Source organism: Pezoporus wallicus, unplaced genomic scaffold (genome assembly GCF_028554395.1).
Source record: "Pezoporus wallicus isolate ANWC-B61680 ecotype Strahan unplaced genomic scaffold, APGP_CSIRO_Pwel_v1 contig_6966, whole genome shotgun sequence".
Lineage (NCBI taxonomy): Eukaryota > Metazoa > Chordata > Aves > Psittaciformes > Psittacidae > Pezoporus > Pezoporus wallicus.
In genome coordinates this window covers 2115777-2173404 of record NW_026639746.1, presented here as the reverse complement: position 1 = coordinate 2173404, position 57628 = coordinate 2115777, and the positions used below count along the sequence as shown (strand labels likewise).

At 43.9% G+C, this 57628-nt stretch overlaps 2 protein-coding genes across 6 annotated transcripts in view; both read right to left on the bottom strand.

Moving 5' to 3' along the window:
* SELENOO (selenoprotein O) overlaps window positions 1–10167 on the bottom strand; it is a 12369-nt gene extending 2202 nt beyond the window's left edge. The window contains exons 1-7 of the mRNA XM_057415770.1: window positions 9615–10167; window positions 7924–8127; window positions 6812–6992; window positions 3942–4072; window positions 3258–3538; window positions 2856–3009; window positions 542–727 (exon numbers count right to left, since the gene is read on the bottom strand). Coding sequence (XP_057271753.1) covers window positions 542–727; window positions 2856–3009; window positions 3258–3538; window positions 3942–4072; window positions 6812–6992; window positions 7924–8127; window positions 9615–10159 — 1682 coding nt within the window. The 5' untranslated portion in view covers window positions 10160–10167. The remainder of the gene's footprint in view (window positions 1–541; window positions 728–2855; window positions 3010–3257; window positions 3539–3941; window positions 4073–6811; window positions 6993–7923; window positions 8128–9614) is intronic.
* An 8077-nt stretch (window positions 10168–18244) lies between these two features.
* On the bottom strand, window positions 18245–53038 carry TRABD (TraB domain containing). 5 transcript variants are annotated; one of them, XM_057415759.1, is made up of 10 exons: window positions 53019–53038; window positions 41275–41337; window positions 39263–39341; window positions 36520–36686; window positions 35392–35532; window positions 30168–30278; window positions 28677–28816; window positions 26313–26485; window positions 23579–23690; window positions 18245–20116 (listed from the first exon to the last, which is right to left on the bottom strand). In XM_057415759.1, the coding sequence occupies exons 3-10, from the start codon at window positions 39324–39326 to the stop codon at window positions 19939–19941; spliced, it is 1086 nt and encodes a 361-aa protein (XP_057271742.1). In that variant the 5' UTR covers window positions 39327–39341; window positions 41275–41337; window positions 53019–53038; the 3' UTR covers window positions 18245–19938. The 5 variants fall into 5 exon arrangements, with proteins under 5 accessions (XP_057271742.1, XP_057271741.1, XP_057271744.1 ...); XM_057415758.1 differs by lacking the exon at window positions 53019–53038 and adding an exon at window positions 52126–52260; XM_057415761.1 differs by lacking the exons at window positions 39263–39341; window positions 53019–53038 and adding an exon at window positions 52126–52260.
* Window positions 53039–57628: the final 4590 nt, after the last annotated feature.

The window sequence follows — 57628 nt, the reverse complement described above, 5'->3', positions numbered from 1 at the left end:
AACAAACCAACCAAAACCAAACACATTCCCCCCCCCAAGCTGACACTGAGTTTTTAGGCTTTCAAGTTAGGTCTATTACAACAGTCTGGCCATTCTTTTCCTTCTAATGATTTCTTTTAGAGTTACTCCTAGATTAAGAATACTTCTACTTGATTTCTGTATTAATAAATAGACCTTTCTTTCTTTCAGAAAAGAACTATAAGGATAAAAAGCAGACAGGTCAGTCAGTTGTAGTTAGTGAGAATTTAACAGCTCACAACTGGAATTACTCTGCTAGAATGTAATGTAAATGTTCTTGAAACATGTTAATACTAGATTTGACACCAGGTGATTCCTATACCCCCAATCCTCCCCAAAATCTAGCAGACATAATACAAACATTCACAGCAACACAGATGTAGTTAATATCCAGAGCTGCATGGTCCCACATCTCTCCCAGACTATATACTTTGAGACACTGCATTTTTTGTGAGACAGGCATGTCATTCTCAAATAAAATGAGGAAATGAAATACACTGCTCTGAATAGTGGGAAACCTCACCTGTATTTCTCCAGCCATTCTTTCCAGTGTCTTTTATTTCTGCTGAGTAAATCATCTTCTGTTAACTGCTGCAGTTTGGAGAACTGTTCAATTCGTTCTAGCTCTTTGTTTATATTGGCTTTTGTTCCAATTAGTGCAAACAGCTGAGGATTAGACTGAGCCAGCATCAGCATCATTGACAGTTGTCTGGGAACAAAAGGAACAAACACATTACATACTAACCTTGGGCTGCCCATCAAGAACCATCTTTTTGCAACCATAAAGTAGATATTAAGACATTCACAATAATCAATGATTTCACTGGGGATCTTAAATAACAGCACTTCATTAACAGAACAATTTTAAAATGATAAATTATGCTAATTTTACTGTTTCTCCCCTATTCTTCAGTGTGTGTGTTTGCATTCCTGTCATACTTAAAGTGCAGATTTCCAGAATTCCCAGTGGGTTTTAGATGTGCAATTCTCATCAGAATACCCTTGGAACCTTGAAAGGACTTTGGAATAAGGAATTTGAACTTACTTAGGTATCAAGATAATACAGAGTCCATAGATTCTGTGTGTTTTCTATTTCTTTTCCTGACATTAACACTGTATGAGCATGCAGAACAAGGATCCGGTGCCTACGATTTTACCAGATGACATGGGGGAAGGTACCCCATGTAAGCCATATGAGATAACAGTTTGTTTATCTAATTTCTTTTTAGTTAGCCAGTCTAAACCACAGAATGAGAAGTGCTCTGTGGTAATAAATTCCTAACATATCCAGGCTATTTTGCTGTGAGTTTGACTAGGCTCGATTCTTTTCCAGTCTGACTGTGTTAGCTGGTGCTGTACAGCAGCTTTCAATAGTATGCTATGCTTTCATTTTTCCTGGATTCATAACTGCACTACAGGATAAAGTAAACTGAATAAAAACCCCAAAGAGTATAAGTTGGAGCATATCAAACTACACTGAATTTTTTTGTTTCCTTCTATAATGTATTTATAAACAAAGGAGAAGAATGCTATTCCCTGGCCCCAAAACAGACAACTCATTATATCAGATACTTCCCTGCTTTTAGTAAGCAAAGATAAGATAGGTGCTTTGATTTCTGAATTTATGTAATAGTATCCAAATCTGATTTACACATCTGACACACCCAGCTCTACAATATCCAAGTGCTTTGATGAAAGTAATTCTGCACGCAATTTAACACAGTGCTATTCCCCTCCAAAGCTTTATGTCCATATCATGATGATTTATAGCTACTTTTCACGTTCCTCCAAGCCTGAATGCAGTGTTTAATGAAATACTGTCTTGTCTCTGTCACAGGAGCTACCTTCATATTGCATGGTATCTTCTTACAATACCAAAGTGGCTGAAAACTGGAACTTAAATAAATTAAGGTGGTGGATACCGCTTATTTAATTATCTTTCATTTTAGTGTATCACCTCAAAACTTAAATAACCCATAATACCTCCAAAATAATAAATGGCTACAGCCAACCATAACCCCAAATTTATTCATACAAGTTTCACCCCAATCCATGTTCTCAGCTCCCTGCTTTATGCAAATTATTAACAACACACCAAATTCTTCAGCTATTTCTGCAGATTCATTACTTCATGGAGCACATATTGACCAGAGAGAGGGGAAAAAACATGAACAAAATACTCCCCACTTGAATTTTTTTCCCCATCTGGGAAGATACTAGGAAAAATACGATAAACAAATGGGTCACACTCACTCCTTGGTTTCCACTGCTCCATAAAGCCAAAAACTGCCACAGTCACTGTTATAAAGCAGTTGAACAAAACTGACTCTTTCCACACTCAAAGTAGCTGGACTGCAGAATATGGCCCATCAAATGGGACATGGATGGTACCACACAGTTTTCAGAGCCTGAAGTGTGCATTTAGGTTATACTCAGCTCAGTATACTGGTGGCTGAAAGTGATTTGCTGTCAGTACATCGGCAGAACATGGTACCATTGTTGTTCAAATCTATTTCTTCTATAAAATATTTCTGCATCACTTCACTATCTGGCACTCTCATGGCCTTAGCAGAGACAGATGAGAAAAAGAAAATAAAGGACCAAGCAAAATCTCAGACAATTTTAGCCCTAGAGCCAACTGCTGCAAGTCACTGCTGAGCATCCGCCAGTCACAAAACACACAAGAATTCGCACTGCTGTAGATCATGATGCATCCAGTTAACAGTGAAATAGCAAAATCTAAAATCAGTCAAATATTACACAGCATGCAGGGTTCATTATGGTTATAATGAAACTAAAAGCACAGGCCAAAGTGTTTAAGTAAAGAAGAGTATTACCTTGGATCCATCTGTGGTCTGAAAGCAACTTTCAGTTCATCCACAGAAGCACACTGACTTGTAACCTCTTTTAAGAAGTCTTCCAGTTTTGAAGGATCAGAATCCACCACTGAGAATGAACTCAGCAAGTAGAAAACATTTGTGAAGTCTCCACCTGAAAAGGTGAATTCTGTGAATAATACAACTAATGAATCAGCAGGAAAACAGGTCCCACACCTCCTTCCTGACTCCCCCCACAGCAGTACCACTCTGGTCACCACTGTGAAGAGGTTATTTGCCTCTTTCATACACACACACATATATATATATACACACACTATAAATGTAGTATAAACTATATTTTGGTTTGACTACAGATACTGATGGGCAACTAAACAATAACCTTCTGTGCTCTTCACCAACCTGTGAGATGCATGGTTTCGAGGAGTTCTGATACTAGTTTACTATCTTCTTCCAGTTCCAGCTGGATCAGCCCTAGCTTCTTCCTCATCTTCTGTAAATAATGTTTCTCAAATTCTGCATCATATTCCTCTTCCAAGATGAGTTCACTTATTTCCAGGGGCAGCTCTGGAACTAGAGCTTCAGCAAGCTTCCCCAGGTTCCACTTGCAAATCTCTGGCTGCTTGTTGTAAGCATAGCGCCCTGTGTTATCAGAACCATTGCAAATGTGCTCAGGGTCGTATCTACAAATGAAGAAATAGTTAGCATTCTTCTAGTTATCTGGACACCAGCAGAGTGAGAAATATTATTTTTATTACTTTAAGTCTCCCCTAGGAAATTGAAAGATTTTGAAAGAGACTACTCCTTGGTTCTTTTCTCCCAGTTACCTCATTAGATAATTTCCTGCCCTCTCAAACACTGAGAAACCCCACAGGCTACAAGAACAGTCTAACACTTCGATATGTGAATATGGTTAAAAAGAAGTTGAAAAGAAGAATTACAAGGCAACTAGAACTAACTTAATCTATCTTGCCATACAGAAGGTTCATAAATCTGCTTTAGAGTTAACATATTAATCGTGAACATCAAGATAGCTCTACACAGCAAATACATAACACACATTTCAAATAATTATGCCACACTGACCTGTCCATAAATCCAAAAGGGCCATAGTCAATGGTTAGTCCAACTATGCTCATGTTATCTGTATTCAGCACGCCATGGCAAAACCCAACACACTGCCATTCAGCTACCAGCCTCGCTGTCCGTTTCGTTATCTAAAAGAAAGTATATTTTTTTCCCCAGTTATCAACACAATGTATTTCCAATACATTCTTGTATTTCCCATCATTTCCTAGTCTGAACTGATGTTTCTACAGCTCCAGCAGAAGCAGATTCTGGCAGTATGCCACGCACAATTATCTTAAGAACAGCTTGCTTCTCTCCTTCTGTTTCTCAGTCCCCCTTTTCTGTTTGTCTCGTCTTCTTCTCCCCCTACTTGACTGCAAGTCAACTGACAGCTTTAAAATGCACTAGACAGAACACTGAAATAGGGTAAATTGTTTGACAACAGACTTGCCCACTACTGTAGTCATTATACAAATATATTGGTTTGTTCACCACAAATTAAAGACTCTTTAACTACAGGTAGAAGAAAACATAAGCAAAAAGTCTAAGAAATAAAATTAACTTTACGCAACAAAGCCCAGCATAAGGTCAGCCTTTTGATTTACCTGGTATGTAGGAGTGATCTACAGGAAGGCAAGTGGTTTGCACGAAAAAAAAGATGCCCTGCTATCAAGTTTTAGCACTGATAAGTACTTCCCTCAATTTGCTGAGAGTGGAAAAAAGCTACAAGGTTAAGAAAACCTATTCAAAGAACAACAATTTGATTTAAATGCCACTCTTCACTGAATGCATGTTTCATCAGAGTTCTTCCATTGCCTGACTGAGACTTACTGCTGTGGAATCCTTGACTGCAGTCACAGTGCCCCATTCTTCACAGAAATAGCATAATATTTTAAAGCACTTCTAGTTATTGAATTATATCAGCCCAACTGTCAACTACAACTAGATATGCCCTACAGAATCTAAAATTCAGGAAGCTAACCTGGTTTTCAGGTAAACCTAGCTATTTACTGAATTGCTGCAAATACAAATTTTATGCTGCCATTAGCTAAAACTTTCAAATCAAACTATTTATACAGCTAAAATCACTCACCTTCCCAAACAGTTATCAATGTACAGAAATTTAAAGCTCTCCAGACTGCAGTATATTTTATTAAGGTTTAGAAATTATTTAGTTAACAGAGGAAACATCAGTTCTATGCCTCTGTATTCAAACCCAGAATTTTCCCTTTTTTAAGAGTGTGCAGTTAGGTAAGGAAGAATAAATGGAAAAATCTTGTCCTGGGATAATGTGACAAGGAGTAAAACCCACAAATGACGCCTGGAACAGAAATTTTTGATTCACCTTGAGATCTCATGCTTCCACTTTTTACAACATTCTGATGTTACAAACTTCACCCATTTTTGCTGAACCGGGCAGTCAGCTCCATGTGTCCATAACTGATTACTGGCACACCATGAGCCAGTAATGGGGACACACCCTGCACAAGTGCTCTGTGCCAGGGAGGTGGGGTAAAACTTAAAACCAAAAGAAGTCTTGGCAATCAGCACTGGAATGCAAGCATTCCAGCAGTAAGGCAATATGCTGATGTCTTTGTATGAATCCACCACACTCTGCCAGAGCAAAAGAGAAATCCCACTAATGATAACACCTAAAAGTAATTAAAGCTTGGGTGCTACTCACAGATGGATATATTGGTTAGAAAGACAGCTTTGTACTCACTTTGACCTTTACTCTTCTTGATCATGTTTTCCTACTACTAGCCATACTAGTAAACAAGTACTGTGTATAGATAAGTAACAGCACTATCTCAAGGGCACAATCATTTAAATTTAAACACACCTCCTACAAATTATTTGAGAAGTACAGATAATGGTGTTTGCATTTGACAGCACTGTCTAGAAAGCAAACACTTGTACTGTTTTCTCCATTTCTTCCACAGTGCATAAAGAAAGATAAAACACATTACAGCTGAGCTGACAGCACATCACCATTACTAAAAAGAGAGATGTGCTGTTCAAATTAGGTAAGGAACTGGGATGCTTTTCAGTATGGAAAATCTCCACTCGAGAGAAAGTGTGAAGATGCAGTGCCAGCACAGGTACCAAGCACGACAGCCACAGGCAGGAGCACAACAAATAAACAAAGAAATGGAAACAGGGGCAATAAAAAAGGATGCCAGGATGGGGGGCAGTAAAGCATTTGCTTCTGAAGAACTATTGCAAGTAGGCTCAGGCTGTGTTAAAGGAAAATAAACCAAACATAACAATGCCCCCCCCAATAACAAAAATCAAAACAAGAAAACCCCAAGAAAAGCAAACCAAAACACCCCCCAAACCTAACCAAACCACAAAACAAACACCACCTCCACACCCCCAAAATCAAACCCCACAAAATCCAGAGAATGTCAGATTTTAAGCGTGCCTTTTGACCTCTTACTGGGCTGTTCTGAACATGCATTTCAAACATTTCAATACTAAAACCTGGAGTTAGTGATTTGCAGTCAACATTCCTGTTTGTAATCTGGAACATAAGAGACAGAAAGGGACTCAATGTTCTCAGTATTTCATAAAATGATGCCTTGCAAGTGGTGTCTTGGTACCATCAACTCGCCATCTGTCAGGGCCAGAATTCCCCCTTGCAGTCTAGAACACTCTCAGCAAATGGAGACAAGCCGTGGGAAGCACTCGCAGAGCAGAGAAACCACTTTCACAGGTGTGATCAATATCAACATTGCTTTCATCAATACACAGTCCTATTAAGAGTGTTTTCTTCAAAGGCAATCAGAGGATACAAGGTATTAACCAACTCCAGTCATCTGTGCTTGCAGATGAAGTTCATAAAGATGACTGCTACGGATTTAGGAAGAGACTCTGATCTTTCTTACCTCTTTGAAGAAAGCAGCATTTCTCTGAATACTGTTGTCTGAATAAGCCTCCTGGATTTCTGGATAGAAAGTGCTGATCACATAATCAAGCATCTGTATTCGAATATCATTGCGGTTAACACTGGGGCCTTTGCGTCCTGTGTATTCGTCAGGAGGTTTGAAAATTTCAAATGAACCAAATCTGGTTTTAAAATAATAAAAACATGTTTAAGTATTATCTGGTACTATTAACCTCATATTACATGCAATAAAACCATCTACTGTTGTAACCCTAACACCACATCATCTCCAGCTTAATGTCAATCCTTCAAATGACCTAGAGAAAAGACCCAAAAGAAGAAAAGATTCCTGCACTGAACCTACCAAGGCTCAGTGAGTCAACACAAGGAAGCATATACATACAACTAAACTGACAGATCAGGATGTACAGTACTGAAAACCAGCTAGTTAAAGTCTCTTACAACCACTTCTACAGAAAAATTCTTTCCCTGAGTAAAGATACAGGAATGGGACTTACTAAAATACCAGACTGTACAGCAAGCAAGTAAAATAAGTTTTTCCACAGATATATGTATATAAATACACACACACATATGGATATATTCCTTATGTCTCACCTTCCTCTGATTCTAAGGTTCTATTACCTTATAAGAAGCAATGCAACTTCCTGAAACTCCTAATGTTGTGTGTCAGAGCAGGGACGTTGAACACTTCTCAGGCAGGGAAAGAACACCCAAACTGTGACAGCACAGTATTAGAATAGCTTTGAATTAAGGGTACAGTTAAACCCAACTACCAGCATCAAAACCTCCCATGTATTCTGTGGAGGCACAAATGTGAAAAAACTCCTCTGAGGTCTGCAGAACTCAGTTATTCTTCCTACTGGGCTAGCATCTTTAGTGTTTATCTGTCTCTGCGCTATGAAGCCAGCTCATCCCATTCACTGGACAAGAGCAGTAGCTTCCTACATCCCACCAAAAGAGTTCCAAGCCCCCGTTGAGGAGGTTTGCAAGAAACAGGCAAGTGTTTTGGAAACATTTAAAATGGTGTTTTAAAAGACTGATGTGCTTGGCTTTAAAGGAATACAAAACCTCAACAAAAAATGCTTCTACCTTATAAATGTAGAAGCTATCCGCAGAACAACTGTACACCTTTCATTTTTTGGATTCCCATCGTAAAATATGTCACGGACGACTTTCGAGTCTGATGTCACACATGTTCCAGCCCTCGTTGTTGGTATTCCGAGGTGAAACATCGCCTCGCTGCACAGAAACTCCCGTATGCTCGACCGCAGGACCTTCCGGCCATCAGCTTGTCTGCAACAAGAGGACATGGACAGTTTTCAGGCTATAAAGGCAGGAACTCCTGTCTACCCCTTAGCAATGGAGAAACGAAAGCCTAGAAGTGACACACAGTGTCCATGGGCATATGACAAAGTAGCGGCAGATCCGAAGATAAAAGCTGGACCTTCCAACTTCTGTTAAAGTTCAATTTAGATGGACGCAACACACCTGCAATGAAGACCACAAGTAACAGAAGAAAATAAACCTTTCTGTTACACATATCTCTTCTAATCATTAACTCTGTTGTTTCTATTGACCCAATAGAACCTTTAAAAAAATAATTGGGCAAGTAGAGCTACTTTATTATATAAAAAGAGACTGGCTACTGTTATGGCACTTAAAAAGTAGTATTAGCTGGATCTCTCTGGATAAATAATGTAGAAATGGGGTGTTAAATAGGGGTATGCATGGCAGTTGCATTTAAAAAGCACGCAGTCAGCAAACAGCAAACTAGTTTATTCAATAGAGAACAAGTAAACAGAACAGGTGCCAGTGGTTCTGAGCCCACACTCCCAGCACTTCAGGAGCTGCAGGCAAGCAGGAGAGCTGCCCACGGCAGACCTCCAACGCTACGACCATATCTGAGGTTTTCAGTGTGAGTTCCTTAACTTCACTGGAGAAGACCTTCAGAGCACCGCATGTATGAAACTGAGGTGTTACTGAGCCTGTGCACAGCCGGAACATAAAATATAGCAAATGCAAGCAGAAAAAAATGACCTGAAAGATTAAAAGGAGTGCAGGGTAAACTGACTAAAGCAGACACAATCCCCTGCAGGGATTTGGACAGCATGCCATTTCTGGGGCTTTTCCACCACTCCCTCCCACAGGAAGGACAGAAGAAAGGAAGGATGGAGAAAAAGCACTGCTAGCAGAAGGACCAGCAGCCACAAGACAGGGCTTTAAGCAATCTAGTCTAGTGGAAGGTGTTCCTGCCCATGGAAAGTGGGTTGGGTTTGTATGATCTTTAAGGTCCCTTCCAACACAAACCGTCCTATGATTTTAAATACCATTCTTGGGGGGCATAGGATAACACAGCAGCAAGCACTTTGGCAGCTATTACACACTGCTGGCCCGACTTCCACCACGGTCTGCGTCCTCCTCAAAGGGGAGACTCAGAGGAGGATAACCCAGGACAGAAGTAATGCACCATCTGAGGGAGAAGCTGTTACAGTCTTATTTTCCAGAGGAAATTTTGCCACCTTCTGCTTTGGCATCTAAGCATTACACTTGCTGCAGCGAAGATTACGGGAAACACGACGGCTTAGGAGCCGACCTCTGCCCCGGGAAGCGATCCTCAGTACGGAACCACCTGCACCAGCACCTGCCGGCGCAGACAGCGGCAGGTTTCCGGGCCGGCCTTCCCTCACGGCGGGCTGCGGGGTGCCGCTCCCCCAAAACCCAGCTCCACCGGGATCCTCCGGCACCGCCCCTCCCCGCCGGCCCGGGCCGCGGGGCCTTACCGGGAGAAAGGTGTGAGGCCGGCGCCCTTGAGCTGGATCTCCCAGCGCTCGCCCCGCGGGCCCAACACCTCGCCCAGGTACATGGCTGCGCCGTCGCCCAGCTGCCCCGCGAAGCTGCCGAACTGGTGCCCGCAGTAGCAGTGCGCTGCGGGCTCCGAGCCCGCCAGCAGCCGGTTCCCGCTGAAGTACAACGCCGCCTCGGCCTCCGCCGCCTCACGGTCGCCCGCGGGCTCCTCGAGCCCCAGCAGCGCCAGCGCCGGCAGCGACATGGCCACCAGCCGTGGGTTCTGCAGCGGGCTGGGCCGCACGCGGGAGAAGCAAGCGCCGGGCACTGCCCGCGGCCCGCCGGCCTCCGAGGCGTCCACCGGCAGCGAGCGCAGCGCAAGGTTGTCGAAGCGCAGGGCCCCCAGCCAGCCCGCGCCACCCTCGGGAGCGGCACCCTGCTGCATGGCGGCACCCGCGGGGCCGCGGCGGCACGGGCCTGCCGCCGGCCGCAGCTGCAGCAGCGCGGGGAAGCGGCGGCCGCCGAGCAGCGCCACCGCCATCCGCCTGCCCGCGGGGAGGGCGGGGACAGGGGCGGGCACAGCGGGTCCCAAGGTCTGGGCGGGAGGCGGGAAACGGTGCACTAGCACCGCGGCGGACGGCGGTAACAGCCGGCCCCGTGAGGGGTGACCCCCACTCGTCTGGAGGCATCGCTGAGGGGCTGCTGGCTGCAGCCCACAGGAGCTCGCGGGAGGTGGCTGCTCGCTGCCCCTTTGCTAGTGCCTTGCTACCCGTTATTCAGGGCGCGGAGCGTTCGCCTCTGGTGCGCCTCGGCTGTGAGGCGGGAGCGCCCCTGCGCGGCACGCGTCCCGGCTCGGCGCTGGCCTGGCTGGCGTTAAGATGTCCTGGCTGACGAGGGGAGGGAAGTCAAAGGAGAAGGAGAATTTGGAGAGCTCCCCGAGCCGCGAGGAGAGGGGTGCGCTGGTGCAGGCCATGCTGGAGCACGGCGGGGACCCGTGGGATTATAAAGTCATCGGGCAGGACCCGACCCTGAAAGGTGCGGAGCGGCAGTGGCTGAACTACGTGTCGGTGTACCACCCCAAGGGCGAGAAGAAGTGCTCGGCCCTGCAGTGGCTGTTGTTCGACCTGGCGCGGGCCTTGCAGGCGGCGGTGGAGGAGAAGGAGCAGCGCATCCGGAACCTGCAGAGCAACCTGCAGGTGGCTCGGAACGAAGTGCTGGCGCTGCGGGGCGACAGCTCGCTGCTGAGCGAGCAGGCTGAGCAGCTGCGCCGGTTGCGGGACGAGCTGCGGGATGAGGCGGCGGAGAACGCGCGCCTGAGGAGGAGGGTGCACTGCTTGGGCACCCTGCTGACGCTGGGGAACGGCTGGGACCAGAAGAAGGTGGCGGCTCTCAGTAAGGCAGACTGGGACCCAGAAGTGTGGGATGGGGATGGCTGGAGTGTGGAAGCGCAGGAAGAGTTATCGGTGCAAGGAGTGGGTGCTGCGGGAGCTAGGAAAGTAAAGCCGGCGGAGGGAGATGGAGGCCAGGGAGAGGGGGATATGTCCGGGAAAGAGAAGGTTTGGAGGAAACAGAAGGAGGGGTGGCCCGTGTGGGTGAACCGAATGTGGGCCCTGGAGCGGTGCTCTGCCTTCACGCAGGAGGTGGCGAAGCGGTTGGTGACCGCCATCGGGCTGCCGTGGCCCAAGGTGGGGGCCATCGTTAGAGCCCTGCCTGCTGAGGAGGTGTCAGGGGGAGAGATCTTGCGGCTGGTGGTCAGGAACCTGGGAGAGTACGAGCCCCTCAGGGATAACATGGACGGGGCACCCTGGAAGGATGCCCAGGAGGCGTCAGCCTACGTGTGTGGGAATGTCTTACTGCGGGTGCTAAAGCAGAGGGAGAAGCCAGTGCCCCCTGACTTTGATGTGTTTGGGGTGACCGTGGAGCAGGGGGATGTGGCGGTGCTGGCCTGCCGTGCCCCCGAGCTGCACAAGGGGATTTTCATCAGCCTGGGGGCTAGGTTAATCGGCCGCCCCCTCGGTGAGTGCATGGCTGCCTTGGAGAACATGGAGACCCTGATAGAAGCCGAGGGGCAAGGGGTGGCAAAGAAGGACAGGATGGGGGTGAAAGGGAGGAAGTACATTCCTAGAGGGACAATTTGGAGATATTTAATAAGCCAGGGGATGAATGAAGGAGAGCTAGATAGCCAGCCCACAAGAGTTTTACTTGCCAAAATGAAGAAAATCTTTCAGGAAAAGGGAGTGAAGCAAGAGGAGATTTGGGAAAAACTGAAGCAGATGAATGCATCGGCTCCTCCCCCTATCCCAAACAGAAAGCTATACCCAACCTTAGGGGACTTTAAAGATTAAGAGCTGTGTCCCCTGGTGTTAGTGGGATTAGCCTCCACCACACTGACCTGGTGTGCAGGGGGTACATGGGGGTATGATGTCTGTTGAAGGGTAGGGAAATTACTTTCTTAATTGCTATGGGATCAGAAACAATATTGTTAGATTATCAGGGTCCTGCCTAAATCTGTTTGGGTATTGGTAGTGGGAAAGGGCAAAGTAGAAGCCCATTTGTGGATGGGTGGATAAAGAGGGGAGGGAGGTTGGGCAGGAAACGTTTTAGGAATTAATTTCCTGTATGAGTTTAAGGTAGATCTGTACAGAGGGAAACTGTATTGCTTTGCTACCTAGAAGTGAAGTGATTGCAGGAGCTCCCAATTCAGCAAAGTGCCAGTCTAAAAGTAAAACAGAATCAGGGGTAGTAAATGTAGTATGGAGAGTATGAGGTGCTTCCAGCCAGAGACACCCCCTCTTCCTGTTCCAGTACCCATAGAGTACTGAAGCACAAAGGGTTAAGAGGAGGCTCGGGGGTGCACTGAAGGGTGACTGGACTGGGATCTAAAATATCTATTTTCACAGTTAGTGTGAAATTCACATACCCCGGGACTGTGGGCTGTGTGAATGGTGGAAGCCCCTTGCAACCCCGGGGGTTACACTAGGTGATCTGTAAAGGTCCCTTCCAACTCAGACCATTCTGTGAACTGTAAATCCACAACGGGTTATGCTTCTGACCCCTGGGAGTGGGCACCACTTGAACAGTGGCAAATCAATTGTGTGGGTCCCTTTAAGGGGGGTTGTGTCTGCTTGTATTTGCTGTTACTGGTAGAATAGCAAGATGGACAGAGGCAGCGGCAGCATCCGAGGCTACTGCTAATGTCACTGTTTGATGACTATGTGAAGTATTGAACAGATGCAGTCCTTCAGTCTTAACTGATTCAGATACAGGAAACCACTTTGCAGGTGCTTCAGTCCCCAAGTCCTCTAAGGAGTGAATCAGTTAACTGATTTCTGCCATCCACAGCCCTCCAGGGTACTGGAGGGAGCTCATAGGCGCATCAAGGTGAGGCGGAAGCTAATTGCTGAAGAAAGAAGACTAACCTGGAGCATTCCTGTTTCTGTGCTGGGCCATGGGAACAAAGAGTTCACCAGGCACCACTGTGGTCCTGCCCCACAGACATGGGAAACGTGGTCCTATCCACACCCTGGGTATGAAGGGGAGGGCCCAGAGAAAATTTAGGGGTGGCTGTGTTTTGTGGGTTGGGAAACACAAAACTAAATGGAAACAAAAAGGGGGTGGGGTGAGTGTTGTATGTTTTGTTTGTAGATGGGGCCCACTGCCCTGAAACCAAAGGGAATGTTTCCAACATGTTGGTAAGACTGGTCTTCAGGATCACACGTGACTGTGGGATTGATCATGGGGGTGGAGCACAGTGTCACCAAGAACCATCTTCAAGGTGCTCATTGTTGTGCTTAAACATCAACAAGAATATTGTAAAAGCATTGCAGGCCCCGTTCATGTGTTCCTGTGGCTTCTGGGGGTGTAACTCGTGTTGTTTGGTAACTGTGCAGACTGTATATGCATTGCTTCACCTGTGAGGAGAGCGGGAGGATAAGGTGATCTCTGTGGCTCCAGGAGATGTGATGTTACACCTGGTGGCATTACATTCATTTGCCTGTTCTCAAAAGTGGAGTTTTGTTCCAGACTGAGGGACTAACGAAGTCTATGGGCTGAGCAGCCTCGCTGGGATGGGGTGGTCAGACAACATGACAGCATACAGAAGGGAGCTGAGAAGCTGGAGAACAGGTTGCAAGCCTGAGACCACCTTGGCGAGTAAGGAACTGTCAGAACTGGAGACTGAAACTGTGAGCTGCATGTTGTTGCTATGTCGTATCATGAGTTGGTTTCCACAACTGCAGTTATATAGCACTTAATCCTGTACAACTGCTATGCAGCACTTAATGCACTTAATCCTGTACTTGTTGTCGGTTATGATAGAAGTCATGTTGTTCTTTATTCTTCTGTATCTGCTCTGTTTGTTTCAAAAGGGAAGAATGTGCTCATGTGCCCAATTGAACACCTTGCGTGCATTGCCAGCCTTAACAGTTATGGTGGCCTCCAGCTGGAAGGGACTGTGTTTATCAGCATCTGGAGTGGTCTGTCTGTCCTTGGAGGAGGTCAGCAGACCAGGGGGTGGCTTGTGAGCAAGGTGTCCTGCTGGAGCATGCAGCTCCACAGAGCCAAGGCCCTGGCAGCGCTGGCAGAAGGGTGACAAACAGGTGCCCCTGCTGCTGCCTCCAGTATGTAAACTGACAGATAAGGTCCTGCTAGTGCTTGGGCAGCTTGCACGGGAATCAAGGCTAACGTGGAATAGTTGTGTCTGATAACTGCAGGAGGTAAACTAAGCCTAATGGGACAACCATGGGGGAGTTGTGGGGAGCCAGGCTGCCTGCAGTCGGTATTTCCGCCAGTAACACTGTGTAAGGCTGCAACTGCCTGAGTTGATGGCACTTGAAGTGCCACAGTTACGTGTGGCTGTAACAAAACCAGGACCAGTGGGGAGGAAGTAATTGGAAGCAGGTTGTTTATCTGGGAGGGATTTAGGTGGAGTAGAAGAGGTGTCAGAAAGGCGGCTTCTGATGCTGAGGGATTAAGTCAACTGAAGAAGACCAGAGGGCTCCTGCTGATAGAGGGAGTGTGGGTGCCTACACCTGACAGTGACAGTCACCTGCAGACTCAAGCCCTGGGGGGCATTGCCTGGGATAAGCTGCTGAACTGGCTCCATCAGGTCTCTGGCTTCGTGGTGTAGTGTGGGCATGAACCTGCACCTTGGGACTTGCAAAACTGCCATGGAGGGATGGCTGTGCGTGAGGTGCATTAGATCTGAGATGAAGAGCTCATAGCTTCATAGATGTGCCTTATGATTTGCATAAGCATGTAACTTGGTCACTATTATGGTACTGGTTATTTTTGTTTCTCTACTTTTCTCATGTGTATTCAGCAGTCAATAAACAGTGTGCCTCAGTTATGTCTTGGGATAACTGGTCTGAGGAGCGGCGTCACACTTCATCACAGGAGTGGTCCCTACTGTGGGAGTGTTACTTCCTACAAGTTTTCCTCTAACAGACCTGGGCATCCTGGAGAGGGATGACCTTACGGGTCCAGCCCAGGAATGCTGCTGTTGGCTGGCTGCCTGTACACAGTCAGACAGGTAGCAATCCATGTATGTAGTGGCCAGGCAGAAACTGACGATGACCATGATGAACCATCGGGGCTGCTGTGGGCTTCCCAAGTCCTTCCACTTTGCCACATGCTAAAGAGCAGCACCAAAAGCCTGACAGGGTGGTCACGGGGGGTTTGGGTGAGAAGCCTGCTGAATCTCCAGCTACCTGAGAAGAGCAGCAGTCCCTCAATGTGACAAACAAAATACGTTAACCTTTTAGAAGAATGAGAGTAAAGGTCTGCTGGGACTGGGCCTTCCATGATGGGCAAATTAAGTCTATCCTTGAGATGCTACAAATGAAGCAATCTGTGCTAATTTCAAGTGTTTTAAAACCCATGATTCTTACAACAGTAAAATTAAGGCGTACTAAGGTTGTTCTTCTCTAGCAATGCAATTCTCTATTTACCGTGGAAGCAATGTCATGTTGTTTGGCAGATTTTTAAATTTTTAAAGTGGTGATTAATATATTATTGCTGATTCATCAAGAACCTGCCCCTCAAGCTTCAATACAATCACAGCAACAAGAAATGGGTATACTGCGAGTCGGTAACTATGCAGGCTGCTCCTCTTTGGTGTTTAGTTAGTGAATGCCAGGTACCACATCTGTGAGTCAAACCCCAACATCTCCAAGGTTAACACCTGCCTCCTTTCAAGAACAGTTTAGGGGCTGTTAAACACAGATGCACCACGTAAAACCACCTGCAGTCAGTAGATGGCACTAAATTATTACTATTGCTCATGTTTTCCAGCTACTGCAGAAGGCAAAATAAAAATGCAACAGGGTCCCAGCTGGCAAGAGAACACAGGGATGGAAGCAGGGAGACAGCTGCAGGGATGTGGAGAGAAGATGCTCACGGGCAGGTGGTGCACACTGAGAAGTCTTCTGGACTGCTTGAGGGTAAAGGACCAAGTGGTCTTAACCAGTCTGGTCTGCACACAGCTCCAGGGGCTGTACAAACACTCCTGCTGGCCATGGAGGCAGGCAGAGATGCAGTTCATTGATAACCACCAAAATCAAAACATCACTCCTAATTTTTTTTTACCTGGTTTATGAATTTTACCACTGAAAGCACCTCACTTAGCCAGGAGGAGATACAACCTATTGAAACAGGTAAGTATGTAACAGCTTTTTATTCTGACTCTTTCCACTTTCCCGCATCTTGATGCATCAGCACTGAGTATCATGGTAGTGTACATCTTCTCACACACACCCTCTTTCCCCCCCAGACTAACACCACTAGAGTTTCCACATACAATATCAAATGAACCAACATTAAACAAGCAAAGTGAGCATTTTCTCATGTTGCACCACAGCTCCTCCAGCATGGAGCTACTGGAGGAGCCAGGGCCCAAGGGCAAGGTCTTGTGCTGGTGCAAGAGCACATGTTCTCAGTTGCCACCTTTTTCCCTACTGGAAGTGAGGATAAGGCTATCCTCATCTTTGCTGCTGTCACCTCCCTGGAGTACAGAAAGCTTCATTTGCTCCAGGTCAGTAAGACAGCAGCATATGGAAGGCAGGGACTAGGAGGGGGATACTTCAGCAGGTCCCAACTGAACAGGACAGCTGCTCTACCTATTCCCCATCCCCTTCCTCGACAGACACAGAAGTGGGAATAAGCTGTGGAATAAGCACGCTAGTTGTATCTTTTTCACCTGAATGGTCAATAGATCCATTTCAGCTTTGGATCTTTGGAGCTACTTGTGTCCTGTGTTTCACACATATCCGACCCAAGAGCTCAGCACCATGCTGGTCTGTACATCAGTTGGAGCTGAAAGTGATCCTTCTCCTCCAAATTCTTAAGACACACCCCCCCCCCCCCCCCCCCGCCCAAATCATGCAATAAAATCAGTCTCAACACATTAAAATCTAAAATTAAAGTTTATTTCAGTTTTAGAAAGAAACAGGAAAATACATACAGGAGTAGCTTAGAGCTACACAAGTGACAGTGTGTTGTTTCTTTTCCACATGTGGTTCCCACTATTGCCCGGCACTTTGAGATAACTTGATATATTTCTCAGCACCTTTTAGATATTTGACAATACACACACAGAAAAACAGCTTCCAGTGGAAATCCAGGCAGTGTTAGTCACCTTCAGACACAGACTTTTAAATTTGGTTCAGTATTCGGTATAGGAAAGAGACATCATGAACACAACCCTGGCCAGCAGCATGCTGGTGGACAGTTCACTCAGAGCAGGCAGCTGTCCTCTGGGTATGCAAGCTGAGGCTGCCTGACTGAACAGTGCTTGACAGCTCACGTGCTGTGCAGGTCATCTGCTGGTCCCATGGACAGTATGTGACTAGAGCAACAGTTTACTTTGCAGATGCAGCTCCAAGTGCTGAAGGGAACTTTGCCTGATCAAGGAAAACAGGACTGCACTCTGCTGCACACACAATCAAAAAGTATGGACCACGGGTTGACAAAGTGTAAAAAGAGCAGAGTATGCAGCTGGTACATTACCTGTATGGAATGCAGCTTATCTATCCAGTATGAATACTTCATTAATAGTGTTTTTTTTAAGTAATATTAATTTACGTGGCTCAGTTTGAAAGATTAAATGCTTTTTGCCATTAGTTCAACACCCTTTCCACTTAACGATTCTGTTATTCCCATGCAGAAGGCAGCACTTTTAACACAAGTGATTGCGCCTGATGTTCAGCCAGGGTTTGAGCACTTTGCTGGGCTGGGACTAAGGCCGTCAGCTCCTTGCATGACTGAGCACTGGAGAGATGTTAAAAGCAGCAACAACAGTCAACTCACCATGCCTAACTCTGGACTCTGAATTTAGGTACTCACATTGAGAGGTCACTCTCCCTGCATGTTCAGTACCGCAGGGAAACTCATCATTTCCTCTCTTAACCAGTAACATATGGCAACATACCAGTAACATATGGAAACCAGTTTCCCTACTTCAGCATTACACTCAGATGCCCTTCAGTGGGAGGTATTTACTCCACCTGACGTTCTTGTTCAGCCAAATGTGTCAGATGGTGAAATTAAAATGTCCTAGACCTAGCTAACCAGTGTTTGTTCTCAATGCAAATACTGATGAATAAGGAAAATAAATGCCTTCAACAGAAAGGGTGGTTAAAATATTTTATTCTTTATATCATAGAACATACCGCTGTTTACTTTAAATCACTTTGGAGTAAAGGCACACATTGTTAAAAATACTTCAAATTTACATCACATGTACAAATGCATAAAACAAATGTACATGTCACCAAACGAATACAATATGGCTTCATAGGGTTGAGATGGGGCTGGGACAATTCAACATGTATTTAAATTTTACAGAATGCTGTTAAGACTGAAAGGACTGACTAGAACAGAAAAGAATGGACCTGAACCACTGATTATGTTACATAAAGAGTACAGCACATTGAATATACAACACTGAGCATTCATGTATGGATTCATAGGATTGTTAGCTCTGCAAATTCATCAGGCTTTCCAGTGCCATTGAGTGAAACCTGCATGCACATGATCTGCCAGTTTGCAACAGCAGGAAGGTAAACTGCAAATTCTCCATCCACTAACAGGTTCCTTGAAGAATCTGCTGATATGCTTTGTAAAAAGAAAAGTAAAACAATTGACTTAAGGTATTAACTGAAGAAAATGACTGAGTAATGAACGGACGACTTACAGGGTGATTACTTCTGGCTAAAAAGCATAGTCTGCAAGAATGCTCTGCAACAATCATTCAGCATTAGTCCCACCCAAGTTTAAGGCTCATACCTAAAATTTACCTTAATTTGTTTTCGTTTGTGTAAAATTACCTGAGCACAGAAATCCAAGATCTACAGAGCTTTTAAAATATCTGCAGATACCTTAAAAAGCTGTAGATAACTTAAAGCAAAACATCAATATATTGATTTTTACCAGCTAGAAAGTCTCGAAAAGCAACCAACAAAACAGTATTTTGGTATGTCTAGTCTCTTCAATTTACAATACTGAATCCAGCAGGATTTGGCTAAATAATACAGTTTAAATAAGCTAATCTAAAGGAACAGAGTGTCCTGTAAACATCTGACACAAACCACATTGCATTATGATAGTGTGGCTATACCTTCTCTATGCAGGAGAAAAACAATCCAAGTGGTGGTGGTAATGAGGGGTGCAATCTAAAGGCAACGCTCCTGTTCTTCAGTAAGGCTTGTAAAAAATTGGAGCAGTGTACGTATGACAGCCTGTACAGTTCTGAAATTGTTTGAAAGCTCTCAAGTTTAAAAAAGCCTAAATGTTTGAAGTATAAAACACACATTGAGAAGACGTCCTTGTAAGTTATGTGTAAAAGTGTCTGGCACCAGAAACGATCACTAGGTATTATTATACCCAAGGGAAAAAAAGCAAAGAATCACTCAAGACAAGTGTCCCTGAACTTCGAAGCAGATGCAGCCGATTAGGTTACTTCGTGTTGTTCTGTTCCTCTGGAAAAGAAGCCATGAACAAACACTCCTTAAGCTGTACTACATCATCAGTAATATATATTATATATACAATATGCATATATATAATATATATATTTGCGTATGTATTTCTTCAATCTGGAATCATGTGGTTTCATGCAACACACTTACCAGGAATCAAACCTACTCATTAGATCATAGCTGGTGTAATTTTAGCATCAAATCTTTTATTATACAGTGATTCAGCGTTGCCCAATGTGAGTCATCCATGACTAGGATCCTCATATTGCTCTTCTTTCAGTCCAGCTCACATCTGTTGCCTGTCACCCTTTTTCAGCCACCTTCTTACAGTTCCTCCACTTGATGTTCAATGATGAGACCTTATTTCTGTCAGCTTCTGAAGATAGTTCTGTGCTGCTGGCATCGAGAGAATAAACTGCACTGTCCTTTGACCTATTCGATAGCAGCCATATCCCATCAATCCAAAAACTGTTGCTTTTATGACAAATTTGAAAATCTTATTTGAAGCTGATGGAGGAGGTACACTGAAGCAAAAGATATGAAATAGTGTTAACATCTCTGTAGCTGGAAACAACAGGCATTTTCCAACCAAAACAAGGATCTTTTCTCCCTTTCCCCCTTACAGTGCACAAAGCTTTCAAGTAACAGATGTGTCATGAACGAACAACATTCCTTCACATTCAAGGGACACGCCCTAATTGAATAACAACAAAAATAACAATAAAGCCTTTTCCACTTACATACAATGCCACTCTTAATGGCTATGGACTTTAACTTGCCCATCACCCTATCAAAGTAACTAAGAAACATCAAGACTTCTTGAATAGTAGAAGTTAATATTGTTTGTCAAACTACGTATTATTATACATACTGTAGGCATATACTACTATGCTTGTCTCTGCACAGAGATAAAAGTCAGAAGAAATGCAGGACACAGCCCAAGTCTAACAGTCAATTCACTGTCATTCAGGATAGTGGAGAAAACCAGCTTGGATATTCTGGATAATTTGTGTCAGGACCTGGTCAGACTTGTGCAGCCAGAGGGGTAGGACTGGAGCCAAGCTGGCCTCTTCAGACTTGGAGGCTGTTTCAGCAAGGTGCACTCTGGATGCCAGGTCAGGCTTCCCAGCCTAGCTGCGGGCTCCTAACAAGAGCACTCTAGCGCTTTGCAGGAGATCGTATGGAAAAACCAGAGAGGCTTCGCATGAAGTTGTCTCCAGCCTGGCAGGTTTTGCTGGCTTTGAGATCTTCACAGAGCCACCTCTTCTCTGCAATGGCCACACAGAACCAGGAGGGCAGAGGACAACAGACACACCAGGTCTATCCCACCCTCAAACAGTCTTACTAACTTGTGTACTAAGTGAACAGCTAATACTACTTTCAAAATAAAGCCGTCTTTGAAAGCACAGCCACATACACAAGTAGCCCTGCACCTTCACTAACAAGCTCTGCAGTAGCTCAGCTGACCCTACACCCACAGCATGCCTACAGTGCAACTCAGGTAATCCTCTTGCAGGTGACAGAGGTCTCTGTGTGTCACTTCAAAACAGCCACAAGTTCTCACTTATCTAGAAAACGTTTCTAATGTACTCAGAAGCAATCAGTTACAGCAGTGCAAAAGCACGGGCACACTCAAACCTGGTTAGACGCACCGATATTAGGATAGAACTAGATGCAGTTTAGATCCATATGCTTGAAGTAGGGCAAAGGTGTTCCCTTATGAGATTTTCAGATTAAAGGAAATGCACAGGAAGAGTTTCAAAAAGGTGCACACCCTGAACAGAAGATGGGGTAAAGAGATGCCTTCACATCTTCTTTCCTGCTTTTCTATCCCGCCTCAATTAGAGCTCCTCAGTGCAACTAAAAATCAATTTGTAACAATCTGAAACAAACAGCAACGTCTGCTCAGGGTCTGGTTTAATGCATGAACCTTAAAAAGTGGAACTCTGAGAAACATGTGTGTTTCTATACAGACAATTTCCAAGATCACTGCAACTCATACAACCTAACTAAATAACCTGTGGAAGTCTGAAAAACTTTTCACTTTAGAGAGGTAAGAACCACTAACACACATAAAGCCCTGCAACTCTGCTCTGCAACTGCAGTGCAACAGCACAAGGGGTAAAAATGTTTAATGAGAAATGAGCCTCAAGTATAATAATCTTTAGAATATAATTTGCTTCATATTATTTTAGAAAGTCAAACTAATGCAATATTATTGTCTTATGAAAGATAACTGGTAACCCTTCCACTTAGTTATAGCACTGGCACAGTACAGACAATTACATCAAAGAGCTTAAAACTTTGATGGAAAAGACCCCCTCTGCAACCTTGAAGACATGTAATCAGGCTTTGGGCTATTCAGAATCATAGAATACTTAGGGTTGGAAAGGACCTTAAGATCATTTAGTTCCAACACCCCTGCTATGGACAGGGACACCTCACACTAAACCATCTCACCCAAGGCTCTGTCCAACCTGGCCTTGAACACCGCCAGGGATGGAGCATTTACCACTTCCCTGGGCAACCCATTCCAGTGCCTCACCACCCTCACAGTAAAGAACTTCCTCCTTATATCCGATCTAAATTTCCCCTGTTTAAGTTTTAACCCGTTACCCCTTGTCTTGTCACTACAGACCCTAATGAAGAGTCCCTCTCCAGCATCCTTGTAGGCCCCCTTCAGATACTGGAAGGCTGCTATGAGGTCTCCACACAGCCTTCTCTTCTTCAGGCTGAGCAGCCCCAACTTCCTCAGCCTGTCTTCATACAGGAGGTCCTCCAGTCCCCTGATCACCCTCATGGCCCCCTTCTGGACTTGTTCCAACAGTTCCTTGTCCTTTTTATGTTGAGGACACCAGAACTGCACACAATACTCCAAGTGAGGTCTCTGTAATGTCAGTTCTGTAATGTCAGTGATGCAACCAACATTAGCCATACAATTACATGGATTTGGGCAACCTCATTTTACAGGTTATTTGCAAGGGAATATGGACATCTAGTTCATGACTCCAGGCAAGGCTTAGCCTTAAAAGAGACTTATAAATGGTTAGGCAGGGCTTCTGTACATTGCATTATCAGATCCAGACACTGAAAATCTGTCTAAATTGTATTTTAATGCCTAACTGCACCAGTTAGGTGCGGCATAGCCATTTCTGTTTTTCAGAGATCCTGAAGAGATGAGTGAGGCACATGCATAAACACAGTAAACTGATGTGGTAAGACAGAGTGCCAGTATTTGAAAGGCTCTATCATCCTGAACCACTGCAACCAGTACTACCAGGTTGTATTATAATCCTGCCTACATTTCTAAAGTCTTGACCTTAGTGGCTTTATAGGATACACAGTCTGAACATTTTGGTTCTCCAATTCCTTCTTTTTAAAAGTACATACTCTTTTAATAGGTACTTTGAAGCAGAGTTCACCAGATTCATCATTTAAATCAACCTATATTTAGGTATACACATTAGAACATATTATTACTTTATATATATATATACACACAGCTAAAAATAGGCTATGTGCAACTGTGAGAGTAAGCTTGTCAGAGCTAGTAGTGTCCTGACACAACAAAAGCTCTGAATACTACAAATACTATATATAAATATATACATAATTTGTATAACGTTATACAAAAACTAGACTGGAAGCCTGGTTCTGTTTTCATCATCTGCTACAGCCCTCATCTGAATTCTTGATTTAAAAGACTGAAATGTGAATCAATGCATTTTCTTTCTAGACAAGGGCATCTTCTCATCTCCACTTCCCTTGGTATCCAACTATTTAGTTTTTCCCCTTGGATATTTTCTTTTCCTTTCCAGTAAGCACAATCTGTGAGCACTGCAAGTCAATGAGCTGACAAGATGACAACAGTGATGCTTCTTCAAGCTGTGATGAAGAACTAAAAAAAAACCCCAAACAAACCAATTACTGCTGTCTTTCAGCAAGAGAACCTGTTGTGTCAACACACAGGAAGTGATGACTGTTACCTCATTATTTCCTGGATGTTTAAGTCAGAGTTCCAGTTCTTTTCAATTCCAGGTACATGACCCATCCCAACAACACCAACTACAACAGCTGGGATATATTTTCTAGGTTCACCTGAGAAAGAGAGATGGAGAGAAAAGATTAGTAAAAGACTTAATTCCTAGCTATAAATAAATAGGTAATGTGTGAGATTACAAAATTTGATTCTCCAAGTGGTAGGGACTCTTACTACTAGATATTAAAACTCTGTTACGTACCAGAAGTAAACGCTCATCTTACCTACTGCCTCTTATTTTACAAGTCTGGAAAAAAAGAACGCACCAGTATGGTTTTTGGATTTTCAGGACATACTGGTTTTGGTAAACAGACCCAGCCAGGGCTCATGCTCCAGCCTCAGGGCAGGACAGTCAGCACATGCAAGCCAAATTAGTTTCTTTCCTTCTCTGTGTAGGTCATATTTCTGTATTGTCGATCAGGCACAGCCCTGGTCTTTGCCGTCTCCTGAAAAGAGAACTCTCTCCACCACTTTGGGCAGTGGCATCTGGCACACATCCAAATTGTGACAAGACCTGGGCTAACAGTGAGCAAACAGCACTTGAGCCTACACTTGCCCCTGTTAAATTTATTGGTAACAGACCCAGCCTCAGCACGTAACAGCAAACCCCATCCATTTGTGTGCAGCAGGTAGCCAGTCACTATCTGACCACTGCAACACCTGCCAGCTCTCACCCTCACCTCCCATCTACCATCCAAATTCCACAACACCCAGTGGAAGTTAAAATGTTGCTCCTGAAAGTTGCAGGATTACCTCTCCCCCCAGTGAAAAAATGGTACTGGGCCACAATAAAAATAATTCACAGAAAACTTTCTAAATAATAGTAACCAGGCTGCTTTCCTATGAGAGAAGTTAGACATAAATGTAATACATAAATATATATGTATGTTCCACTGTCTTGCTTTAGGTACCCACTCTTGATTTTTCCAGAAATAATAACCGAAAATTAAAAGCAGCCCCTCAAAATGAAACAAAACTGCACTGAGAAAACCAAAACCATTATATACATTTTCAAAATAATTTCTCTGGACTTGTTTCTTCTCAGCCTATTTTAGGGTTGCTCTAAATCAGAGCTGCAACTACAGAGGCAGAACACAGTGCTTCAGCAGAATGGGCTGTCCAAGGCACATCGCATCTACTTCAACCTCACCCACGTGTTCCTGTCTGCTTCTGGGCAGGACTCAGCAATGCTCAGCATCCTGCCTGAAACTTAGTCCTCAGAGAAACATTCATCCCCCTCTCAGAATATGTTGTGTGGAGTAAAGACAGAATGAAAAACTAAATGCGCAAGTTACATTTGCAAGCTCTTTGGAAGAGGTCCCCCAAGCAAATAGTCAGACAAAGGCTAGAAACTAATCAGACCTAGTTTAGCAATGTATCAGACTTAAAGTATATTTGATTCCTGCAAATAGTGTCCAGGAATTTCCCCTTATTATGTCCCTACAATAGCAAATGATTTGGACAATGGTGGTGATGTCATATTTCTGCTCATCTGAATTGTGGGCATCTTAATTATCTAATTTGCCTCTGTTTTTTCCCCCCTTTTTTTGCCTCTTGCAAGCGTGAACACACAGAAAGGATTACATGTATATAATATAAATGCACAACTTCTACACAAAACTGGCATTGTCTCTTGTTAACTAAGAGACAATGACTATCAATCAGGTAGTCGCTCACATTGTTGTCTTTTATGGTCCCATCTTGTAAAGTCCTTCATAACGTACACAAACCCCTTCCAATTTCATAGGCATTCACTAAACCAGTGTTCCAGAGACTAAGCTTTTAAGAAGGTAGATTTAAGGGGGGGGAGGAAATCAAAGAGCAATTCCTCTTGTGGCTCATGACCAGCCAGGACCAACAATAAATTTTCAGCCTGCTCTTTGGACCATCTGAACGCATCTGTGTCTCTCAGTCATACCATCTGAGCTAACAGGATATAGTGTGTATTTGGACAAACTTTATGAAGGCAGCACTAAGATAATATTAGGTATGGGAGATGCAAGAACACAAGTGCAATCCCCCTTGCTATTTTTTCAACCGCAAAATAGTGCCAGAGGTCTGCACTGAAGTGATGACAAAGAGTATCTTCTTAAGACAGTAAATGAGAGGTAACTTGTACCTCAGTATATTTATATATAAAAAGGGCATGCAGATCACATGTGGCAGCAAAATACTTCCAAAGGCTAGAGAAATTCAATTATGCTTGCTGAAATATGCAGAGTAACATGTTTCATTATCATTGCCACATCACCAGGGTTCCTAACAGCCCAATTTATAACAGGCAAAGTACAAAGAAGTCTGAAGTTAGAAATAATTAAGTAAGAAATGCATTCCTGAGCAGCTAGTGATGACGATAATGAATTTGTTGAGATAACAGGATGGCAGTGAGGTGGACATAAGCGTAGACTGCCCCATCTTGTGCTGTAATACCAGATGCTTGTCAGGCTAATTAGTATTTTCCAGTTTTATTTAAATAGCACAGTGAGAAAGGCATCATAATTTGAAGTCACTGCTCTAGGTGGCTGCAACAGCTGGGTAACATCCCTTTTTAATTTTAAGCACTGTAATCTTACATGACACATGGCACACATGAACAGAACATCCCAGATTTCCTGAGAGCTGAACACACGAGTGCACAAAGAACACTTTGCTGGTTATAACATGTGCATTAAAACAATTACTTTCTGAAGCTCGAGGTAGTTCTATCTGCTTAGCTGCTTGCTTCAGCATGTAGGTCAAGTAAATATCTCGTTCTGAGACAATTGTCCGATGAAGATCAGGGAATTCTCCAATCATTTCTGCCATCATCTGCTCCAGTAAATCCTTCTGTTTGCATTTCTCCACATCATCCTTACTGAAAGAAAGGAAAGTTTTCTCAGTATCTGTTACGCTTTTGGAGCCCAATAAAGACAAACCAATGAGTCAAAACAATTGGGTATTATACACATGATTCACCTAGACCCATTCTCTACCGTTCTCCTCCAACCAGTTCTTTTCTCCAAAAAAGAAAACAGTCTCTATAAACTTGCAGAACTGGATACCTAACAATGCCTCTACAGTGAGGGAAAGGGAGAGAGGTCACTTGCCTCTAGCCAGTTCAACTGGATTTTCACCCTTCCCAGTTTAAAAGCTGACAACTCAACTGAGCAAAGCACCAGGGCTTCAAAGGACCCTGTTATTGTGGTGCCCCACTTTCAGTATATATTAGTAAGCTTAGAAGAGCCAACATAGAACCCTCTGGAGGAAGCAGATCTCATCACTGAACACACAGAAGCTGTATTTAAGGAACAAAAAAAGCACAGCCTAAGGGAGTCTGAGGGGATGGAAAGAGTTCTGCAGGTTCCTAGTGTCAATCACAGGTCTTCAGCAAGGAAGTCAAAGTTGTAAATCAATTACCTGAACAGAAGAATAGGAAATAGGCAGAAAATAAATAGAAGCTGCAGGAACAAATGTAATGAGCTTTTTTATTTTTATAGGTGCTGTTAACCTTCTGTTTGCACCCACAGCTGTAGTACAGTCATAGTTTGTGGCAATAGAATCATCTGTTTTCACATCTCTTGTCTACTGAAGAATGATGTCGAATACGCTTTCTTTGGTTTCCAAGATCAAAAGAACACTACAAATGTCACCAGGGCAACAAAAAAAACTGATGTTGAATTATTACTCCATTTTCCATAGAATCTCACATTGATGGCTGGGTGCACAACACCTACACCCAACAACTCCCCAGTTATAACCACTTTTTCTTTTCAACCTCTACCCACGTTTATTTGTAAAAATCAACGTAGCAGATCAATCAATTGTATGACAACAACTGAGATTATGGCCAAACTTCAGTGGGAAGCTAGTGTGCATATACTATAATTATCTTGATATTCCAGTTGAAAACCAAAATGTTCTTAGGATGGATAAAAGAATGCAAGAAGCCATAGAGAAATATATCCTTCAATGCCCCCCCAAAAGCCTGCAAACAGTTTCATGCTGGTATTAGATTAGTAAGAAAACTTACTCTCTTTCAAGCCATAACTACAGTTCATGTGCAAAAAGTAAAACTCATTTTACAAATTATTGTAAAAGCAAATATTTACAGGAAATGACAATTAAGTACAGAAAAACAGCAGGTTTGATTTATACAACTACAGCTTGAGCCCTGGACCAATTTTATACGCCTATAAGAAAAGCCATGGATCATTTCCTGAGTACAGCAAAGTTGAAGTCACAGGGCATGACAGAGGCACTGAGATTCAGAGGATACATTTCTGGCAAGCCTCCCACCACTGCAAGTCTGGTAGGAACAGACTGAATTTAGAACAGCTGTGCATATGTTCTCACCCAGTTCAAGCAAGTTACACACACCTTGTGGGAAGAGGAAGCAAACTTAGTGCAGGGATGTCTCTAAAGGGCAGGGAAACCAAACTAAGAAAGAGAAGAGCTGTCTGGGAAATATTACTGTAAGGCAAATGTTCCTAACAATATGCCTTTATAAAGGCAATAATCACTAACAGTCCACATGTTGTTCATAAATTTAAACGTTTTCTCTTGTTCCAAACAAAACATCTGCTCAGGCAGCAGATTCAGCTCTCATGCTGCCCTGATCTACACGTCAATTAGCACAACAGGCCCAAGCCCTTTGGAAATCTTAAGGAGGTATAAATCAGCATACCAAGGCCCGACTCTCTTCTATTTACAATATTCACACACAGTAGTAGGAAGGATTATTTTCAGCATAGAAATAAATAAAAATAAATAAATACATAAAAGCTTAAAAAAGGTTTTTCTTAAGCACATTAGGAATTCTCCAGCACTAAATCTTTCACTTTACCTGGCAATAACGTACCAAAAAGCAATTAAAGAGCAGGAACAGGACCAGAAAGCCAGCTTTCTTTTCAGAAAATATGGTTTATTGCAGCAGGCTGGGTACCTTCTCATTAACTTCAAGTTTAATTGCAGCAGGCTGGGTACCAAAGACTTCCAGCTTGTACTTGAAGTCAAACTGAAGAGCTGAGCAATTCACCACAATTAACATATGGGATGCTTATTCATACCTGATTGGGTCAGACAAGAAGCAAAGGCCCCAGGCAAGCTTGACTTTTTGCCAGAAAGAAAGTGCAGCAATTGCTCTCTTAAATGTAACAGGGATGGGCCGGTCTCCAAGATGGAATTTACAGAAAGGTACTTTACTGGCCTGAAAAAGAAGATACAAATTAAGAGAATGTTTGTTATATTGTTCTATACAAGGTAACTTAAAATAAATGGCAAGTAGCGTCATATTTCAACATCCAAAACACGTTTTGGTCTTGCAGTAAAGTTTCTAAAATACTGCTACAAGATGCAGTAGGTATTACAGTAACAACATTAAGTTGTAATGCCACCCTCTTTAGGTTAATTTCACCTACGCATAAAGCTTCTGCTTATGACCAAAGCTAAACAGAAGGGGCTCAGTATCTGTCTGGGTCTGAATAAAGTCTAACAACAACTGTGGTCATTTTGCTTTTACTTAGGATTTGTCAGGATCAGTAACCTATCAGTTTCTCATGGTAAAATATATTCAATAAGGAGCTTATGAAAGAAGAACTGATGTCAGATACCACACAACAATGTGAGGTGAGACTTCACTGTAGCCCAGACTGACAAATTTTAGCTCAGTACAGAATTTATAGAAAGCTCTTCCCTATGCATGCTTGTTTAAAAATATCGAACAACCACTTCAGAACAGGACAGAGCTAATATAGATGTATTTTTTTCTTTCCCACTTAAATGTTTCACTGTGGCCTGGAAAGCTCAGGAAACTAAGCCTTGAAATAGTTCTCTTTTTGTTACAGATAAACCAACCAAATAATTTCAGATTTGTTAACAACTATGTTATCTCAGATTTCCTTACTAATATGTAACTTAAAAAATAGCAAGCTCCATTCTGCAAGGTGGATACATAGAGGAGAAATAGTGCCTCAGGACACCCTGACAAAAAAAAACAAACAACAGAGTAGCTGTGATACACAGCAGAAGTTCAGCTGTTTACTTCCCAGTATCAGAGCTGGCAGTACATTAAAAGGGAATGTTAACAGACCAGATGTGACTAGCAGAAGAGTCACATACTTCATTTCCCTAACAATCTTTCTAGATGAATGTGTTAGATCCCATTAATGCTTTAGAGCTGGTTTTCACAACCTGAAATCCTGACACAACCAACAGCAGGATCAGGATCCATATCCAGAATTCAAAACCAGTTATTTAGCAGGAACAAGAAGCAATAAATTATTAATGAAATAGACACAAAAGCCACCAGAAATACCATCAGAAAAAACCCTTATCATCTGAAGCCTTTGTGGAGTTTCTTTCATGCCACTTAGGGCTACAAACATCTGTACTTTCAAGTACACTTTGAAGCCGAAACTAATTCTTAGACCTTCACAGGCTTCAGCACAAGCATGGCCAGAGTGCTCCTTTCCAGTCACTAAAAATTGGTTTTATTTAGTTCAACTCTGGGGGCAAAAGGCCAATACCTTAACCTCAGAAAAACCATTTCAAGTTCGCACCTCTTTGAAAGCCTCCCTGAATTCTCCTCCTGGGGCCATTCCCAGCTGTTCTGTGATGTGAGCAGAGACCTTCAGAAGCAGCATTTGCATCAATCCAGACATGACTCCATTCTGGCGGAAGAGGGAGAAAAACATTATTATAACTTAAAAAAATAAATTAACAAGCTGTGTGGATTTCTAAGCAGAATACACTGCTCACAGTCACGAAAAATCCTTATCAATTATCTTAGTGAAGAAGCAGCACTGAAGCTGTCTTTTGGAGCCAATTCAGTGATCAGTACCAGCTCTTATATCAATTTTTGTATCAGTTGTGAAGTAGCTTTTCACTTCAGTGTGGCCAAGGTATTCTCACTTTCAACAAAAATGCATGGCAGAGTTAAGAAAATAAAGGAGGGCAGGCAGTCTATATTTACTTTACTTGCCCGAAGAAAGCATCTGAATAACTGAAAGGTCAAAAAGCCCATACTGTGCATTTAACTGTTCTTGATCCATCTGGTTACAAAAAACCACCCCAAACACAGGAGTATATTGCACTGGCTGTAGAGTGAATGTCATGTTCTATAGATACTGAAAGGGAAATAGCTAATGGTCTAATTATAAACACTTCCACAACCCTGGGAAAAAATAGGCTGAGGACCAGTTAGGTTAACTGACACAGAAACAGAATCTCACATTGGGCAAGAAACAACAATGCATGGCTTCAGCACATAACACCTTTGCAAAAGCCTCACAATCCCAAGTGTGACTCACTCCCAACAAGCAGACTGAAGGCCCCTCCTTGCACAGTCTATAACTTTCTGAACAAAGATCTAAAATAAGGATTCTTCTTTCTAAGAAGAAAAGGAAACCTCAAATATACTTATGCAGAATTTCCCTTCCCCATCCTTTTACCAAAAAAAAAAAAAAAAAAAAAAAAATACCCATTCATAGCTGTTCCTTCTGTCCAGCTCTGGCTGTTCTCAACCAGTTATTTTTACAACTAAGACCTGGTGGGTGAGTGTTAGCTGTCCCAGAGTGAAACCTGTACCTTAGTTACATATCTGCTCCAATTTAGCATCAGCCCACGCCACTACCAGTAGAGGCATTCCCCCCTCCCTCACTAAAGGCTCATTTCCTGCTGTATTACAAGCTTCACATAACCAAAAATGAGGTTACAAAGGATAGCCTAAAGGATAGCCTAAATTAATATAAGTGCTTGAAGTTACCAGAGGAAGGTCCTGGTCTCCATTCATTGCATTTAGGGCCACACTCAAATGACCCACCCTGTGCCACATCTGATAATTGTGTGACCTCTCCAAAGGCTATAGGCGGTTTCTACAATTAAATGGACTGAAGAGCCACAGAGGACCAGAGCTGGCAAAAGAGGGCCTATTTTCAAAACCAGTTGATTATCTGTTTTGTCATGCTACAAACTAGCAAGCATGGCAGAAAAACAGGGCACTGGGCTCCTGGGGAGAGATGAGGAAGAAAGGGCAGCAAGATAAAGGGTTTTCAGCATCCTTGAGATACAGTTCCAAAGCCTGGGGGACAAGGGTTTCCAAAAGTTCAGAAAAGATGCCCACAAAGAAAACTGGGATAATGCAGCCTGAGGGTATCTGCTGGCTGCTCTCCCCTTCAGGACTGATGTATTTGAAGTTTCATTTCTACACAGCGACAGAAAGATTCATGCTGCTGGCTAACAGAGGAATGCATCTTTGAAGTGTGTCCCAGTTATCTGTGTTCAACCTGCATGGATCTCAGTGCCTGCCGTATTTGCTCAGCATCAAAGAGATAAAAGGTGACAAGCAGCCTATGCAGAAACCAGCAACAACTGGCCAGACAGATAGTGTCAGGGGATAAAGAGCAAAATGTACAAAAAACAACAGGAGCAAGACAGTAAATGAGGTTTTTACTGATATCAGATTATTCCATGTCAGATAAAGGAAAGGTGATCACAAAAGAACATTAAATATGAGTGGCTGGCAATAGTTTCACAAGCTAGATGCAACAGCCATAAACCAAAGCAAGCACAAGTAAGAAAAAACTTAACTACACAGGCAGAGGGATGCAGAGCTGTTAGCACACAAGAGAGAGAATGTGAAATACCAATTCAATTTTATCAGCCCAGTGTTCAATAGCAGTCAAAAAGCAAGAATAAAAAGAGGGATTACCAGAAAAAGAACAAAATAAAAATCTCAGTATCAATGGGCTGCTGTACAACCTTTAGCGAACAGCTGTCTTGAAAACAAGATACCTGAACTAGAAAATGTGCAAAGAAATACCAAACATATGAGAAGAGATTAAACATATTAAATACTCATGAGGCTTGGGAAAGGATGTCTGAGGAAGATGCAATCTATCAGACATCATGACTAGCATGGAGAGAGTGAAAAGGACAGGAAGAGAGAGGAATACCCAGGCAAATTACAACTGCAGGTTCTAAGGCCTTTCCCCAAACATCTGTTATTGGCAGCTGCCAAAGGGCTTCTGAAGCAGACTCAGCAGAGAAATGCTTACACTACATATGGGAACACAGCCAAAGAAGGAGGCCGTGGGGCTACTCTTTAACTGTATAACACGTCACAGATCCAGCAGTAACTGCATAACTGTGGACAGAAACAAACCATCTGAATTTTAGTCCTCTGGATTTCTTCTTTTAAAAACCCTAATTCCCCTGGACACAGCCCTATACAAACACAGGCTTGCCACCTGGAGCCTGAACTGGTTTTCTACTGCTTCAAGTGCACTGGAGGTTTGACTTTAAAGTGCAAGTGAAGTAACAAGTGACAGCAGCCTGCTCCTGTCCACGTGAATGTACCAGTCATCTACTGATTCATACCATATCCATCTTACTAAATAAGACAATCCTGCAGGTTATTTAAACATAGAGGGCTGTATTACACTGTGCAAATTGAGACCTTTTTAACTGGCCAGAAGCATTAAAAAAGTTACATACAATATAACAATATATTCTTGCACAGGTAACTTCAGCCTAAAAGAGTAGGTTAAAAAAGTGAGGCTAAGCTAAGATTTTGCTGCCACCAGGCCACTTTCTCTTCTGCCCCAGAAGAAAGTTTCTCAACTCCTCTTATGTCAGGACTAGCAATCACACAGCCACAGAGGGACATGACGCAGCTAAAAAGCAAGCCCTGTTCAGATTAACATGTGGTATGGTCACTGAAGGGACAGTGGAAACAGTGAGACAGGGGAGAACGTAAGACAAAACCTGTCTCACCAGTTTGGTTTAAGCCAATTGTTACTGTGTATCTTCAGGTAATTCACATCTGAGCCAGATACCAGCCTGCACTGTGTTGCTTTGCTTAATGAAAGCAAGCAGGTAGTTCTCTGCAAACAACTATAAGGGTTTTGAAATTCAAGGAGGGCCTGGAGGAAGAAGGCTGTTTTTAACCTGCAACAGTTACTTGGTAAGCTGTGAGTACCAGTGACCCATTGTGAGCGCATAATAGTTGCATGTTAACATTCTGCTCAGTTTCCAATTAAGACTGATGAAATGCAATTTTACTGCTTTTACATAAGTTTTATACAAGTGATTATAATGAGACAGTTTTCCTCACTTGATACTCAAGGATGAAAGTTGCAAGTAATTTTGACTTTTGGTGTAGCTTTTGGGCCTGAATGCATGTTCCAATGAGAAGACAACTGAAGCATGAGCAAGCAACCTACCAGCTGGCTTGATTTTTACCAGACACAATCATTTAACATGAGACAGTTGGACTCTTTTTCCTGGTTCTCCCTATATAACCCATACTGATACTGAATCAAAGCAGTAAGGCTGGGTTGAGACTATAGATACATTATTTAGAAGGTGCAATGACCAAATGTTATTATTTGCATTATACATGGTAACAAAAGTTAAGATTAAGCTGTAACAATAGGAAGGACCTTCATGTTACTCTCTGGCTTTGAAGCCAACACAGTCTAAAGCCTACAGTCTGCACACAAGATCACTTCAAGCCCTAGTAGGAAGTGATAATTACAAAGCTGCCAACACAAATTTACACCACAAAGTCTGCTGTTTGATTTTAATTGCCCTTTTGCTTTTAACAAAGAAGCACAGCAAAAATTGTTGCATTTAGCTTTGATATTAAAAATAGGCTTCTGTGCCTGTTGACGAGGTCAGAAGATCCCCAGCTATGCTGCTCTGGTCATTGTGAGCACGCATTCTTTTGGCTACATGCATCACAACAATTCACCTTACCCAAAATAAAGAGATGCAGTAATTCATGCAATATGCAAGTGTTTTGCAATGTCCTTTCCTTTAACCGGACATAAGGAAAACAGGAAAGACACATTACTGCCTGTGAGTCAGAAAGCCTGCACTAAGACACTATACACACAGTAGACTATCCCCCAGCCACTACAAGTGCTTCTGTATGGATGCAGATGATAGTCTTGTGAGGGGTGCAATCCTACAAATTCCCCAATTTATAAAACAATTCCAATATATAATTACCATACAGCCAAATAATAATCTATTAATCTGTTCATTCAGCTGGACACTGGAACCTCTCTTTACTATTGACCACATACTGCCGTTCTAATCAAATGTCCTGTCATTTTTAAGTCACCTTTGTGCTGTTTCACTGTGCCTAGCTTAAAATTACTTAAATACAAGCTAACTGGGTGAAACTGAAAAAATGCAGGACAGTACTTGTTTTGCACACACATCCCAGATGGCACCAAACTGCCGGAGTAGCTATAACATGAACAGAATCCCACTTTCAGCCCAGATTTTTCAGAAACCTCCCTCAAGGGCTACTATCAATTAGAAACTACCCAAAAGACAAGTGGATGAGAATTCAAAAGAACAATGCACTAGGATGACAAAGGAAAGCAGCTAAACAGATCGCAACAGACAATACTAAAATTAAGTGATCCCTAAACAGCTGTGATACAGACAGAGATTGCCAGAGTAATAATATTTAATATATTAGCAGAGCATTACAATTATGAAATTAGACTTGCATCCTACAAACGGAGTAACTGTTAAACCCAGGAGGATTCCTGGTGAGGTCAACAACTGTCCAAACCACCCCACTGTGGAACAGAAGCCCTCAATATTCCTCCTGAAAAGAAAAATACTAAATCTAACTTTGCCACTGTAATGGTACTCTCACCTCAGTCAATAGTATTAGGTTCCTAGCTAATGGTAACACTGGTTTTGGTTGCAGCTTGACAAATTATTCTTAGCAGAAACCCTTAGTTCTCTCTGTGGGACTCATACCTGCTTTATAGCTTGTTGAAGTTTTTCCAGATTTATTTCTTTGGCTTCTTTTAGTAATGTCTTCTCATCCATCTTTAACATCGAAACTCTGTACTGGCACAGTTCCACCACAACTACATCAGGCTGCACGTCTTGTATTGTCTGAAAAAGATGAATTTATTTACACCAGTTTAGGAAGGATTAAAAAGAAATGCAGCTAATATCAACACTTCCGTGAGAAAAGGGACTTAATAAAAAGCACATTCCAGTAATTATTTTCAATTAAAAGAACAGTGAAAGAGTAAATAAGAGTTCCCCAAGTAACTATATATTGAGAAATATTTTAAGGAGGATAACAGTGAAATGCTTACATACTGACATTTCGGGACAGGGAGGTGCAGAATACATTATGCAGGGGAGGAGGAAATTAAAACTTGATGTTAAACATTCTACATTCACAAAGTTCCTTTGACCATACTCCGCAATTATTTGCAATTTGAGTTAAAATAAGCTTTATAAGAACTAGGGTTAATGATTCTGGCCCAATATTCCTCCCCCTCTAGCTCCTGGAAAACAAAGCCTCTCTAAATTGCAGACTTTGCATGAGGTAGAGTATGAACTAGTTCCTACTTTCACTAGAGCTTCAGAACTATTTGCATCTTGAGAATGGAATCCAAATTTGGGATGGCATGGTTTTACAGCTTAGTATTACACACCCCAAGCGGAGAAACGCTGTAAACTACAGCCTGTGTGCTAGGCTTTGCATTTTCTCACAGCATGTCCCCAGCACAGCAACTATTACAACAACCACAGTATGCACTGTCAGTGCGACGTGATGCTATAACGCAACAGGCAATGTAAGTTCCCTAGCCAGACTTCTACTTGTTACACTGGCACTGTAACTGCATTATTTAAGGACAAATAAAAATATTTGAGATGGGAAAGCAATGTATTGCATCAAAAAATTAAGGTAATGTGTCTGCCTCCTAGCTCATGCCACAGCGCTGTTAGCCCTCCAACAGCTAATAAGAAAGAACAGAGTCTGGAGGTTACAGCACAGAACCAAGTCAAAGCTGGACTGCCTTCTACCTAATGCTAAATTGACAACATTATAAACATCCTGCCAAAGGGCTCCCACCTAGTATTTACCTTCACTACATCCTTTTTGCTGCTGTCACTAAAGTGGGCTGTTCCAACCACATATACTTTGGAACCATCCTCAGCATCAAGCTCAGTCACAGTGCTTGGTAAAGTAGGCTTTTTCTGCCTCTTCTTAATCTTCATCTCCAGGAGAATTTTAAATGCATCTGCATCAGCTATAAATGTAAAGAAAAGCAGAAAAGAAAAGCACACTTGACTATAAAGTGCAAGTAAGTAAAACAGAAAAAAATGTCACCACTGAACAGCAGAGCAGAGCTAAAAGGCCATTGATTTACCACTGTAATCTTACATTCAATTCTGAGGCTACATCATTGAGAGTGCCACCACTGGAGAGGCTGCCTCCAAGCATGGGTCTCAGTCCAGGTTTCCTACCCTGTGGACACTGGGACAGGTTGTCCACGCAGTTCAGTAAGGGAAAGAGAGAAGCTGTGTGGCAGGTGAGGTGGACAGAGAAGCAAAGAATACTTAGAAAAGGTATACACTAAATTGAAGGAAAAAAAAAAAAGAAGAGCATTTTTTAAATTCTAGAACAAAAGCATTCCCTTTTGGGATTTTACCTGTATAAAAGAGCAACACAAGTACACTGGTGTGAATGTGCTGGTAAAGTCACCTGCACATATTGGCACATATAGGATACCTACAGTACCAGTCTTAGCCTTTTCTGTGATTAACACACCATGGATCAGTATACAATCGACAATTAAACCTTAAGAGGTATTCACGTCAGGAAACCAATCATTCTTCTCTACTTTTAACAATGAACTATTTACAATGGAATAGTACAACAGGAGTTTAGCCCATCTATGTCAAGCTTGCCATGGCAAATAGGAAGAGCTATCATGTCCATTACAATTGCTCGTTAAAGCCTCATTAACTGAGATAGAAGAGCTTCATTTCTGCATCAATGGGAAATACAATAACTTTCAGTAAATCATCTTTAAGCTGTAACGAATCTTAGGGAGAAAAAAAAAAGCCATCAAGAGTTTTGTTTCCAACCAACTCTCTCTCTCTGGCAAGCTGCTGCACAAGTTAGCAGAGGTCTCAAGTGGTCCAGAAGCCTGGAATAAGATCATAATCCCAGTGAAAAAATAAAGGTTAGTGAACAGTTTGCAGGCAGGATGTCAAAGATGCACATAAATTACAGCCTCCTACCATACAATTCACTTAATGCATCAGGTTTAACTGTGTGGCTCTGGCCCCAGATCTGTCCCACAAATACTCATCTTAAGATTTCATGTCAAAACCAACACAAACCCAAACAAAAAACCACAAAACAAAAGCCACCCTCCAACACCCTTCTTAGTTAGCATTTTAGTAGCCTACTACTTCATGATCAATACCCAAGAATATGGTGTGCTGCAGTCAGTATGGTCTGATCTAAGACCATGCTCCTAAGGAAGGGTTGGGGAGAACTTATGGTAAAAGCAAGAAGAGGTAGAGCTGCTGCATTTGTAGCTCTCAGTCACATAATCATAAAAGTAGCCATAGTAGATCAACCGAAATCTACCTAAGCAAATATCCTCCCCCCACAATGGTCAAAAGTAGATATCTAAGGAAGAATATAAAAAATGGGAAGTGTGCACAATACCTTCTCCAAATACTCTCCTAGCCTAAGACCATTTATAGCTCAGATTCCGACAGTTGAAAGTGGTTTCTATGTATTCAGTAACCCTTAAAGGATTTAATCTCTATTCATTTTCAGGGCTTCACACCTCATACATATATTCAGAACTGGACTGAATAATGTTTCATGTGAAGAAAAACTGCTGTATCAGTGCAGTACCAGATGTTATCATTCCTTGACATAATCAAAGAAAACATTCTCAGGAGCAGCTATGTTTTTTATTAAACCAACTTCCATATCTGGAGTAAAAAGCAGCATAAAAAAATTAATCTGCTTCTTTAGGTCTGAATGGTTTTCCCATCGCTTTAGTCAAGGTTCTGTTTGCTCCCATGATTGTTATTTCTGAAAGCTGCAGTCCTTAGGGATTATTGAGCAACTTCAACATTACAGCAATGTTGCTGTTACCAACTAATTCACCCTAAGGTGGTTCAGAGCTTAGTATTTGCCAGAAAGCACAATCTAAATGTTCCTATTGTTCATAATGAGCACCATGTGCATTAACATGACAACAGCGTGTCACAAAACATAAAGCAAATCTTAAGAAGCTTTAGATTTTTCTCCTCCTGAGAAAGGACTGTCTGTCATTATCTGATCCTTGCCACTAAAAGGTAAGGACTGATGCTCTTCCTGGGCTTCACAAGACAGTTTTGGCTGGAATAATACTTCTATTCCTGAAGGCTTGGCTTTCATATCAAAATATCATGCTAGCAAGGGGAAAATATTCCACTTGGAACAAGTTATTCAACATCACAACACTAAATGCCAGAATGTTTAAGGAAATACATACTTATACATCTCTGGCTTAGAGAGCAAAAACTGAGCTTAAAACAATAGCCAAATAGATCTATTAAATCACAAGCCATTTACTTCCTTTTGAGAGCAGGGGAGCAGCAAACTGACAATTGATATGTTATTGCTCTTTCCAAATTTGGTTTACGCAACTGGGCTTTTCCACAAATCAAGAACAGATTAAGTCAGATATGACCTCACCCACATCTCCCTTGTGTGCCAACAGCCACATCCTTATTAGGAAAGGAAAAGGCATGGATGTTCAGTTTAATAAACTTCCAACGTGATACACCCTCCCCAGTCAAACCAGAAACATACTGATATTCTGCGATACACTTGATGTTTCCTTTGGGCCATCTTCTGGTGCATCAGAGGAAGACATTGGATCTGCAGCAGCCTGTATGAAACAAATTCAAAAAGAGGCTGGGAATTATAATGAAATGCTTTAATACATCTTTCCCCTTGTGAGTCTGCTCAATTTGAGCCTACGTATAATATTCAAGCAAGTAAATAATTTAAGCAGTGTGAACAGTTCAAAACATTTGTGGTTTTACAACTGTTTTTCTCCTAGCTGGATAAGCATGAGGAATAACATATTAAAAACTATTACATGCCTATTTTAGAAGATAATATTTATACCTGGCATGGCATTAAAAACCAAAATCTGATTCTAGAATAAAAAGAACGAGTTTATCTCTAACACTACTACAGTAGTATATTTCTGTGTTGGAAGCCAAAATGTGCACTGATTATTATAACACCATCGCCATTTATAAGATGGCATACTTGACTCAACTATCAGTAAGCATTAGTCTGCCAGGAGTCTGACAAAGTTAATAAGTTCTCACAAGAATACACACATCCATTCTAGAAGAGTCTGCTCAAGTATTTTATTCTCTTGGAATATTTACAATACACACACCCAACTTAAAGTTAATGGGTATGTTGGCTTTACATATATCAGAAATCAAAGTCAAAAGGATGCAAAGCATCTGCCTAGTTTTGCTCTCTGAAGCATCAGACAGAAATTTAAAAGATTCTCAAGGCCTGACTTGGGATTAATATTAAATATTATCACTAGAAGTACATGAGTCAGGTCATTGGCTAACAAAACTTTTCTTATTTTTAACTAACAGGCAGGCTTTAAAACCCATGCATAGAACTCAAACAATCCCAGTCATTCAGACTATGTCATTCATGTCAAAAAGGCAGGATTAATGCAGAAGAGAGTTAAGAATCAGGGAAAGCTCAACTATAAACTGTCTTTAGGCAGCAATATTAATTCAAAGTTGAATCAGGATGATCATTGGGAGAATCTGGAATTCTTGAACACATTAAGTCAAAAAGTTAGACAGGATGTGAATCTACCATCATTCAAGTGCTTTCCAAATGAAAGTCAGTATTAATGAGTCAGCAAGCAAGCAGCCAAGCTTTCCTGAAGGATGTCAGATTTTGAGCTAGAATGACTGGTTTATTTACTTTGTACTTAACCTGGTGAGATTTAAAACAGGACTGTACATAGAACATCCAACTGTTAAAAGCTTTCAATAAGAGCAATTAATTTCTTCTTGCATTCCATTACGTCAAACAGTAATTTTCAGACAATAACTCCTGGTGTCTTACCTTGGACCCACTGAAGGCAAGGCAAAACTTACCACACATTTCACAGAGTAAGACCAAAAAGTACAACAGCTTTACAGTGCAAAGTTTAAAACATTCACAGTCACATATTACCCATTCACTACAACGCAGAAGTCTGTTCAGTGACAACTGCAAACTGCAATTATACTGCAAATTGCAATTACATTCACAAATATAATTTAACACCAGCTCAGCTTTTGATCACAACATATGGCTTGACTTTACTGCTTGCATACGTAACTCTAGTCACAAAAATATTTTGGAAAAATGTATCCATCTGTAACATATGGAATTAATCCTGTCACTTATGCTGGCTTTGTCATCACAACAACATCGCAGTGGGAAAAGCACTAAGCACCACATTAAGTCTGCTGTTCCTTTCTTCATTTTTTAATTAACTTGACACAGGAACCAGCATTCTTTTGGCTCATAATGAAACATTCCTGAGCTTCACCACAAAAAGGTTTTGAAATACACGGATGTGAAAGGAGACAAGGAAGAACCTAAATGTGGCAAAAAAAATAGCACTTTAGCCCCCCACCCCATTTTAAAAGGGGTCTCACACGGGTGGTCTCAGCCCTCAGACTTCGCAGGCTTTCCCTGAGGATGAGTGGAAGAACCTGGCTGATTGAGAGTCTCAACTGTCCCTGCAGTTGTACTGAAAAACAAACTTCAGCTCCAAGCCATACCTCAGGCTGTTGCTCCTCTTGTATCCCTGCAGCGTAGGCTTATTTTCACCAATCACACAAGAACTGCAAGAAGTAAAAGGAATGGAAGAGTATTAAAAATTTATAACTCAGAATATTTGTTTAAGAACTGTAGGGGATGGGGGGAGAGCCAGTAATGTCTCTACGATCTTAATGAAAGCTGAAGTACTAAAAGCAGCAAACTGAAGATGCAAAAACGCCACCTTGTCAACTCTGCTGCTGTTAACCACCCCACCCCCCCAACAATAGGATATAATTAGCCTGTTTCAACCCAGTTCTTGAGTTGGCTCTAAATCAAGAGCATAGTCCTGGTCTCACACACACTGCGCATCTCTTGATAAACACGGGTGGATTTCATGGGAACTCAGAATTTGTGCTTTTGCTGTCTCAGATTCTACAAAAATGCCTTTTCCTTCCAGATAGCTTGTAAGTAATAGAAGATACAAGATGGCTGCCAAAAAGGTTTCAGCAACAGCAAAAAACTTGCTCTACTACATTAATAGTGCTGTCTTGTCCAAACAAACTACAGCAAGACAATTTTTTGGCAAATTTTAGGAATCTTCCACATTTACAGGATTTCACTGCTCCAAGGAATAGGAGAGCAGTTGCAGTCTTAATACGCAACTAGAGAGCCACACACATTGTTATTTGATCTGCATCATGTTATTATGTATATATTTACAAATATGCCAGGGTCAGAACATCAGCAGGATTATGACTGTGTGAAAAACCCTGGGAAGTGTGGTTTCAAATGCTTAATGGTTTCCATCTCCCGATTTTAATAGACCTTCTTCCACTCATATTGTTCAAGTCCAGAAGCTCTCCCTGAAGGTGGTAGAGTGGTGTGATTTGACTTTGATGGTACTCCAAGGGGATTGCACAAGACGCTGAACACATGACTTTGTGCTCAGTCTTCTTATTCTCACTGCTATCCCACTAAAAGCAAAGCACTCCAAGAAAGCACTGCTTCTTCACTACAGTCCTTTGGCTTACCTCCCTCTAACCTGTTTCACAGCACATGTGAGGTCTGTTTGATTTTATTAGGCTGGAGATCAATCCTGACCACATTTGCTGCCCTGCTTCAAAGAGAGGAGGGCCAAGTCAGGCTCCTGCCTTACACCCAGGAGGCTGGAGGCAAATTGGCTGGGTGCTGGCATAGTCCAGCACACGATGGCAAAAGCTCCCATTTCCCCAAATGCAACACTCTGCATCCTGGTTTTTAGCCTTTGTTTTCAAGTGAGTTGTTTTGCTTTCTAGCTTTGCTTAAAATACTTTTCTATAAAAAGAACATTTGCATGGGAAGTGTGAAGGTATGGAGGGACTTCAGCAATTCATGCCTTGAAGTTGTCCACTGCTAGTGACCAGCCAGCAAACTGGAGATCACAGCTGCAGGCTGGGCAAGAGAAACATGGAGTGGCCAGAAGTGTAGCTTCTGTGGGCTCCTTGGAGCAAAATCCACATAAAACCCAACAGAGCCTCATGACCCAAGCAGGCATCAGCTACAGATGCAGCTCCCAAGCTGCAGGTTAAATACCTTGTTAAAACAAGAACTACACACTGCAAACACTCCAAGAGGTTCAGCAACAAACTGTTTATTCAAAAACAGGCAACAAAAGGACTCCACTGGTTTTGCTATGATGCATAATTCAAAACCAGGACCGTGCCTTCCCGCTTTCTGAGGGGTCAAGTCAAGGGAACTTGGATGTGTGAGTAAGCTAAAATGGCAGATGAAGCTGAACTGCTCTTTTCTGCTTCAGTGTTTCCAGGCTTTACATGTGGTGTGGACAGCTCTAAATAAGCACAGCAGAAGGAAACCCTTGCTCTGAGACCTGCAACCTGAATGCGACCTGGCAGCTCACTAACACCTCAGCCAGCCTGACCAGGAGCTGCCTGGTGGCATTGTGTGCTTAAGTGAATCCAACACCTGTTTTCATCCTCTCCTGCCTCTGACAAACTGGTTTAACTATTTGTTGACTTGTGCAGTAAACCAGACTGGAAAGCAGATTCAGGTTAAAAAATAACCTTATCAAGGCATTACAAGCTCAGACAAACTGCTGCAGGAACAACTGCAGTAGCAGAACTGAAGTGACAGTACGAACTGGAGATGCTGAAGCCAACACTGGCCTCTGAGAAAATATTTGTCTAACTACAGCATCAGTCAGGGGTACGCCAGTACCCTGATGCTGAGCTCTGGGCTTGGTTCTCAATTGTTTTATGTGCAAAATACCAGTGTTTTTTCTGCCAGTACATCAACTAGCCCTAAATACAAACCAAAGTTGTAAGCTTGCTGAATGTCTGCTGGGGTTTGAAAACATGTCTCTTATCTATGGGAATGCTCTTAAAAATAGCGAACTGCAAGTTTCAGTTAAAGGACAGACTTCTACACAGAAGCACCAAGTGATTTCTTTTCCACCAAGTCACATTTTAGAAAATCTCATCCCATTCTCCCCAAATGACGTTTCTGATATTGGAGCAAGAGAGATCTTCAATGAAGTTTACCCATGCCGACTTGTTTCTGGATTTAATCCCCCACCTCTTTGAACATGCCCACGAATTCCAGTTATTCAGTTAACATTAAGAATATCTTATAACTGGTTGCCAACAGTAAACAAACTCAGCTGAACAACTGTCATGAAAAGCTGCATGTGTTCAAACTCTTGTTTAGTGTGAGTGATAAAAAGCACAAAACACACACGTCAACAGAGTAAAGACAAGGCTGGCTGCTCAGCTGGCCAGCATCCTCATCAACAACATAGGAAGAAGTACATACATCCTGGGAACTAGTCAAATATCTTGGACTCCAAGAAGATCAAGCTCATCCATGTGGAAAAGTCACCATCCTGTACATCTGTGTATTCACAGAAGAACCACGATACTCGATATAGTAATCCTGAAACCTCTGAAGAAGGACTGAACATGACTTGCTGTTATACAGATAAAAGGAACCGAAGCATAAGAATCTGTACGCATTTCCTCTCACTGTATCCAACAGCAAGAAAAGGTGCTGATCTAGATCAATTCCTGACAAGCATCGAGGCAACTTGAATCACAGCGTTTCCAAATATGTTAGAGCTTGTTTTTTTTCAGCCTTGCATTTATTTATTTAAATAAAGTTCAGCTTCCTAAAGAAATGAGACAAGGTAATAAGGCAGAGCTTCTTTGTGCTTGCTAAACCTTAGGTGAATTTTAAACAAACTTGGCAGGGAGATGAGTCTCTGTCATTCTGAGATGAAATGCAGAGCACTGCAAAGATTACTGAAGATTACAGGGGGTGGTACACGTGCATGTGAAAAAGAGGTCAGCAGAACCTGCCAGGGAACAGAAGGAAATTCAGCCCCTAGTTGTAAAGCCATTGGCAAAAGAAGCTGTTCAGACAATTACTGTGTTCCATTATACATATACCACAACATCTCATAACCTCAAGTCCTACTTACAACGGAACTTGGCCCAAACATGCGAAACCAATCAAATCCCTCTCCTCCAGCTACATCAAAGGCATGCAAGAGGCCCTCAGGAGATAAATCGCATACTGAAAATCTCGGCTATGACAGTGCATTTCTTTCAGGCAAACTGGGAGACACAGCTTTCTAAGCACTCATAAAGATCAGAGATTAGAAAGTATTTCTGTTCTCTTATCTGCCAGGAGACTGTCTTGATCCGGAGTTCACTCTTCCTGCCCAGAGTGCTGCCAAGAAAATTCCTGGAGAAGAAACAAGGAGTCTGGCTCCTTATGATCCAGCAAGAGCAGGTTCTGCCTCTGGAATTTTCTTGAAAGGACTCCTTGATGACTGAATCCCAATTCAGTCCCCAATTCAATCACCTTTTTCCTCATCAAGTGGAATACTTGTTCTTGCTTCATCTTTGCTAGTCTAAGGGAGCCTGCCATTTACTGGGTGATTAAAAATTGTTCTTTATGTGTACCCATATGAACAAATGAAGCCCTTCCCCCAGCTCTCAAGATACCTAGGCAACCAAACAGGAATTTCTGAGACCACCCAATGAACTGCAAGCCTGAAATTTAGCCATTATTCATCTCACTGATATTCACCTATTTCCTTTCAAGGTCTTCTTGTCCTGACAGCACATGCAGGGCAACCATTCACACCCACAACAGCACTGTGGAAAAGGGGCTATATTTTTCTCCTACACTTTGGGGATTATTCTCTTCCCCTCAACACAAATTCAGAAAGGAACACACAGGTAAGTGCAACACCTTCTAGCAATGCTTACCCTACACAGTGGCTGACAAAAGCAGTGCGAGAAAAACCTCCCTGCCGTGCTATTTGACATCAGTCCTCCAGCTTTCCTAATGCAGAACAGTTTCAGCAGAGCTTCCTCTTTGGGTGAAATCTTCTCATAAACCACTGGCTCACTTTTCACACTGCGTAGTCTTAGCTGACCAAAATGTTTCAGTTCTAGCTGCATATTTAGGCATCTGAAACTCTGAGCTTGCCGTCTTAAGGACGCAAGAGGCACACTCACAAGTCAAGGGTTCTAGCAAGGCAAGTTACAGGCACTAGAACACGAGCTACCACTGAAGAACAAATGTCCTTTCTTGTTTTATTTCAATAAGGTGATTCAGTGAGAAAATCCAAGCACACCACAGTGGGTAGACAGGTATCCTCCTACAGCATGGCTGAACTTCTTCCTTTATTATCTTGTTTAAATTTGACTCCTTCAGACAGTGAGTGATTCAGTTGAATCAATAACAAAAAAAGCTCTCATGCCATACCTATATCAAACAGACTCAGCTGTTCTTTAAAAATACTTTTATTGAATGCTTTCTTCCTTCAGAGCTATACAGAAATTTAGAAGCAGCACTTGCTATCTTTAACATGTTGACACTGCAATAGAGAAATAAAGTTCTACTAATTGCTCCGTATTTTCTACGCGCTGCACACACATCAGAAAAACTAGTAAGAAGCTAGGAGTCACACTGTTTCACCTCTTATTGAAACAGAAAGTCAGTTTTTGTGCTTGACCCCTCCCCCGGATCTGAGTGTATGTATTACTGCTTTCCACAGTTACAATATTCACTAGCGTTGAAGAAGGTTCAAACAACTGTCATACTCAGAGTCTTAACCATGCAGCCTCTGAGATAAGTTTGTATGTACTTCTGTCTTTCACAAATAAGGAACTGAGGTGAATGAATCCTTCAATACATCTAGAAACCTGACCTCTGGTATCTAAACAAATAGTCAGGAGGCTGCTGGAGCTTTCAAAGCATTTCAATTTTGCCATGTGCACTGTCCTTTGTTTTCAATCATTGGCCCTTTGGAAGATCTCTCCATACCTCCTCCCCAAGACAGCACTTCCTCACAGTACCTGCCAACATACCTCATCCTTGTTCCTTTAGAGTCATTGTGGGAAGGACAAGAAGTAGGCTGAGGACTGAATTTGATTCAAGGTCTTTAATTATCAAGTGGGTGTTCTCCTGTGAGAACACAGAACAGCTCACACAGGTCATGCCACAACTGAACCAGAACTGACCCATGCTGTATGTAAGCCAGAGGCACACACAAACAGCTATTTTGTGATGAGCCTTCTGACCCAGCACTCCAGCAACAGCATCCCTGGCCAGAATACAGCCTCAGTCTGCTCAGTGTGAGATGCAGCAATAAAAATTTACTTACACCCACATGCACTAAATGTGCCATGCTCCTTTAATACTCTAAACCTGCAATTTCTCTAGCAATGGTTATTCAGTTTAGCTGGCACAGCATAAGCATATATCATACTTACCAATTAACAGGACTTACTTTATGTAAACAGAAGAGGCATATTAGTACTTCAAAAAATTAAAGACACAACTGTTCTCCCACTGAAAAACCATTGTATTTTTTACCCATTGTCTGGAATACCTAACAAAGTACCTTCCATGCCTACCATTTAACCTCCAAGAAGGTAAAAATCAAATCAACAGATACTCACTTAAGTCTCAGCACTGCCCTCTGCAATGGTATTTAAGGTTGATGAGGCTTCTTCCATGATTCTGCACAGAAACCTTACAAGTATTTACAAACAACCAGCTCCAAATGGTGTCTCTCCTTTGCTGACAGACCGCTTATACTCTGAAGGATGCATCAGTTGAAACCTGCCAATTAATGCAGCAGCCACAAATTCAGAAATTGGAATATATTTCAAAACCCTCACCAAGGTGACCTACTCTATATATTGCACGTATCTCTTTGACACAACCCACGCCTTTCAAACTTAACTGAGCAACTGGTTCTGTGATCACAGATAGTTGTAGATTGTGGCTCTGGTTTCTCATGACTCAGAAGTTCATAAACTCCAAAACACATATTTCTTTTTTCTTTACCCTGTGAGCATCAGCAAGATGTTCCTGCAACACAAACTGTGCTGATGTATGCAGCCTAAACTCAGGGACCTACACTCTGTAGCCAACATTCATTTGCATACTTTGGAAGTCACAGACAACTAAATTAATTTTGTGAGAAAGGAGGTGTTGGAACATGAGAATATCTGGCCTGCGACAACAATGCACTGAGAGCACAGTCACCTTTATCAGTGGAACACAAGATGGCATTCTCATATATGTTTTGGTTTTTGACATTATTGCTATTACATTGATTAGGGATACTAAAAGAAATGAGTAAGCATGAGGTGAATCAGGATGCTAACACAGCAGAATTGAGAACAAACAACAGGCTAAATCCTTACGTTTTAAGAGGCTGTAAAGAGGTTGCTAAATTTAGAAACATGGGACAGAAAGACCAAAGTGATGTGGCCCAAAGTCAGGCCAGCTACTCAGAAACTCACTCTGTTTTAGAACCTACATAACTACCCAAGCCACATTCCTATTTTATTTCAACATAAATCACATGAATTCAGGGATGATTTGGAACCAAAATACTTTTACAACTCTCCTGCGATCAGGAGTTTGGGGTAAGATACCCACTCAGCACATCTCTCTCCAGGGCATTAAAAGCTATGAACCAAATGATACTTCTGATGCTGGGTAACCCTCTCCAAAACACTCCTAAGTAGAGCAACAGCAAAAGAGCACACAGCTGCTGCATACACAGTTTCTATGGAGTTCTGCAAGATTTGCTACTATCTGTTCACTACCTACAAGCAGCCAGCAAAGGAGATGGGTAGAGAAGTTCTGCCATGGACAACTAACTATTGGCTTGTAAGATATCTGACTGTGGTCCACAGAATTGCTGCAGAACTCCATATACACAATTATTCCACGCGTCAATGGCTGTCTGCTGATACACGCAGAAGCCGGGTCTCAGGAGTACTGGCAGACACTCGCATTCATTCCTTTTGTTATGAACACTTTTAAATGCAACCCTTATGATGGCAAAATTGGGATTTTGCAAGACAAAATTCTGCCCAACTGCCAAATGCATTATTTACAGTGCTCTTCTGCCTGCGCCTTTGACTGCTAGCCTCCAGACAGTAGCAGGGAACAAGCTGATCTTTCTGAAAATCATACAGCCATCACAGAAGCTGAAAACATTGTTACACTACACGGGTGCACATGCTGGCAGCAGGCAAAGACACACAGCCCTGATGTGGCAGGGACCTGAAGACAGAGGGTCATGTTTCAAGACAGAGCTAACAGAGACAAAGCTCCAGGAAAGCAAGCCTATTCCAGCCTGCTGGCCTGCAGACACAGAAGCCAGAGGTTAGCGCTGACCATTCAGTACTACAGACGCATACCAACCAGGAAAGTTGTCCTGCATGCTACTCCATCCAGCTGCACCACTCATTTAATGTGTGGAACACCCTGCACCTGACAAGCTCAGTAGTTTAAAAAAAAGGTATTCCCCTCAAAAGTTCATCCCTATTTCCATTCCTGTCTGCTGCCCTCTAAAGAAATGAGAGAGTCCCTCAACAACTCCTGATCCTGGTTCCTCACACAGGCCTTCTTTCTCAGTTACCCTGTAACTACCTGTCTTATCACCCTTCCAAAGGATGGCTCCCAGTTGTGCAACACACCAGATACGTGTCCTACCTGGGCAGGACCAGGAACCAGATGTACTGCACAGGTGACTGGAGACCTTCAACTTCATCAGCATTCGTATTGCTGCTAAGCTGTGGTGCAGACTCTTGCTCCCTCCTGCAAGTGTGCACACCCTTCCTGCACAGACACAGCCCACAACACATGTGCCCAGCGTTGCCTGTCCTTACAGACAAGGTTATTTTGCAGACAGCCTGCAGGGATTAACTACATGAAAACATGAACCCCTAGAGCTCCAGTGTAGTCTCTCCTACAGCTTGGTACATGGTGTCATCAGGACACTTAAATGCTGTGTGTGGACATGCAAAGCCTCTGCATCTCAATCAAACTGCACAGCATATCAGCTAAAGGCAGGATAGGGCTAGGAAGGAGGCAGGAGGAGAAAACAGCCCCTCTAGCTACCTTTACTACTTTTTTAAGAAAAAGAGGTGGAAAGGAAGAGAGCTGGTCACTGAGTGCATGCATGTTTTCATGCAAATCTATCAGCTGCAGTTAATATTAAAGTTATATGCCCCAACTCATTTTGGAGGCAGGGAAAAACTTGAGTTTCTATGTTCAAATGCAAAACCACAGTATTAACTAACATGTTTATAGCATCTCAAATTTGAATGGCCTTTTACAAAAACCTTCTGTAATTGAAGGCCTCACCTCAGAAATAACTCACACTGGAAACCTATTTGCAAATATTTATCTAGTAACAACCATTACCAACAGAATATAATGCTACTAATTGTAAATCCTCTGTGACAGGCACCCGCTGCTGCTAACCAGCCTGGTCACTTCCTGGCAGGGCAAGGAGAGCTGCAGAATCCCTCCTTCCTCCTGACCCTGCCTGGCAAGTGATACTCAAAGTATCACTGATACTGAAGTGATACAGGATCGCTTCAGACAGCTGTAGTTATGCACCACTCCCATTAAATCTGGAGCACACTTAGCTCCGGCCTGCTTTCATTTTTTCATTTTCTAAGACTGCCCCAAATCTCTTTCCCCATATTTTCCCAGCAGCAAATATGGAAAAAGAAGATGCTTTCCGAAAAGTGCTTTTTTACAAAAAGCAACTGGATGACTCTCCCACAAGTAAGATGCCAACACCACCGTGTTTTACTCACAAGCTGTGGTGCCAGCAGCAGCAATGTTTCACCATATTTTGCCATATGGAAGAAAGAATGCACTGCAAAATATGCATAACTCTCCTAGCACTGAATTAAGCAATATCTCAGTCTATAGTTAAGACAAGAGTGCCAGACACTGCAATGGCCGACAAATTTACCATCAGCAACTCAAGTTACTGACACCTGAAAGTCTACCAAAAGCCACAAAGAACAGGGCACAAACCAGAGCCACAGCTATAATCCAGTACCTAATAAACTCACTTAGTTTAGGCTAGTTAAACGTACTTGTGGTTTACCTTTGCTGCATAAGATCTGTTCCCTGCTAAAATACAGCAGGGAAACCTTTGAAATCTTTTAGTTTAGGTTTTTTTCTTTACTCTGATAGCTTTCCAAGAAGGAATATGTGCATAATTGAGCTGAACAGTAGGTTCAGCTGATACACATCACTACAGCACTGATACACATCTCTACAAAATGGAGAAATGAGGCCACTCCAGGCACCTTTGATATTCCTTAGGACAACCTACTAACACCACACATGTAAAACAGCATTTAACTTTTTAAAGCACATCCTCTTGCTTTTCCAGCCCAGCAGCAACCACTCAGCAGCTGCAAGTTTCTGCAAAGTTTGACCAAATAATAACAGTCTCTTTCTCCCTGAAAGCCAGCAAAAATTAAACACTTTTTTTGTGCGCATACCCGCATACACGATCATCAGTAGGTGTATTTCCCTCAAGAGCCCAGCACAGGTTATGGGACGAGATCTTTTTGAGACCTGGGTTAATCAAAACTGCTTTCAAATCAAAATCCTGATTTCACAGTTTATTGCACGTGATGCACAACGCGGCGTCTGAAGAGTCACAACTGTTTAGAGACCAAAAAAAGAAGTGAGAAAAACTACTTTTCTGTTCTTCCGCTCACCATCGCAACCAACCCCACGCTCTTACCACCAACCACCGCGAACACAGCACAGCGCGCAGCGCTCTGCCCGCGCCCCGCTGCCACCTCCATCACCCCCCACGCCAGGAACCGGCCCTAACGCAGCGAGCGGAAAGCGCGGGCGCTGCTGTAACCGCACAGGGGGCCGCACCCCGACGGACGCGTTTCCCAGTGCCGTGCCCTCCCGGAGCTGGAGGGCCGGCAGCGCCAGCCTCCGCGCAGGGCTCCGGGGGAGAGGGGACGGGCAGCGGCCTCCGGCTTCCCCTTCCCTGCCGGTTCTGGGATTTACGCCTCAGCCTCCCCGCTGCGAGACCGAGGAAGAGCTCGCCCCGGCCCGGAGAGGCCCCTCAGCCTCGCCGCCAGCAGGTTCACCGGCGGGGCAGCGCCGGACTGGCCGCGGCCGCTCTGCCCCGCCGGCGCTGTGGGGCGCCGACCGCAGCCCTCTCGGTTCGCCTGCCACAGGCGCAAGGCCCAGGGAGCGCGTTCAGCGGCGAGAGCGGGCGGCCCCAGCCCACATCCCGGCCGCCTCCCGCCCGAACGGGCGCTGCCTGGCGGCACCTGGAAGGGCAGGAGGCATACGCGAAGGGAAGGCGGCAAGAGGGAACGGAGTGCCGCTCACAGCAAACCCCCTCCCGCGGGTCTCTGGGCGCGGGGAGAAACGCAACAGTCCCCCGGCAACACACACTTGGCCGCACACGGGCTTGGCCCTAACATGGCACCGCCAAGGCCCCACGGCCCGGCAGGAAGCGGGCACCGCGGCCGGCTTTTCCCCCGCCTCCCCTCGCTCACTTGCCGTGCTCGGTGGTGGCGGCGCTGCGGAAGAAGGCGTCGGCAGCGCCACGGATCTCCGGCGGCCGGGCACGCTATCCGGCCAACATGCTGCACTAGTCATTCACGGACGGGGCGGGACCGGCGCCGCTGGGCAGCCTGGGCCTTGTAGTCCTCTGCTGCCGGGGGGCCCGGAAGCGACGGTGGGCAGCGGGCGCAGCGGACTACGGCTCCCAGGGCGCACGGGCGTTCGCATGGGCCGCGGGGCCCGGCAGCCGTGGAATCCCGCTTGCCTCCTCCCCTCCGTACACCCGCTTGGCTGCCTTGCGCCGCCTAGCGCAGTGCATTAGAGGGCAGGAGTTGTGTGTCCCGGTGTCTGTGCGTGCCCACGGGGTCGGTCGGGTCTGTGCAGTGAAGGGGACTCCCGGGGTTTGCTGGTGTCTCTGCGGGAGCCCCAGACGGGAAAGGCTAGGCGGGGGCCGCGGGGGTGCTGGCAGCGGGTACCGAGCCCCTTCAGCCGCTCTCGGGAGCCTGTGGCGGGGAGTCGAGCAGCATTCCCTTTGAGGCTGCTGCTCCCAGGCCGGCCGAAGCAGTGCAGTGACCTCCCTGACGCCTAAGCCAGGCTCGGCGGGCATCGGAGGTCTAGTTCGGTACCGATCTTCAAGTTCTGGACTTTAACTCTGGAGCGCTCTCCAGGGCTGTTCCCATTGTGGCTGCTATCATAAAGTACCTGCTCTGCTGGGCGTTGCATAGCCACTGTTGCAAGCAGGGTGGAAATGTGTAGAGGTGTAAGGGGTAAGAACCCCCTTAGGCGTGGGACTGCATGAGCTGTCCGTGTGGAAACACGACTTGGTCGTGGATCTGTCGAATATGAAAAACGCAGGGAGGTCAAACTGTGTCGTCTCTGCGCCTACCTGTTGGTGCCTTCCACTCCATGCAGTCCTGCTCTGCTTACTGCTGCTGTGCTGTCTGTTCTCTTTCCTCTTGAGCTGGATAATAGGTAATGTTTCATCCATGAAATCTGAGAGATACGTGTTGCACCACCTGCTTAAGCACAAGGGGTATTTGATGATACTTCCTATTACTAGGCTGACACATTTTATTGGTCAAGAAAACTTCAAGAAAGGTGTGTCAAGAGTTTATTATAGCTACTGATCATTTTCTGAAATTGTCTCCTTCCCTTTGAGTGTTTCTCTGTTCTGTTTCTGACAGGTCACAGTTCAGTGGCGGTGTGGCTAAAGCACCCATTTAGTCTGAGCACACGTTTATTACCTAAATAGAGTTTCATTAGAACAGATTTGAGGGCACATTTTATGTTCTTTTCTTACTATCTCTGGCTGTACTTCACAGCCAGAGTTAGTTTAGGATTGGGAAGTATGTGGTATGTAGAAATCAAGTACGGACATATTGAGACAGTTGGGAATTTCACTTTCCATTTTGGGTAATAATAGTTTCAACTTGCTATAAAAGCACGAAGCAGGCACTTCATGTATGAACATCCAGAATACATATAATCAAGTAAAGGTATAAGCTATGCAGACCTTCTGGGGAAAAAAGCCATTTAGTGTCTGACAGATAAGGAAGAAAATGTCACTTTGGGCATTTTAACCTACTGCTTTACACTGATTTGAAATACATTTTGTTTCCCCACAGCTGATGGGTGAAGGCCACTGATGAAGATGGGACACTGCACTGGACAAGAGCAAGTTGGTTGTGTTTCTTGGGGATTGCACCACACAGCTTTTTTTGTCATCTGGGGACATTCCCACTCCAAATGCTGTTTTCCAGATTGTCGTGGTTTAAGCCCAGACGGCAACCCAGAACCATGCAGCTGCTCGCTCACTCCTCCCTTTCCTCCCCCCACTCCCAGAGGGATGGGGAGGAGAATCAAAAGAATGTAACTCCCATGGGCTGAGATAAGAACAGTCCAATAACTAAGGTATAACACAAATCACTGCTGCTGCCACCAATAATAATAATGATAAGGAGATAACAAGGGGAGAGAATGCAACCGCTCACCACCTGCCGACCGATACCCAGCCAGACCCGAGCAGTAATTTAGCCCTTCCGGGTAACTGTCCCCAGTTTATATAGTGGGCATGACATGCAAAGAGGAATACCTCTTTGGCTAGTTTGGGTCCAGTGTCCTGTCTCTGCTTCCTCCTGGCTTCCTCTCCTCCCTGGCAGAGCATGAGACTCAGAGTATCCTTGGTCAGAGTAAACATTACTGAGCAACAGCTGAAAACATCGGTGTTACCAGCGCTGTTCCCAGGCTGAAAGTCAAAACCACAGCGCTGCACCAGCTACTAAGAAGGAGAAAAATGACTGCTGCTGCTGAACCCAGGACACAGATGCAGCTGCTCTCCACTGACCACAGCTGCTTGCTTCTGAGTCTGTTTCTAATCCCTCCTCTTCTAGACATGGTTTTTTCCTGGCAGTGAATCTGCTGCGGGACTGTAGTGTAGCAGGTGGCAGGTATTACATTGTATAGCAGCATGTGTTGAAGTCCTGCTGCTCAGCAACCCCAATCTTAGGTCACAGCAGTGTCCCTTACACAGCGGTCATGTTGTATTGTCGCTTACTCAGATTTGCTCAACTATTGGCATGTGCCAGGCTCAAGCCCTGGTTATTTGCAGTGTAATGTGTTTGGTTCAAGCTGTGCATCCTGAGTGTCAGTTCAGCATTTCTGGAGCTGCAGCTCCTCCTGCTACACCATCACTGGTGTATTGTGCAAACCTGATGAGCCCTTTGATGGACTACAGATGTGTTCCCAAGTTTCCCACTGTTTCAGCTGCAAAGGTTCAATGACTTTTGGTCAGAGCTAGGAAGCACTGCCTTAGCCTGCAGGGAAGACCTCACCTGATGGGATCTGATCTAATTGGCAAGCCCTCTGCTTGTGGGAATACTGTGAACCTTGCTAGCCTGTTTTTCCTTTAGCTCATGACACTGCACTCTGATTATGTCAGCAGTTGGATTACTTCAGGCAGTGTTTCTTTTGCTGGCTCAGCGAGATCTGCAGTGGTTGAACATGCCTTTACAAGGACCAAGGTAAGACGCAGGTTTCTACTGACAAGAAAGTATGGCTGGAGGTTCTGACTGTGCTGCTTCAGCCTGATCTGTGGTACACAATACTTATGAAAGTGGAGAGGGAGCACTGAAATGAGAGGAAGTTCATCAAACTGCAAAGACCCTGGCATTTCCATGCCTGCTGGTCCCAGGGGTGCAGGATCTCTCTCTCCCCCCTTCTTTTCTGCTCTCCCTCCTCCCCTCATCCTTCCATCCCTTCCTCTCTCTCCTTTCTCCCTTGACAAGTTACTTTTACATCACATTTCTCGGGAACCGATAGCAGTGATGGTGACATTAGCTAGAGTTGCTTAATTGTCTTCAGCAATCTCTGGTTTGTAGAAAATAGAGACCCAGTGTGACATTTGAGTTGGCCCCTGAACAGATTGCCAGAGAAGTCACCAGGCTGCTTCCTGGACAGGCATATGTCTGTCCCTGCCACACTATGTTCTTAAGAACTTGCAATCACAAACGATTAACCACTATCAACCAAACCAACCCTACCATTTAAACCCATGTGTTAGGAAGGTTGTTCAAGTGTCCAGCCTGAACTAGTGTTTGGTTGCATCCAAGCCCAGTAGCTTGTGCCTTATTCACTGCAGGTCTGGAGGACAGCCTTCTCCCTCTGCCTTTTGTAGCAGCCTTCACCTCTTTAAACACTGTCATGTCTCCTTTTGCCATCTCTAGACTAGTGAGTGGTAAGGTTTCTCTGCAAGTCCCAGCCTCTGGCCTGTGGAGGTGGGTGCTGGTCGTAGGACACACTTGGTCTCCCCTCAGCAGGGCCCTTTCTCACCACCTCTGGTGTTTCAAGCACAGGAGGAGTGGGGTGGTGGGGTGGCTGCTGCTGTCTGCTCTGCAGGGACCTGGACAAGTGACCTGTGCGGAATGCAGGCCAGGAAGCAAACAGTGGCCTTTGGTGACCCTTGCTTCATGATTGCTGGGTAATCCTGACTTCAGGAAGCATGTGCCGTATTTGTGTTCATTGTGAAGGGCAAGATCTTAAAAATGCTTATTTGATAACAAAAGGGGTTCTGCCCCTCCCTCCCTCCCTCCCTCCCAAACCACAGCTTTCTCCTAAGGGCCGGGGCTGCGGCCACCGCACTGGGGCAGCCCCGGCGCTGCTGCCCAAGGCCAAGGCGGGCCGCGGCCGCGCAGGCCTGCAGCCGCCGGAGCGAGGGGCTGCTGGCAAGCAGCCATGGGGCTCATCCGAGCGGCGGGCAGGGCGCTGCGCGGGGCTGCGGCGCCCTCTGGCGGCCTCCCTACGTTAGCGCCCTTCGGGGTTTCCGCGGGCGGCAGCGTGCGGCTCTCCCAAAACTTCGTGTCATTTCTGACGTGGTTTTCGGAGACACCATCCATTTCGGACTGCGAGTGAGAAGCAGAAAGGACATGAGGATTGGTTAATCGCTCCGCAGAATGTATGTGACCGGCTTCCCCGGAAGAGAGGCAGGTTTATGTCTTTTCAATCTCACTTGCTGTGTTTTTGTTATCATTTAGAAAAAACACCTGCAGGCCAGATCTGGTGATATACTTGACTCCCTAAAGTCAAGAGCATGGAGTATATGTACGTTGCTCCAGAATAACATCATCCAAACTGCATGCAAAGTGCTGATAGGGAAATATAAGTGCAATTCTGCTGTGACCAGAGGGGATTTGGCCTTCCTATTCATCATGCAGGGGTGGCCGGGGAAGGGCAGGGATTGCAGGGATTGCAGTATCCAGGCTGCCAGCCAGCCCCAGAGCCCTGCATGGGATCTGGGTTATCTGCTTCTGAAGGCTACAACCCACAGCAGCGCTGGGAAGGTCCCCACTGTTGAAGTGTTCCTTCAACACTGCTTTGCTGAGTGAGCTGCTGCATGTGGCTTGAACTGGCTTCAACAAAGCTGATTTGATAAATCAGAAGAGCCAAACTACACATTGCTCTAACTCGAATGCCTCTGGACTTTACAATTTACCCTTAAAACTCACATGGTGCTTGCAGCCTGTCACGAGTGGTTGCTGTTAAGGGAAGCTGATGACTGTGAGCAAGGCTTTGGTGCTCCAGGCCCAGCTCTGGTTGCTCTGCTGGAGGCAGCAGTGGGTGCTGGCAGGCTGCAACCTGCAGAGGATGTGGATCAGGATGCTGCTCATGGCAAGGGGGCGGAGGGCTACACTCCCTTTGTTCTTTCTCTGCATTGTCCTCTTCCTCTCCCCCTTTCCATTGAATTCACAGCTGGCCTGCACAGCACAACACTGTGCACCATAGAGGCACTGCACTCCAAGTAGCTGTGAGTGACAGCCTGGATAGCAGGAGCTGTGTCAGCACAGGAGTGTTTTGGGGATCAGTTGGGAGTCATGCAGAGTGAACAATGTGACAGTGAGGTGGATGTGAGTGACACACTCTGGGCTTTCCTTGTCCAGGTAGAAGGATCACCCAGGAAGCAAATCAGAGCTAGGCAAGACTGGAAAAGAAGGCAAAGCAGAG

What these genes read in the sequence shown, in the direction of transcription:
- TRABD (XM_057415757.1), bottom strand. Translation starts at nt 52,228, where the DNA reads ATGACTAGTGCAGCATGTTGGCCGGATAGCGTGCCCGGCCGCCGGAGA. An exon ending in TTCTTGTCTGACCCAATCAG is followed by an intron (nt 26,486 to 28,676) that starts GTATGAATAAGC and finishes CCTTTCTTTCAG; the next exon opens with TAAGGATGATGTGGAGAAAT. An exon ending in ACTACCTCGAGCTTCAGAAA is followed by an intron (nt 23,691 to 26,312) that starts GTAATTGTTTTA and finishes TCTCTTTCTCAG; the next exon opens with GTGAACCTAGAAAATATATC.